This window comes from Sitophilus oryzae, unplaced genomic scaffold, assembly GCF_002938485.1.
Source record: "Sitophilus oryzae breed Bouriz unplaced genomic scaffold, Soryzae_2.0 scaffold_1400_pilon_pilon, whole genome shotgun sequence".
Classification (NCBI taxonomy): Eukaryota; Metazoa; Arthropoda; class Insecta; order Coleoptera; family Curculionidae; genus Sitophilus; species Sitophilus oryzae.
In genome coordinates, this window is record NW_022146061.1 from 4,554 (window position 1) to 58,191 (window position 53,638).

Consider the following 53,638-nt stretch of genomic DNA (forward strand, 5'->3'; position numbering starts at 1 on the left):
ACAAGCTACGTATTGCTACAACAGACGAGGATTTGTGCAACATTTTAAAAGACTGGGCATATCCTTAGCATGAGGCATACACGTAACTGCTAGTTACTATCAAAGCCGCTACAAAGTGGGCGGTGACCATCGGCGGCTACGTCGTATATTCGTAGCTGCTAAGTAACTGCGATCAAAATGGGGAAAGATTTTGAGTAGCCGGGTAGTGTCTTGGGTAGTTTTTGCCACTAAAAGAGTTACTATGATGTGCTACTATAAAGTAGCCTACTGGTAAATGCGACTTATCCGTTACGAAGCTGCCTAGTCGCGGGTTCGTGGCAGCCAAGTGTTAGCCATCGACATGTGGAACTTTCGTTAAACTGTTGAACTTTATTCGCAGCGATCTCTTCATGCAATTTCACATTTCATAAAAATAAATGTCATGATGGAAAATAATTATGGAAGCCATTATCATTTTTTCGTTATTAGTTATTTACCGTGCGATTTTAACGCCTTTTTTAGGTAAATTCCAGAACGCAATCAACTTTACTGAATAAAATAGTGGGTTTATATAACAAAATTTTCGAGCGCCTCTCAAAATATTTCAAATTATTATATTATTTGGCCAGAAACTCATGTTTGTTTGTAATTAAAAAATGATAATACTTGTTTGAAACCTGGGGTCAAATCTTAAAATATTAGTCCACCCGTCAGAAATAACAAAATAACTATGAAAAAAGCTTTAATCAGATTATATTTAGCTTAAAATCGCATAACGTTTGAGCCATTTGGCTGTTCAGTCTAAAATTCATGAAAAAATATGGCCGTTTAATCCGAAAAACACTTTATAGTTCCATATGCTTCAACAAAGTACCGGGAAAAATAACATATTAGGCCAACTTACCCGTTTGACCTTTAAAATCTTCGGATTGATAAAGTGATAATTGTAGCTATCCAAAGCCGACTTTATAGAAACAATAACTTTTTGGAACTACATGGTCAACGATTCTTTGGAACCATTAAGTGATTTTTCCAAGAAAGTTCCCTGCGCCACCAAATTGCCACTTAATTGAAGCGTTGCTACACCGATCGCGGTGGTGGCGACTATACATTCCATTGGTGTTACTATAACGCGTTCCGTCTTGTCCTTTGAAGTTATTTTTACTTATTGTGCATTTTCTATTATTAGTGTTTCTATATTATTCAGAGCTACATGAGGTATAGAGTATTTTAACGCCCACTCTTTTAGCTCTTGTTTTATATTGTTGTTGATTCTCAAATTAGTTCTCCTCTGAGATTCAGTTTCAGATGAACTAACAGCTTCAAAAATGTCTTAGTCACTACCTGATTTATGATGTTCATCAGTAGGATTATTGAAAGATGTAGTTTTTGTTTCTGATGTTGATACATCGGCTCGCAGTGATTCCTTTTGTTTAATTCTTCAGTAGAAAGTACTAGAATATCTAATTTTTTTTATTCACCTTAGGAATTTTACAAAATTTTAATAAAGCTTAAAAGCAAGTAAAAGAAAACACTAAAACAGAGCAGCACACGATACAATCTGAGGCAATTACATTTATTAGGGTATATTAAGTTACGGTCATTATAAAGTAGCCATTTTTGACCCCCGTGACTTTTTAGTGGCAATGGATGATCGACGGCTACTTTATAGTAACCTAGAAAGGTAGCAGTAACCATTTTGCTACTTTCAATGCTACTATAAATTAGAAGTAACTAGGTGTCGTGGCCGCGACTACTCCATAACTTAAATTGTTACTATAAAGTAACAAAAACTTAATGGAGGCATTATGGTAGCACTTGTTGGTAACCCCTACTTTGCAAAGTTACTATAAAGTTTTTGGTCTTTTATGGTGTCATATTTGAAGATTCGGGTAGTTCCAGCCACTTCTCTAAATTTCATGTTTGCGACTTGCAATCGGGGTGTTTATTTTCCAGTTTTATGGTAGGTAGGGACTAACCGGTCACTCTCGAATTATACTTCAAAGTGACTATTCCTTATAGAGTAACATTTTAAGTGGCAGAGTGGGCCCAGGAACTGTACTTTAGGGACAGTGACATTTTAAAAAAGACTGGGAACTATATTTGCTAGTTGCGATAATATGCGAAAATCCGCTGGAAGCGATGATAAAGAAGGTGTGGTCAAGCTTTTATGGAACAAAACGGCCAAAATGATCCAGGAACTATATTTTGAAAAATATAATCGCCGCATAGATCCATTCAATGGCATGATTTTCAAAGCGACCGTTTTGCCCGAAACGCAAAACGAAAAGAGTTGCAGGCAGTACCTGGTGCACGAAAGGAGAGTTCCACAGCTTTGACGAGACAGGAAATAGAAAAAATGGCCTTAAGTTTGGATGAAAATACCCCAGATGGGCCTTAACTTCAACGGAAATTTTTCCACATAGCTGCATCCGAACTAGCATTGAGAGGAAATGAAGCGGTTTTTTGCTATTGGAATATTTTAAGGAGGAAAAATATAATAACGGGGCTAGTACCGGTCGTCTGGAATACAATCCAATATTTACTAAAACGGCACAAGGAGGAGCAAGTCGAATCTGCGAAAGTAAGTAGCTTGTAAAAAATCTTGTAAATCCGGATTTATGTCCAGTACGATTATATTTTCAGCTAATGTCCAAAAGAGGCGCAAACATTAAAACTAATCGATTATTTTTGACGGTCAATCAGAAATGGAAACAGAATGATAATTTCCCATGGTTAAAGAATTATCCAGCAGGTATTAACATTATAAGAAACTGGATAAAAATGGGAGCAATCAACATCGGCCTAAATAATAAAAATAAAAAAATCACTAATCACTCTAACAGAGCTTCAACAGTAAGTTCTCTTAGCAGTTCAGGCGCTAATCTCCAGGAAATCATCAAAATAACGGACCATAGTTCTATAAATTTTGTTACTCCCTATCTCCAGCTCAGCGAGCAGCATCATATGAAGATTTTGTCGCAAATGAGAGCCGAAAATACACCGTCATCTACTTCTAATGCTGAAGCACAAATTCAAACACCTCCAACCCTATGGTAATAATTCATCAAATGGTTCAAGTTTTCACTATAATAATTGTAGTTTTGTTATTAATAATAATTATAATAATAAAATGTTTAAGATAAAAATAAGATAAACTCCACCAAATACGGATTTAGTATAAAAAGTCAAGTTAGAGAAGATTTGAAACTAAATCATTTACTTTACATGGATGATTTGAAGCTGATGGGAGCTACTAAAAACCAATTGGAGCAAATGCTGAAAATAGTAGAACAGTTCTCTGAGGATATAGGAATGAGTTTGATTTGGAATGAACAAATGTCGTATTCTTAATATCGTGAGAGGTAAATTGGCACATGACGAATTCGAACTTCATAATGGGGAAGCTATTAAGGCGATGAAGAATGGAGACACCTATAAGTATCTTGGAATAAAGCAGGCCCGTAAAATAGAATAGAGGACAATGAAGGACGACCTTACGGCAGAATTTACCAAAAGAATTAAACATCTGGTAAAAACTAAGCTCGATAGTAAAAACCTATTTAAGGCGATTAACTCATATGCATGCTCCATGGTTGGTTACTCTTTTGGAATAGTAAAATGGAGTAAAACCGATTTAGTAAACCTTGAACGTAAGATCAGAACTATACTCACAAAAGCACAAAAACACCATCCTAAAAGCGCAGTTGAACGAGTAATTTTGCCACGAACACAAGGGGGACGAGGATTAGTAGATATATGCAAATAATTGGATCAACAAATAACGAATCTTCGAGCTTACTTTCACAAAGAAGCATTAACTTCAACTTTGCATAAAATAAATAAATAAATAAATGCCTTTATATACAAATGCATAAAGTAATATGCGTAGCAGACGACTCAACTCCCTGTTGAACCACATGAAATTCAAACGCACCATCAAACTAACGAGGAAAAGATGCAGATATGGAAAGAGAAGCCCTTGCATGGGAGGCACATCAATGATGCTGATCAAGATAATGTCGATACTTTGGCGTCGAACTATTGGTTAGTATCGGGACAGCTGACAGCTGACCTGAAACCGAGGGCTTCGTAATGGCTATCCAGGACCAGGTAATCGCAAGCAGAAACTACCTAAAGTATATTGTGAAAGATACGACAATCGAAAATGACAAATGCCGATACGGATGCCAAACAGCGGAAACCATACAACGTATCATAGGCTGTCATGTCAGATGTTTTCTGCAACCGAGTATAAAGCGAGGCATGATTCTGTAGCGAAAATATTACACCAGGGACTAGCTATCAAACACCAACTACAGCAAGCGGAAAAACTCCCGTATTATAAATATGTTCCAGAAACAATTTTAGAAAACAAAAACTATAAAATGTATTAGGATAGAACCATCCTTACAGATCATACAGTAAATCATAATAGACCGGACATCCTATTAATCGATAAGGTTAAGAAAAATGTAATCATCCTCGACGTTGCCATCCCTAACAACAACAATTTGGGTAGCAAGCATTGTGAAAAGATTGCCAAATACCGAGATCTCCAGGAACAAATTAAAAAACAGTGGAAAATAGAGACCATAAAAACGATCCCGATAATTGTATCAACAACGGGCCTTATCCCAAAACAACTAAAGAAGAATATTAGTGAGTTGGGGCTCAACGAAAATTTATATAAAAGTATGCAAAAAGCAACCTCGCTGGCGACCGCGCGAACAACTAGGAAGTATTTAGGTAACCCATCTAAACCTCAAGAACCCTATAACATAGAAAGGGTTCCCACCGAGCTCAATCCCTCTAATCTAATCTAATATCTAATATCTGGGATGAGCGAATGTTCCCCTCAAAGGCCATAATGGCTAAGTCGACATGTTTAAGATAAGAAGGATATATGTACTTTATTTCGTTGTGTAATCTTTTGAATAAACTAGATGTTTCGGGATTACCTAATACTTTCGCCTGACACTCAATGCGATACCGGCAACACTACGACTCCGAAGGGTAACACATTTCGTGTCAGGTAAAAGTATTATTCGGTAATCCCGAAACATCTTGTGGTATTACATTCGAAAATATGTCTTTATATTTTTGCAAGACTAATTTTATTTTGTAAAATTAAACATTAATATCGATATACGATTATATTCTACCATCCCTACAAAGAACTAATCGAAATTTATATCAATCCAATACTCACTTCGTTACTTTCTTTTGCGATTCCATGCTGCAATATCTCTGAACGAAGTTCTGTTGACAGCCGAAAATTGATAAGGACATGAAAAGCTGCCCTACCAGAGCCGAAGTGGTTGTGACTCTCGCTGTTAGGTCAGTGCTCCAACTATAACAGAAATAGAAAAAGGAAAATAAAATAATTGGGTATTCTTGGTGTAAGAAAAAGCTGCAAAAAAGAAAATAATGTTAGAGATTTTTTTGTAACTTTTCTTTATTTATTTGAATTTTTATATAAGGTGTTTCAAAAACAAATTCGAAAACTTTAAAGTATAAAATCTTATACCCTAATTATATAATATCTTATCTATTCTTGCAGTATCAATCTATATTAATATATAAAATCCTTTAAGTGACTGACTCACTGATTAATCACGATCCCTACTCAAACCACTAACGTAAGAAGCTCAATTTTGGCATACCGGTTGATTCTAGGGTGTAAAGGTTCGATAAGAAAGGATTTATCGAAATTCCAGTTCCAAAGGGGTGAAACCACCCTCAAATATTACAATATTTTTATTTAAAAACGGTCAAGTTTATAAGATGGGGAATTAAAAAAATATATTTTTTGTAGAGTTTAAAATATTTCAAAATTTTTAGTGGTTTCACGGATACACGCAGCATTATTTTATATATCTCTCTTTTAACGGTAAAAATATCAGAAAAAAATCATTGGGTGGCTTTGATACAAATTTACTGTGAAAAATGCCATATGAAATATAAAACCGCGAATATCTGCGTAACCGTTAAAATTTTCCAAATACTTTAAATACAAAACATGTTCATTTTTTAATTCCCCATCCATTGAAAACATAATATATAGGGTGTTCCTTTTAGAACAATGGAGAAAAAATATTTATATTTTAAAAGTTTGGCGTAGAATTTGAACATCCTGTATGATTTACGACTACCATAGTTATAGTAGCAAGTACAGACCATCTAAAGTAAATACCTAATGTGTTTTGATTTCATTACACACTTTTTTTGAGCCATATTATAGAAGTTAAATATTTTCCTGAAATACGTCCTAGCACATACTTTTAAATGTCAAAAGTATTGTATTGTGGTTCCAATTTTCTCAGTCGCGCACTAGTTAGGTTACTAGTTTGCACACATAGCACGCCCACTTATAGCCTCTAAGATTGTGCACAGCGCCTGACCGGCCCAGTTATTATGCTGTTTAAACGCGACTTTATTTTTGCGCACAGGAAATTTTACCTGTTTGCTCATCGTCATAAGAAACAATTTTCGTACCACGAATTAGGGATTAGGGACAAGATTTTTATCTGTATACTTATAGTATACCTAATCTGTGCTTTAGGTTTTAATTTAAACAAAATTCCTAAGAATTTTATCCTAGGAGCTACAGATGCTCGACGCACTATTATTGGACCCTGTAGTACAATAATATTATAGATAATTCCTTGTTAAAATAAGGGTAGTTTCTTATACAGGGTAAGTCTTAATACTTACCGTTGGAAAATTAGTGGTGGACAGGCAGGATTCTAGAAACTTTTCTAAAATATACACAAGAACATTAAAAAAATAACGATTTTCAACATCTCTTTTTGCAAAAAACGACTAATTCATGTATTAATAAACATACTATGATCAGCCGATTTTCTATTTTTAATGACTTATCATTGGCTTCATTTACTACTAGACGTTTATTAATAAAAGTTACACAGCTATTTGCAGTAACAATTAATTAACCAATGAATTTATCTCTCATATATAAAAAATGTATATAAAAACTTATATTCCCTTAAAATCTGGTCACATAAAAAAACTCACCTAAAATATAATTTTCATGGTTGCTGGCTTTGTACAGATGATATTTAGTTTTAGTGTTATTAAGCCGTTATAAAAGTAGCTTTGGTGCCGAAAGATGCCAGAATATTAGTATTAATATCGTCTCCGAAGTAAGGCACTAAATGAGATTATCTGGAATAAAGATAAAAGCCTTCCTGCAACCGCATTTACTGCTCTCCTGCCAACACCGTCGGATGAGCCGAATACCTTTCTACAGTTTGTTTCTTAGACATTCTGGATAACAGTGGCGCAACCGAGAATTTTTTGCGGCTTAAAAATCAGAAACATTAGAAAATTGACAAATGCATAACACATGGCCAAAATTATTGTATATATCGTTTAAAAAATATACGGAAAGGAATTTAAAGAATCTTTTTTAAACGAAGCTTTGATAATCTGTAATAAAACATGTTTTTTGTTAAAATGGATATGGTAAATAATGTTTATCGTTCAGACTCAATATTATTACAAATCCTTCCACATTTCGATTTGTGGTCTCTTGGGTTTCAGAAGAAATTTGACCATTGTTTTGGCTTTAAATGCCTAGAAACATTATTTTCCACAGTTTAATAGAAGCAGAATAGTAACACTGTCTCAACAGGGCTACCGGCAAGTTGCAATAGCTGAAATTGTAGGAGTTAAATTATTAAACATAATAAAAATCAGGGAGACAAACGAGGCACAGACCGGCCTGGAAGAGGTAGAAAAAGAGTTACTACTGCTGTGCAAGACCGTCGAATATCCCTCAATTGCACGACGCAATACTCTGCTTTCTAGTACTGCTATTAAAAATCAGTTAGCTCGCCTTGAAGCAGTAAATGTTTCAAGAAAGACCATAGCAAGAAGACTCCATGACAGAGGATTACATTTAAGGAGGCCTCTACGTGTTCCGAAGCTTAATTTACAGCACAAAATTACGCGACTACAATGGGCTGAGGAGATGAGAGCAAATTGACCTAATTGGAATGGACCTTTCGTCATGTTTAGTGATGAAACAGGCATAGGCCTAGTGTCAGACTCGCGACGAACTTTGGTCTGGAGAGCACCTGCATCACGCTTGAATGCAGCTCAACCCGTATCCTGTTTCAAGGAGTGAAGCATTATATGGGTGGTGTATATTATATTTATAGCTCCGAGATTTTTTCCCAAATAATTTATGAAGCAACGTCAATATTTGGATGAAAATTGGTGTCTGGGAGTTTTTGACATGAGAAATTTTATTTTGATGTCAATATGACTCCTACTTGTAGAGGGCGCCACCTACTTATTTTGTAACTGGTTTGAAAAGTAATAACTTTCGTCCGTACCTGTATAAAACCAATGAGAATAAGTATACATTTACGACGTTTTCTACGTAAAAAGGTCTCATGGTAAAAACAGCTACGAATAATGGTTCTCGAGATATTTGGAATCAAATTATCACCTGTAATCATTCACATAAATTAAACATGTTGACTAATTAGTTATTAGAATAAAATAATAAATAATTTGAAATGTTTTGTGCCAAAAGTTTAACAGAAACTCTTTATCATTTTTTCGAAGAAATAAGAAGTTCTCACCCTATAATTTCAGTGAAATAACTACCAACTCAACATGTTTATTTTTTGTCAATAATTACATGTATTGACCTAGGTATTTCCATTTTAAATATCTTGAGAATGTTGCTTGTACGATTTCTCATATCAAAACACCAATTTTCATCAAAATATTGACGTTACTTCAGAAATTATTTTTTTAAGACATTAACGAAACTTTTTTTAATTTATTTCTATCTGGCAGAATATGTTGCCGAAGATTCCAGAACAGTTCGGACCATCCATTATAGGAAATTATACACAATAATAAAATAAAAAACATTATCTAGGAGTTCCTTTATACAATTTGATCAAGATAAATTTCTGTTGTGTCCTTTAAATCCGGATTACGTAAACTACAATTCCCCCGATACGCTACTGCATAGATCGGACGACTACTTCGGAATTAGATCTGTATTTAAAGCTTTCTATATCCAATTCCGGGCGAGACATCCGGCAGCCGGCCCTAACCCAGAATTTGCCAAAATATTTTGCATTCTGCAATATCGTCTGCACGATGCAAGGGCTTTGGGAGACAAGGAGGAAGAGATAAAGACGAAGAGGGAGGAGTTACATTTTGCCGGAATTTCAATACCGCGCTTCGTTAAGAAACTAAACGGTTTTTGTCGCTACATTTGGTGTGTGTTCTTTGGACAGAAAAGGTCAAAAGGAAATTGTGATTCGTTTTGCTGATATTACATTGGGAGATTATAGGATTCTTAAAGTTAGAAAAATCCTTCTATGAAATAGCATGTTTATAAGAGAAAAAATTCACAGATTTTGCAACATGCGCAACCATCATAGGCGTATTGAAAATACCAGATACAAGTCGGCGGTTGTCGGCAATCACCTGTTTTTTTTACATTTTATATTAATTTGTGATGTCATTTGGAAGAGCTCAATAGAAATATAAAGAACTAAAGCTTGTTTGGAAAGCAATTTGACATTCGTGACGTCACCACTCCGAGAGTCTGCTGAGCGACGAGAGCAAGACAAGAGCGAGACGAGAGCGAGACATTTTCTATCCATTTTTTACGCCACGAGACAAGCCGAGTGGGATCATAGTGAAAGGAAGCCAAACACATATATTAAATTGCAATTGAATATAACAAACGATGGGCAAATAATAACGCATACAGTAATACATTTTGTATCTTTAATATGATATTCGGCCTTTAACATGGTATTCATCGTCGGTTTTCCCCTTTTTGGCTGTTTTCCCTTTATCCCTTACACGACGTTTTTTACATAATAATGTTTTTAACATTTTTGGAACAAAATTTTAAATAAAAAGTTATTGGTAAGGTTAAGAAACACATTTTAACATTACTATAGAGTATACAGGGTAATTCAAAAAGTGTTGCGGATATAACATATTTTCTAATGGGAATAATTCTATTTTTTATTTTATAATTAAGTTATACATACGTACACCGGTAACTTTTCTGCCATTTTTTGATATTATATATCTAAAATTAATAGATGTAATAATTCAATTTGTTTAAAGAAATGTTGAATTTCGGTAGGGTAAAAAATATCAGTGACATAAAATTTGTAAATTTATCAGAAAAAAAATGATAATACATACGGTGTACGATTTAAAATTTGAGATTACTTAACTTTAAATGGTCGAAATTTACAAATCAGAGCTAATATCTCGCAGTCGGGTGGGCCTACCAAAACACGTCCAGACTTTCGAGCTTTCTTTGATCGGCCGTCGAAAAACCGACAGGAAATGGATAGCAACGAGGCTCCGTGGGTTGACTCGCGACGCCCTCGCGAGACTCGTCCACACAGCGAAATTGGAATGTCTCGCGCTCGTCTCCCCAGGTTTAGACGCACCATCGTATCGCTGGTCGCCATTCGCAAATATATTCCAGGTACGTATAGTGAACAAGTGAAACGTTCGCAACAACGTTAAATAATTTGATATTTAATTTTTATCGTGATGGCTTTTTATGAGAGTGTATACATAGAATTAATTGTATTAATTTGCAATAGCACTTCGAACCCACAGTTTTGTTATGGAGCCAGATTAAAACAATCAGAATGAGTATTATAAAGTCTGAATATTGGATTAAACGTAGCGTTCACGTAGGAGCCCGAAATATACCAAAAGTGGGTCAGTTTCTGTTAAGTTTAGATTAGGTCTATATTTTTAATAATTCAAAACCAACTAAAACTTAATTCTAATCTAACCGAAACTCACCCCTTCTTTTGCATATTTCCGGCTATTACCTGGGTATTCCTAGGTTTAACTAATATTCGAACTTACGGTGTAAATTTATGGAGGAAATTTATTTAGTTACTGTAGACTGTAGATAAAAATAAATTAAAATATAGTTGGCTCCAACGATAATTTAGTTTGCAGCTTCTTTTCATCATACCTAATAAAAAACCGTGACAACCACTACTTATAGTATGTACCTACATATGTATTTTTAAACATCATTAAGAGATTTAAGTGAAAGGTGCCCATAATGTGAGTAGCGGTATTCATGGTTTTTTGTTATGAGGAAAATGAACAGCAAAATATATTATCGACTGCAGCAACAATGTATTCCTAGTTTACATTCAATATGTCCACCATTATGGAATATTATAATTTATACATTTTTTTTTTTTTTTTTTATAGTTTTTTTGATAGTTGAGTTTTTGAAATTATTTGTTAGCTTCTAAAACAAAACAGACCCATAATAATTCAAATCTTTATCATCCAAGAATTATGAAGTAATTCACGTCATTTTTTTAAATGTATTCTTAAGTATTTGCAAAAGTTAAGAAAATATTTCTTCGCATTACCTTGCAATTAATATATTTGGTCTAATTTATCAGTTCTGCCTCATATCCGAAATTCAGAATGTGTGTGACACAACGAAAAGTGAACGTGCAACGTGTAACAAGAGAAATGGCAAGTAAAAAATGTAAAATTTTAATTACTAATTACACAGTCCTTCCATTGAGTTCTTCTGCCTAAAATCAATATTGCCTTCCCTAAGATTTTAAATATAAATGATTGAAATTCATAACAAGTTTACCACAATTTAAACTTAAGATAATTATTTAATTATTAAATCCATAATTATATTAAAAATAACACTTTACGAAGTTAATAAATATTAACTATTTCTAGTTAATCATTTAATAATTATTCTGATAAAAACACGCTGGATTTTTTTATTGAAATCAATACAGGGTATAATCATTAATATGACTAGATGTATCATTTAAAATTAAAATTTATTTTCAAAATCATTTTTTACTCGACATATAACCACTGGAATAATTATTAAAAACTGCTCATCGCGTTATCGATGTCAGCGTCTTGTGACTATTGTCTGGCTGATTGGCCGTTTAGCTATAGTTTGATTTGAGATAATGCAGATTTTAATCTGCCATTGGTAGTTTTTATTGGAATTTTTTACATATTTGGTATACTTTATGAAGTGCTCATGTCCATTTTTCTAATTAATAAATTGCCTATTTAGATACATTTAAAATTAATTAATTAGTGTATAGTATTACAGTTGAGGGTTGGAACCTGTATGTAAGTAAAGAAATAAAACACTAATTAAACACCTTTGTTTTTATGACTACCAACCATGTTAGCATCATCAGCAGATGATTATAACTCATGGTTAGCGAAACGCGCATCCAGTGTAAAAGCAAAGTGTTTTGGTGTATTCTGGTGATTTAGTGTTTTATTTTGTAGTGTATAGTAATTGAATTATATGGGTTTTGTTTGTCGTATTTTTTTTTCTATTAAAATAAAATTATAGTTTTACTTACAAAATCGCTAGCTAGCCATTTTTAATTACAGGGTGTTAATTAAGCATCTGGCCAACTTCAGAAGGTGACTCTTTGTTTTGAAGGTAAAAGTTAATATAAACATGTGCCGAAATGCATAATTTTAAAGATACAGGGGTGTCAAGTCCTAATAGACATTTCTTTATTAATATTTCAAAGATCCGTTGGCCGATTTTGTTGAAATTTCGCCGTGTTGTGAATTTTGATAAGTTAGCACTAATTAAATGATAATAATTATTATTTACAAAAATATTCAAACGGTAACAACTTATCAACTTATCCCAATAAATATTTGACAACGCCTTGGATTCATTTATTTTAACGCCTGTTGGCGGTGGAAACCATGCAAGCTTTTTTCTTTTGTCCTGTTAGATAATTAAAAAAACAATCATATAAAAAATAGGGTAATTAGTCTAAATTTATTACTTATGTGATTCTGCTCTTTCTCGTATAATTTGCCCCTTGTTTCTCATACGGAAATAGTTAGATTAAAATAGCCAAACTGTACCTAACAACTCATGCCTTGACATATTTTCTTTTAAAATAATATCGCTTTCTTTATCGGCCGGTCCAACGTGGCTAGAAGTATTTTCAATACTAAAATAGACTGAATTGACTAAGAAAGAAAGAATAAAAGAAGGAAAATATCTCAAGAGGCATTAAATTCTCAAAAGACATTAAATTTCTCAAAAAATCGAAATTATCAATACCTATCATCATAGACATAAATTAATTAAATATGTTGACTTAATAGTTATTAGACTGAAATTAAAAATTTGAAATGTTTTTCTGTCATGTAGGTGGCGCCCTCTACTAATAGGAATCATATTGACATCTAATTCAAATTTCTCATGTCAAAAAACTACCAGACACCAATTTTCATCTAAATATTGACGTTACTTCAGAAATTATTTGGAAAAAATCGAAATAAAAATGAAACTTCCACACAATGTATCTCCGAAACTAAGCATTTTAGGACATACATTTATACGAACTTTTTCACTTATTTTTATCTGCAGAATATGTTGCCGAAGTTTTCGGAATACAGTTTGAAACCAGTGGTCACGGGTGGCAGGTAGACACACTGCCAACACATCATCGGCCGCCACAAATTTGCCACACTATTATGCATTCTCTGATATTGTTTGCACGATGTAGAATGTTAATTGTATTGGAGGATGAAGGCTAATCACCGCCACCTTACAGATCTATTGTGTCCCCCTTTCATGAGTTATAACTCATTATACAGTCTCAGGCTTTTGACAAAAGCCAGTATCTGAGAAAGTTTTACAGAGGTTAATTCTCCATTTCCGATAGCAGTCGCACCAAACTTTACACGAATGGTTGTCGTCTCGGCTCACTATGGGATGAGGTGTTCTGGTGTATCCCCATTCTCCCCACATAGTCTACCATTTGTAGATATATCTTAGCTTCAGTCTAGCAAGATGTGCATTAGGGTGTCCGTTATTTACCAAGGTGATCATTTCTCTCAGGACACCCTCTAAATTTTTAGTTTATTGTCTAAAAAAATAACAGACCATTTTAAACCCTTAATATTCACAATAAACCTTGCCCCAAAGACGATTCATTTTCCATTTAAATTACATGGGAATTTGCCACTTTTTGCAAATAATTTTTTCTCTCGATTTTGTTCTTTCACAGCCATAACAATTACATGTTCTTGTACAGAATTGAATACTTTACAAAAAATGTCTCTTACAATTTTTCGATAAACCTACTCCTTCACAAGTTATTCACGATTAAATTTAACCACTCGGTAAATTCCTAAATTCTTTAGACAAAATTATGATTATTTTTGAAAAATATAATCTATTACTGTAAAAATATACAATTCTGATGGTGTTAAGGTTGGAAATTAAGGAATCTTCAAGTCTAATGAAGTTTAAGCCATTTATATAAGTATAGCTGATTTATTTTAATAAACATTTTTTAGTTGAATTTTGATATTTCTTCTTAAGGTGCGTATTCATTATCCGCACGAACGAACGAACGAACGAACGAATGTTCGCTAGTGGTATGGACGGGGACCGCACGATAGAACCGCACGAGAAGACCGCAAGCATTTCTTCATTCGCGCGCCAGTTCAAATCGTCAAGATATTGTTATAAACCTGTTTTTTTGTTTATATACCGTCATTGAATTATCGCTAAGCAAGTTACTATGGAGCAGTGCATAAGGAGTCGGGCTAGGAAGCGAGAGACCGGAGTTCGAATCTCGGCCGGAACATCACTTTTTATTTTTTTTTAAATACTGTTGTATTCTATAGTTTATTTTTGTAGTATAAGAAAAAGAACTATTTATTCTGTTATTTTTTAATCTCCGTTATTAATATAAATTGATTGTTAGTACAAAACCTCATTTAATATAAAATAATATTCTACTTTTTGAAATGTATCGGGCCCTAATTGTACTTAAAAGTAATATATTTTTAGTGATATACCATATTGTAAACTATTTAATATTTCAGTCGCTTAAAAAGTTAATTTGCATTGAATAATTGCCTACCATTAAAGGAAATTTGAGCTATATAACCCCTGATGGGCATATTCTGGGTATGCAAATACTTCCTTTAAATTTTGGGTGTGGTTCAACCGATTTATTCTCAAAACCAGAAACATCTACATATAAAAAGAAGCACAGGTCACTAATTATAATAAACTTCACCCTTGGTATTACTTCCACTAATTATAATAAACTTCAATCTTGGAATTACTTCTATCACAATTACAATACGTTCATCTGCATTGGCATTTTCTACTTTTCGATGGGAAACAATAAACTTCCCAACATTTTTTAAATGATGTAACAATTCCTCTTGTGGTTACTTTTCCATAGATATCCTCATCTCTGTCCTCATGTGAATTCAGAGGCAATAAAAATGAAAATTATTTACCATAAACATCGCAAACTAGGTTTTTACTAATAAACAATTTTATACCGAATATAGAAATAAATTTAGCATTTTTACCTATTATCGTCCAAATCCATGTTAATAGATAATTATTATTCTTAAATATATTTTTGGAACTGCTGGTTTTAGTAATTATTAAATTAAACGAACTAAAAAGTCTTAAAAATAAAAAATTCTTAACCATAACCTCAAAAATGCAGATCTCCTGTCAACTTTCTTTATTTTTTATTTATTCCTCATTTTCCTAGTGACGTCACAGGTGGTATGCGCGAACTGAACGAAATTGGAGCCGCTATCGATCATACCGTGTATTCTTTGTACCATGACGTCTAAACGCCTTTGATGTACCGACTCGAAGCGGATGGTCGAGCGCACGAACGAACGAACGGCCGCATGCGTTCGGTCCCCGTCTAAATATACCGCACTTTCATTCATTCGTTCGTTCGTTCGTTCGTTCGTTCGGATAATGAATACGCACCTTAAATCTGAAAGCGCACGCAGGCGAACGCCTTTGATGTACCAACTCGAAGCGGATGGTCGAGCGCACGACCGAACGAACGGCCGCATGCGTTCTGTCCCCGTCTAAATATACCGCACTTTCATTCGTTCGTTCGTTCGTTCGGATAATGAATACGCACCTTTATACTCGCTTACAAGCTGAATCACATATTGTTTTTCATCTTCAGTTCTAGATAAAATATTAATGTATTTTTCTGACAATTTAAGGCTTTTTAGGCTATTTCTGCAGTATCATTAACTACTCTAAATTTTTCAAAATTTCTAAGCCTCTCATATATCCAGGATTCTTTAACCATTCCGTACTGTCTAAATGCAGAAAACTTGTATCAATATTAAACCGTGTAAAAAGTTGTAACGAATTTGAATTTATGAAACAATCAATATGTTTTTGTTTATAAACCATTTAAAATCATCCTGATTAAAAATGAAGAGAGAGCGTTTAAAGATATCGAATTCTTGGTCAGAGGCGGATACAGAAATTTATTTTAGGGGGGGGGGCCAAATAAAAAATAATGCCAAATATGCCTTTTAGGGCGCTTTTTCATTGCCTTCTATTCCTTGGTAGGCTAGCACCTAGAGTAGGAGGACTTTCTTTGCCTAATTTGTTCAGCTTCTCTAAACATTCTTTGATCAATTTCGAATTGATGGTTACTGAGTTGATCGCTTTTAATGCTTCTTGACTATCGGATGAGAACCAACTATTTCATGTTTCCGATAGTTCCTATCTAAGACAAATTGTAAGCATCTTTCTATAGCGTAGATTTCTGCCCGAAGGATGCTGTGGTAGGGTGCCCATTGGTTCGGAGTATATATTTTTCTGCCCAAAAACTCCTCGTCTACATGATGCAGAAGTATAATAATGTATGAATGTAGCTTAACATTATTTTCAGCGGGTTTTTTTTATTTTAATGTATTTCTTTTTCCATAAAATTTTTTTTCAAACGAATATAAAGAATGTATGTGTTTTCAGAACATATTCAAATTTGCGTTTCAGTATTTTTATTAAAAATAAAAAGCTTCCTCTCGCAACAGGAAATACGAGAGAATATTGTCAAGCATCCCTTTAATGTATTTTGTACATGCTTAATTGGACTGGAAAAAATATGTCGTAAAATATTAATTTCTACATCTCTTCTTCGTATAAGATAGCTGATTAATAATATATTATATTTAAAACACAACATTCGTATCATTTTTTTAAATAATAAATTCAAAGAAAAAAACTTGACAAAAAACTTAAAGCTAAGGGATGTATTAGATTATATTTTTCCTTTGTTTTTATAAACAAAAAAAAAAAATATAAATAAAAAGTCCAAAGCACTGAGAATTTTATTTGTATTGGGGAGTTTAATATATTTTAGAGATTTTTTGTAAGTTTTTCTAAAACATTTTCACTAGGTGAATACTATAAATTAATTTAGTATAGAATAATACTCAAAAATTCGTTTGTGTTTTCATTGAAAAGGTATTAATTTTATTTTTAGTAAGTGACTACCATTAAGGCCAAGCAGCAAGAGACATGGCAACGCTGTGAGGACTAGCAAAAAGACAAAACAACTACTAGAGTACAAAAAGAACCTAGTAAGCATAATTGTAGAGGTCGTAAATCTGGTGAGATGGAAGATTTCCAACCACGACTACTGGTGGAGAGGAAGAAGAAACCATAGATCACCTGCTGTGTCACTGTCCGGTACTGGAAAACCGACGCTTTAAAACTTTAGAGCACGGTTTTTTGGCGGGGCTAGAGGAAGCAGCAGAAACCAACATCAGCGACATCGGGAACTTTGCAAAGAGCTGGAAGGCTTTAGCATAAAGAAAGAATGAGAGGAAGGTTTGATATACCATAATACCAATTGTAAAGGACCCTAGGTCTCCGAGTGAGGGATCAAACAGGATCCCAAACCCCAGAAACCTAACCTAACCTTAGTAAGTGACGTCTAGAGATTGACCTCGCTAAAATTATCATCGATTATCATTCCTCAACCCTCTTTGACGCATTTTTTTTCGATCATACGATATTTGAAATTAATGATTAACACATAATTTATTTAAATCATCATCATAATCATTCTCAGCTTACTCAACCATTTCTAAATATGGTGTAGCCTCCCTCACATATTTGGATACTCTCTTTGTAGTTTGACCCATTGTTGTCTATTGTCTATTTCTAATATCATGGTCCCATCTCAGGTTTGGTCTTTTTCTAAGTCTCTTAATTCCTTGTGGGTACCATTCTGTAATTTTTGTGGTCCATCTATTGCCCGTCCTTCTTGCCAGGTGTTCTGCTCATTGCCACTTGAGATGACATCTATTACCTGGATTTTTTGTCGTATCAACTCTATTCTTTTACGGTCTTACTTGGTTATTCCCAGCATATTTATTTTCAGCATTCTAACTATATGATCGATGAATTGGTTGGTGGAAACCTAAGCTTAAAAATTGGCAAGGTCTGGAACTGGTCGCAGTGAAGGGAGAGAACATGAAGGAGGAGTCATGATGTCATTGAGGAAGGAGGGTCATGGTCATGTTCCTCACAATAGGAATTGACCTCAAATCCAAGGAGGCAATAGAGAAAGAGGGGCATATCCTCTATTATATAGATACAGGACAACACCGGTATCAGGTCTAAGGAGAGATCGAGTTAAAGAGGTGGAGAAAATGGAGACAGATCCTCCAGCCTCCACCTCAAGGGTTCCTCAGCCGGAGGCAAGCTCCTCGACTGTGAAGGGCGGCACGGAGGGTCAAACTCCAACCGTGGAAGGGTGTGTACCCTCGGAGAAAGAACTGTTGTCAGAGGAGGATGGGAAATGCCCTGTCCCTTCTACAACAGGGGTATGATGGGTTATAGACTGTGTAATGACTCAAAGAAGGGGGGCACAATAGATCTTTATTATTTCTACATTCTTTCTTTATTTATTAATTATATTCTTATTCATTCTACATTCTACATTCCATTCAGCATTCTGCGACCAGCAGTTTCCTTATAATGTCCTTTTTAAGGGTCCAGGTTTTGCATTCATAGCTCATGATTGGTAGTACACATTGGTCGAATGCTTTCTTCTTTACGTAAAGTGGCATTCCATATTTGAATATGATTGAGTTTATTCCATAAGTAACTTAATTGTTCGGTTAATTTATTTAAATAAAAAACGAAAACTGCTTTACTTCTTAAAACTTATTGCCAATAACTGCCAAATAAAAAACAAGTATCAAATTAAATACGCAAAAACCGCACAGATCAGTAAAAACGGTCAATTTTCCGTTTGCAACCGTGGCAGGTTTTTCTTTGAAGCCGGAGGAAAAGACGAAATTACGACATTAGCAATTAAATAGCGTTTCCGGTGTATTTTCGAACCCCTTTGAAAAACCGTCCCTAACGAAATTGCTGTAAAATTGAATGCTCCAGCTAATAAGGTGCCTTCGGTCAGTTCCGATCGCTTCACTTTTTTTCTTTTACTCATTGTTTTCTATTTACTTCAGTCTTTCATTACCTTTTTCTGTCGTTAACTGACACTTTGTTAATTCCTTTTTTTATATTTGAACTAAGTGATGTTACGTAACAGGTTTTATTAACACGATATAATCGTTGATTGAAGAAATAACAAGATGCGCAATCTTATGGGCGATTTCGTGGCACAAAACCTGTTCAAGATATAGGTGGCGTTACCGTCAGCTTGTCCGAGAATTCCGAGATTTAGTTTAGCTATGCGCCGCTGCGCGCTGATAGTCGTTTACAACGCAGTGTTGCCAGAACTCCTCCGATATATTTAAACTTGTGAACAAACAATTTCATTAATTTTCAACAAATTAATAAGAACGGACACAAAAATAAAGTAAAACGCATTTTTAAGGAATTTTTAACAACAGAAATATAACTTGGCTAAGAAACCTATAGAAATTAAAAACATATATATTTTATGATTTTACCGTATTATTAAAAGTACAAACAACTGAAATGTGAAGCTTAAGTAATAAACATAAATTATTTTCAACAAAACTGCAAACCTTGAATGTACATAACTTTTTCAAATACAGGTCATGCTAATATAGGATCTGCATTTGGCGCACATGGATCGTGCACATTTGATTCATGAGATTTTTGTTTTTTGTCATTTCTTCGTTGACATATGGTTGACATATACCACATCTCTTTTTTTTCTGGTATTGATTATTCAATTTTCTCTCTTCTCATAAGTAAGAGATTCAGAATCGGAGTTATGGTTACTCTTCGGAGAAAAATCAATGTCTCGATGACCTTCATCTCACTTAAACCTCTTTAAGTTCATCAAACCACTCAATTAATGCTCAAATCAATCCTCAAAATTAGCGTCCCGGTGAGGCACACTTTTTAGACTACCCACCATCGTAATAATGAAACATTCTTGCCATGCAGACCCCAATGAAACTTTAGCCCCCTCTGGTAGGAACAAAACTTGATAAAATCAAGTGCGCCTTTAACAGTTGCATATTGGTACCCTAACTTAGTAGGGCATGAAATAATGTAAATAACTTAGTTAACAATAATTGGCGCGGCGAGGCCTAATTCTTAAACGTACACATTTTAGTGAGGTTTAAATAGTACTTGGGGTCCGCCAATTCAATTTTTGAAATCCGTAACCCTTATTTTCCTATGCTTGAAATTTAACGCTTAATTTGATACTAAAATAAACAAAAAAGCAAGACTGGCTGATTTATTGACAAATGAGCCTGGCCGGCATCTTGAAAATTGCAAAAATTACAAAATTTTTGCTCTTATTTTCTAGGATTTGAAAATTCGTCGCGTGATAAATAATACTAAAATTTCATAGAAAATATATGTCTGGCTGTCATTTACAACCACGAAAGCCCCGCCAGACTCACAAGTTAGGTAGTTAAATGAGGAGAGAAAGTTAAAAAGTTATTAGCGAATGAAGTTTTGTGAGACTGATATTTTGGTAAAACCATCTGTTTTGGATTCGTGTGGACTCAAAATGTTGAGAAAAGTGTTTTTTGCTATAGTCAAATTTTGCCCTAAACCAATATTTTTCTTATCACAAATTATGAAAAGTTAAAACATGTAAAGATGGCAACAATCACTGTATAATTGAAAATGCCGAATTTAGCGCGCTTGGCGAGTTTATTACGTCAGTCTGTCAAGGCTTGCGGGATGTTTCACATTAGCCAGACTCTATGTGTAGCTGTAAATATAAAGTATCATCTAAACTATCATCTGACAAATTTTAGGACTGCAAAAATAAGGGTAATTGTTTTAATAATTTGTATCCAATTTTTCATCTGCCAGAAATAGTACTCATTCTCACAGATTAGCCAGACTATATTTTTCTTAATTGCACGAATTTCTCACTAATAGAACTATTTTTATTGCTAAAAAAAACGTGAAGTAGATTTGTACTTTCTAATGCCATTTTATACCTCAATCCATAGGAAACTCCCATTATACAGGGTTAGTCTTAAATAAGTGCAAATATTTTTAGGGGTAGTATATTTCGACCCCAGAAACACGTTTACAAAGTTTTTTTTCGCGAAAAATTTGTAACTTTTTGAAAATTGTTTTAATTTTTAGTTAAAAAATGTATATGTAATAAAATGGCAACATAGGTAATAGATCAAATTTACAAAAAAATTGGTCAAGTGCGAGTCGGACTCGCGCACGGAGGGTTCCGTATCATTCATTATCTATACAACATTAGACACTATATTATTATACTTTTTTTCCGATTTAGCTGAAATTTTGCGTATAAGTAATTTAAAAAAAATGAAGAAACACATTAGTAAAAATTGTATTAATCAATAATAAATATGTAAAGAGTAAAAATAAACGTGTAAAAATATGTAAAAATTAAAAAAAAAAACGATTTAAAAAAGTCGTCTTGACTAGGATTCGAACCTGCCTTACTACGGCTCCAACGTCATAGCAGCGTAAAGTCCTAACGCTTTAAACCACGCGGCCACCGAGGACTTGAAAGATTCTATGTAAAATTCGTATTACTTAAAATATAATGTTTAGTGTAAGTACTTTTTTATTTATAAACATTTATTTAATTCTGTTTTTAGTATTTGTCCTTATAGCGGCTACATAGATACATTATCTGTGAAAATTTCAACTGTCTAGCTATAACGGTTCATAAGATAGACCTTTGTGACAGACGGACGGACGGACGGACGGACGGACGGACGGACAGCGAAGTCTTAGTAATAGGGTTCCCGTTTTTACCCTTTGGGTACGGAACCCTAAAAAGACTGGCTGATTTATTGACAAATGAGTCTGGCCGGCATCTTGAAAGTTGCAAAAATTACAAAAGTTTTTGGGATTTGAAAATTCGTCGCGTGATAAATAATACTAAAATTTCATAGAAACTACATGTCTGGCTGTCATTTACAATCACGAAAGCCCCACCAGACTCACAAGGTAGGTAGTAAAATGAGGAGAGAAAGTTACAAAGTTATTAGCGAATGAAGTTTTGTGAGACTGACATTTTGGTAAAACCATGTTTTTTGGATTCCTGTGGTCTCAAAATGTTGAGAAAAAAGTTTTTTGCTATAGTCACATTTCGCCCTGAACCAATACTTTCCTTATCATAAATTATGAAAAGTAAACATATGTAAAGATAACAACAATCGGGGGGCCTGTATAATTGAACATGCCGAATTTAGCGCTCTTAACGATGTTCCACATTAGCCATACTATACCGGATGCATCTCAAAAGTGACTCACCCCTATAACTTTTTTATCTTTTCAGATAACAAAACGAGATTTGATTTATTAGTATATGACATAAATTATAATTGACTGACGTATTCAATTGTTTTCTGTCATAAACCATATTCGAAAATGTCAAAAATTGACATATGATATGTTATTCTATTCATAGTGTCATTTTCTATCGAATAAAGGAACAAAACATCGAGGGTACCATTTAAAAATAAAAAATTGTAGTCATTTCCGGTGAAACAGGAAGTGACAGAAAACAACTGAATACGTCAATCAATCCTAATTTATGTCATATATTAACATACCAAATCTCGATTTTTTATCTGAAAAAATAAAAAAAAGTTATAGGGGTGAGCCACTTTTGAGACGCACCCTATATATAGCTGTACCTAATTATATCATACACTATCATTTGAGAAATTTTTAAGACTGTAGAAATAAGGGTAATTGTTTTAATAATTTGTATCCAATTTTTCATCTACCTATTACCCATTCTCCAGTTTAGCTAGACTATTTTTTTTCTTAATTGCACAAATCTATCACTAATAGAACTATTTTTATCGCTGGAAAAAAAGTGAAGAAGATTTGTACTTTTTAACGCCCTTTTATACCTCAACCTTTCGGAAACCCTCACTATACAGGGTGAATCTTAAATAAGTGCAAATATTTTAGGTGTGGTATATTTCAACCCCAGAAACACGTCTACAATGTTTTTTTAGTGAAAAAAAAATTTTTAGTTAAAAAATATAATTTAACAATATTTTTTTATTAATAATCTTTACAAAATAGCAACATAGGTAATAGATTAAATTTACAAAAAAGAAGACCTAGAAAAGGTCCAGTGTTTCATTCATGCAAAAAATATTTTTTTCTTTATCTTTGAAAGTAAAATATCTCGGTTATTATTTTTTTATCGAGATCTACCAGCCCTGAAAATATTTGCAGTTATTTAAGGCTCACCCTGTATATATGAATTTTGCTTAGAATATCATTCCGAATAATTCTTTGAGCGCTTGCTGATTGGGAAAATAAATACCGAAATCTTCACTGATTCCTGGACTATTACTGTAGATATAGAACATATATGCATAAGTTTAAATAAATATATTCATTAAAGTTGCTTAGTTTGATTTTATTCGATAACGAAAGGGTATTCTAATATTTCATATATGTATATATATTATAATAAACCTAAATGTAAACAGAAAGTTGGGTGGGTTTGAAAGTGTTCTATTTATATATTTATATATGTAACCCACTATAAGCCTGCTTTTATTCATATATAACGAAAATAGAAAATAACAAAACTTGTATAATACATTTGGGCTATTCTGAAGTATAGTCACCTCATACCCTCCATATGAGAGAATGAGTAGCTTTATCAGCAATGTCCTTTAGGGAACAAAACCTCTCTCTTTGTATGTGTATATCTGTATTTGACTTTGTATGCTTTGTTTGCATTTGACTTCGGAGAACTAAATTGGAACTAGTTTTAATTTAAGTTACTAATGGCACTTGACTGTTTAATAATACTTTTTATTCAACCCAGCACTTTTCTAGTTAATATACTTATTTAAATTACTATTTTCATTATATTTTATGTTACATCCTCTGTTTTAATGCACTCACCGGCACGAAAAACGGGCAATTTAAAAAAAGTTTTAATGTATTTTAAAGTTTAATATATTTTGTTCTAAATTAAAGCTAAATTATTTGACTTTTAAGCAGTGGCGCATCCAGAGATTGAGTCTGGGAGAGGTAGTGGCAATATTTAAATAAAGTAATAGATTTAAATTAAATTTCCTGCCAAAGATATTGTGACTATGGAAAAAAATAAACTTAGATTGTTTTGGATTTCTTTTTTGATTGAAATTATTAATTTATTTTGTAACAATATTATTTTATACCAGATTTTCTTATTTATAAATTTCTTGGGAGGGGTACCACCATTAGGGGGTAACCCCATGACCCCTCCCGTATATGCCGCCCTTGCTTTTAAGTATCTCTTTCTAAATTAAAAATAAAATATACGAGGGAAAACAAAATGTTGATATTTTGGTGAAAGTTTGAAACACTCTGTGGAATATGTTAAGACTAAGAATCATTTTATCATTTTGTTGCATCTTTTCTCGATAGTTTTTTTTAGTTGGTTCATCGCAATAGCTTTATCTTTATTGGAGATATTCGCTTTTGAAGAACACACTAACAGTTTTACTAGTAAGTTATGGTTCCAAAGCAGGCTTTCTTGACACATATATTTTACAGTTCACTTACATGTACGTTCCATGTAGGTGCAATTTATTATACATTTGAAAAGCTGGCAAAAGACGTGCGATGCGACGGCGCGGCGACGGCTTATTAACTGTAACCTTACAATAAGTCATAAGTCGATCGTCTCGTTTTAAAGTTTTCATACGAAGGTTCCTGGAGGTCTAGCATATGAAAGTCTCGAGGTAGTTACTGTATTGTACTTCGTGCACACCTAAACCTGTTAGCGACATAATTTTGATCTCTATCAACTTCAATAAAAATGCGTTCAACAGTGCTTCGTGTCAGATCATTCTGGACGAAATACAGAAATGGGGTATAAATTCGTCTCTGACTAACATGGTGGCATCTTATCTCTCTGAAAGGACAATTTTAATTGAAGACGATACTGCTAAAAGGTAGATTAACATAACCAGTGGAGTACCACAGGGGTCAGTATTTGACCCAACACTATGCAATATCCAGTACAACGACCTACTGGAAACAGTTATGCCCGAAGGAGTAACACTAATCGGCTTTGCCGATGACGTAGCGATGGTGGTAACGGCCAAAGACGAAAAGACACTCATGAGTGTTGCTAACGAACCACTACAAAGAGTGGCCAATTGGATCGAGCGCAAATGTTTAAAACTAGCACCAAGCAAAACTGAAGCGGTTTCATTAACTACCAAGAGGAAACTTTCTCATATTTCATTTGAGCTTGTCGGTACAACAATTTCACCAAAGAATGCAATAAGATACTTTGGAGTTTGGCTTGATTCAAAGCTCACATTCGGCGAGCATATAAATCAAGTTAGACGAAAGGCGGAAAGAATTTTGACCGTACTGGGTAGGCTGATGCCTAATATAGGAGGGCCACTTGCTTTCAAACGTAGAATCCTAGCCTGTGTAGCACACTCTCAACTGTTATATGCCGCACCAGTGTGGCACCTTGCAATATCAAAGGGATATATAAGGCAAAAACTTAAAGCTATATACCGTAAACTAAACCTCAAGATATGCAGTTCATATAGAACCGTCTCCACTGAACCATTAAATGTCATATCCGGATTGCCGCCTATTCACCTATTTGTAGGAGAGAAGAGAGAGATACAAAGGGATATCAAAACTGGAGGCAAGAAGCATACTGATAATTGAATGGCAAAAGGAGTGGGATCTAGATAGATATGGTTGATGGACATGATCTCATACCAGACATTAATACCTGGTTAGATAGAAGCTTTGGAGAGACGGACTATTTCCTAACTCAGGCATTGACAGGGCACGGATGCTTTAACAACTATTTGTATAAAAGGGAGAGATTCTCCTCAAATTTGTGTATGTATTGCAAGGAAGTTGACGGTGTCGAACACACACTATTCCATTGCAATGAATGGAAGCAGTTTAGAGAGTCATTCCAACGGGACAGTGGTGGACAAGTCTTTAATGCTAAAAATATAATGCAAGGATTGCTAAGCGGTGAAACATCATGGAATATTACATATAGATGCATTCGAGAAATAATAGAAACCAAAGGAAATAGAATGCGGGGTCTAACCGCATAGACAGCCTTCCAGTTGAAGTAATGCGCAAGCGGTTTCCAGCTGGATAGAGCGTTAGACCGCGAGGAGGGTTTTTTAAGTCGGTAGGAATCCGACACTACCCAACGGTGTCTTATGCAGGATTTTTTCCCTCCTCCTCAAAAGAAAAATCTTCAATTAAAGCAACTATAGCGGATCATCTTCTGACCTTAAAACCATCTCTGCTAAAGCAACACAGCCAACAGACAATAATAATATGATTATTCAATAATAATGATATTCCATACAGGGTGTGGTAATAGTCCGTCGGGCATCTGTAGCTTCTAGAATAAAAAACTTGGGAATTTTGTTTAAGTGTAAACCTAAAGTATGTACAAGGATGTATTTCAGAAAAAATATTTTAAGTTCTATAGGATGGCTCAAAAAAGTGTGAGTGGATCGGGATTATTTTTTTTAAATGGAACACCCTGTATATTATTGCATTTTTGGCTTCCTTTCAGATCACTTTACAAAATCCTAAGAAATTCTAATCCTATAAAATAATTAAAAAAATTAAATTTTTCAATCTTTATTAAAAAAAATATTACAAATACAAGAACTGTCCTGAAACCAAACTATATTAGGTATTTACTTTAGATGGTCGAATTTGTGTGACTCTGTTAGCCACGAATGTTTTCCAACGACTAGGACAACCCTGAATCCAACATAAAGTTATGGCTGAGTCTGTCCAATAGAAATATTTATCGATAGAAATATTTATCGATTGTTTAATCTTCTCTACTAATTTAGCAGTTACATAGGCCGCGCAAAGTTCTAAACGCGGTACAGTTATCCTCTTCAGAGGAGCTACCCGAGATTTGGATGCCATAAGATAAGACAAAATATATTTCCCAGATGTTGTTAAACACACCATGTAGACACAACCACCGTAAGCCTTTTCTGACGCGTCTGCGAAAGCATGAATCTGCAAGACCTCCCAATTATTACCAAGTATATGTCGAGGTGTACTAACTGTGTTTAGAACTAGCAAATCGTTATAGAATTTTAACCACCTTTCAGCAAGATATTGTGGAACCGGTGTATCCCACGACAATTTTTCCTGCCAAAGACTTTGTAGAATTAACTTCCCAACTACTACAAAAGGACCCAGTAAACCTAGTGGGTCAAATATATGACATGTGACGGACAAAATTACACGTTTTGTGATTTTTCTAAAAGACGAGTCGACTTTAATCGAGTAATGAATGGAATCTTGTGCGGCATCCCAGAATATTCCTAGTGTTTCATTTTGCTCTCCTTCCCCTAACTGCTTAGCTTTGCTAGAAATATCGTAATCTTAAATCATACAGGATGTTCAAAATTCTACGCCATTTTCTTTATCAGAAAATCCACGTACAAATGTAAATTCTACGCCAAACTTTATGAAATATAAAATAATTTTTCTTTGTTTTATTATTAGATGGAGAATTAAAAAATGAACATTTTTTGCATTCAAAGTATTTCAAAATTTTTAATGGTTTCGTAGATACACGCAATATTATTTCATATCGCTCTCTCAATGGTAAAATACGAGAGAAAAATCATTGGGTGTGGCTTTGATAAAAAATTACTATGGAAAATGCCATATGAAATATAAAACCGCGAATATCTGTGAAATCGTACAAATTTTGAAATACTCTAAATACAAAAAATCTTCATCTTTTAATTCTTCATCTTTCCATTAAAAAAAAACGAAGAATAATTATTTTATATTTTAGAAAGTTTGGCGTAAAATTTTGAACATCCTGTATGATATACGATTACCATATTTATAGCAAAGTAAGTACAGACAATCTAAAGTAAATATGCAATATTGTTTAGATTTCACGACAGTTTAATTAATTTTTAATATTTTTTTTATAACAAAGGCTGAAAAATATAATATATTTTTTATTTATTTATTAATATCTCTGAAACTATCGAAATATATTTACTCATATCTTAGGATTATGTAAAGTGATCTGAAAAGAAGCCAAAAATTCAATAATACACAGGGTGTTCCATTTAAAAAAAATCATCTCGATCCAATCACACTTTTTTGAGCCACCCTATAGAAGTTAAAATATTTTCCTGGAATACATCCTAGAACATACTTTAGATTTGCACTTAAACAAAATTCTTAAGTTTGTTATTCTAGGAGCTACAGATGCCCGACGCAAGGTTATTAGAAGATAAGGTTGTCTCGTAACTCGATCCGCCATTATCGAAAACGTCATCTACTAAGTCATAGGAATGATACCGCTCATAGATAAAGGGATAAAAACTGCCCATAGTCCGACGGAAACTGCATTTCCGAATCGACATTCATTGTGTACTTTATTGTTTATAGTGTAAGGCGTCAATAGTTTTCAGTTGTTTGATGTGTGTTTTCTTTATTGTATCGTCCATTTATCTCTCTTTGTCGGTTGCATTTTATTTTCTATTCCTTTTAATTCTATGATTTTATACGTTCTAGGCTCTATCTCTTTTATACGTTATTTCATAGGTCTGTTGAATGGGAATAAAACAAAGGCATAGTTTTAATGAAAAAATTACGAACAAATGTTAGTGTCTTCCTGCGAGCGAATATCTCCAAAAAAATAAAGCTATTGAGATGAACCAAAAAATAAACTAGATAATCCGATTTTCAAATTCATCGCATTTTAACATATTCCACAGGGTGTTCCAAACTTTCACCTAAAAAAAAAAAGAAGTTGAATAATCCATTAAAATCGGTCCAACCGATTGGTTTTATAATTTTTTTATAATTAAAAGAAAAAAACTGGGCTTCCTTAATCATGAAATTTGGAAGATATCAAGTTTGAGAGCCAAGTTAAATCCAATTTGAGGGCCAAGTCTTAATAATCTCATATAGAAAGCCTTTATTTCCGACAGTGTATGAATTTTCTGTAATAAATACTAAAAGAAATTTATCTAACACCAACTTACTTGAAAAAATTTAGTCTTCCGTCCCTCTTGCTGAGATAAAATACGTTTACCGGTCCGCCTGCTTCCACGCATCCCTGCACTATAATGGCGAAACTGACCGCTATCATGGTCAAGCCCTGCATGACGTCGGCGAGAATGGCCGCCTTAAGTCCACCCTGAAACAAGAACGGATACAATGAGCAAGCGGTCGTTTAAATATTTCACCAAGCTGGGCTTTAAGATAGTGTGCGGTTAATAGAGCTTATTAATATTAGAAGCGGGGTAGGTATTGTTTTGTATGTAGGTATTGTATCTATTCGTAAAAGGGAAATGCTGATTGATACTAACGCTAAAAAAATAATAAATTGATAAATAAATTTAAAATAAGAGTGAAATAAAATATATATTTATATTTAGAAATCTAAGCATGTATGAAAATTAAGTTAAATTTTTCATATACAGTGTTGTTCACCACATACGACACGGAGTATTGTAGCTAAACGATTAGATTTTTACAAATTGTAAGTCTTGGGTTCGTAGAGGGACTATTATAGCTAGAATTTAAGAAGATTTTTACAAGATGCAGAATGTCCCAAATAAATAAAAAATATCAAAGTTGTATTTTTTTAAATAGAACATCCTGTACAATTAAATTTTTAGTTTCTATGATTAAAATAAAGTTAAATTTGATTAAGGTTTACGCACTCAAACTTTACCGTTTTTGAAATATTTTCAATTTTGTGATATTGCAGTAAAAATTTACTAAAGTATATATAAATATTTACTGAAGTTTAATTATTTACTGAAGTTTAATTATTGATCAGTTATTGTGTTGCAATACTAAAAATAATACTACCTCATACAGAGTGTAATAATAATTTCTCGCTTTAAACGGCAATAACTTGTTTAATTTAAATGGGATCGGTTAAATTGGATAGGTTAAAAATTTAAATGCGCCTAGAGAAATGAAGCATTAAAAATATTACTGTATTTTGACAAAAACCTAAATATTTCAAAAACGGTAAGATTGAAATGCGGTAAACCTAAATCAAATTTACCTTTATTATAGTCGTAGAAACTAAAAATGTAATAATATACAGGGTGTTCCATTTAAAAAAAAATACAACTTTGATATTTTTGATTTATTTGGGACACTCTGTATCTTGTAAAAATATTTTTAAATTGTAGCTCTAATAATCCTTCAACGAACCCAAAACTTACAATTTGCAAAAATCTAATCGTTTTGCTACAGTACTCCGTGTCGTTTATGGCGAACAACCCTGTATTTATTACTACACGTTTTAGTTAGTAATTCTAAAAGTGAACTTTTATCAGAAAATCCACGTACAAATGTCTCGAAAGAAATTGACAAAGATCTATGACGTATTCTATTATCCTGCTGCGCTGACGTAAAGACAATAATAACGATAGCTAGCTTCACAGACAGCGATAAAACTTCAAACTGCTTCGCTCACCGTTAACTTTATCCAATCTCGATAAAAAAGTTAAAATCTTCTTTAGCATTAACAATTCCAGTGCTCTGCACTAGCACGTACCGGAGAAAATAGAAAAAGTTTATGAAAATTTCTAGTGGATAAAGGAAGGTTAAGCTTGTATCGTCACGGAAATGTTTGGAGATTTTTTCCTTTCGATAGCCGTCTAATCTGGGCAAGTTTGAATTGGTTAAGTTTGCAAGTTTAGCTATATCTAAAATAAAGAGTTTCTTATTTTTACATATCCTGACTTTAGTTCGTTTTATTTTTTTATAAAAGATCTTCGTAGATTAGAATAATATGTCAATTTACTATTTATCTCGATAAAACTCTAATAATATCTTAACAATCTAATAAAATGCACAATAATCCATGCATCTAATATCCTACTTGACTGCATGGGAAAACTATAAGAGCATTTATTAAAAGATCGCATAAATGAGGAGCTAAACCAAAAAGGGGGACTAGCTAAGACACAGTATGGGTTTACAAAAGGATCTTCGACAATTGACGCTATAGCGAGTGTGTTACAAGAAGCCAAAAGAGCAAAGGCTTTTGCATTCCAAAATAGAAAACAATGTCTTCTTGTAACTATAGATGTTAAAAATGCATTTAATTCGGCGCCATGGGAAAGCATTGTAAAAGCTCTTAAAAAAAGAACATTTCACCGTATCTAATCCGAATGATAACTAGCTACTTCACTGAGAGGGAACTGCATATATGTCAAAATAACGGAATGGATATATTGTGTGGAGTACCGCAAGGCTCTGTCCTCGGATCATTGTTATGGAACATCTATTATGACGAGGTGCTTTGATTAGAGATACCACCGAATGTATTACTTGTTGGCTATGCTGACGATTTGGCAATTGTGGTAAACGCAGACTCAGAGGCAGTTCTAGTAACGACAGCAAATACTGCTATACATAGGATTCAGTGGCGTAGCTAGGTAACCAAGGGCCCTGGGGCAAATCAAAAAATGGGGCCCCACTGGTATGTAAACTGATTAGGTTTTATCAAATAAAAATATGAAATATACGAATACTTTTTACAAATTGCTAAGCTACTTAAGCTCTTTTTTGTACACTGCATAGGGCATGTAATAATAATATTAAACAGTAACAACATAAATTACAATTAATACTTGGTGTAGGTTTGGCTAATAAAACGAAATATAGAGAAGATTCAAGGGTTTGTTATATAAAGGTCGGGCCTACCAACTGACTAAATAACAATTATATTTAGAATTTTTTCCTAGCTTTAGTTTTCACAAAAGTATCAATGACTTCGTTTAAATCCAGGCTTGATGCGGTTTTGTTTTCAATTGCTATTAGCGATAAATAATGTTCTTAAATAATTTTTTATTATTTTTAATTTGCTAAATGACCTTTCAGCTGCTGCAGAAGTGACAGGAATTGTAAAGAATAATAACATTGCTGTAAATATTTCAGTTAGGTCGCATTCCAGCACTCCATATTTGCTCATTATTTCCTTACGTAATTGGTGAATAGTCCATGCTTGAGTTAGTTGAGGTAAAACTAGGTGGTAAATATTAGTAAATTGAAGTGAAAAGCTAGGGCCTATTATATCTGAATATTTTCTTTGGAATTCGTCACACTTTTGTAATAAAATTGCTTCATCAAGATGTAATAAAAATGTTGGTTTTAGAAAATCGAATATATGACAGACTGCACTCATACCAATAAAACGTGTATCTAATTGAGATATTACTGTGTCTAGTACATTATTGAAAATCTCAATTTTAAATATTTTTTTTCGGTTTGGAAATCAGTGATCAGCAGCTAATTCATCAAAATGTTTTTTAACTTTTCTTTGCCTTTTTTCTTGAAAATGGGTATCAATACCATATTTTTTTGCAGTTTCACTGGCTTTGCAACCGTTCTCAAAAAAAATCTTAACTCGAATTCACAATAAAACGCATATAAATGAATAATAAAACGCACATATCACTATCCGTCAAATTTACAACACTGCCAACCTACAGAAAGAATTTAGGGGAATTCCCTAGGCATAACTTTTAAATTTCTCTCAACTGAGTTGTCATGAAAGTGGGGTTGCAACCTATCATATCTATTTTGAAAATTGGAGAAATTTCCAAAAGTTCAGTTCGATCGAGATTTTTGGTAAGGATTCGAGGGCCCCCTGAGCTTGAGGGCTCCGGGGCACTGCCCCGCCTAGCCCCTAGGTAGCTACGCCACTGATAGGATTTTAGAATGTATGAAGAACTTAAAACTAAAATAGCACCAGAAAAAATAGAGGCCGTGATATTGTCTAATAAAAAAGTAATGCGTCAGATCTCCATTAACGTCCTTGAAACCGAAATATTTACAAAGCCGGAAATAAAATACCTGGGGGTGTTCATTGATCAAGGGGCTTTTATGAAGAAACACATAATCAACACATGCGTAAAAGCTGAAAAATCTGCGAAGGCTTTAAGTTGGTTAATGCCGAATCTAAATGGACCATCGTCAGTGAAACGACAAATGTTAAGTGCGGTAATACATTCAATTATGTTACACGCAGCACCAATATTGTATGAAGTCCTAGAGGTAAAAATCGAGATTTCGTAAACAAATACAAAAATTTGTTTAAGAAAATACAAAGGAAGCTGGCTATAAGAATATGTTGTACATTTCGTACGGTGTCTACAGAGAGTCTACTTGTGATTGCAGGCGTGGTACCCATAGATCTACAGGCAGGGCAGTCGCACATATAAAGCTGAGCGAACAGTAAAAATATTAGAAAAACATTGCACCCTAGATTTTTGGCAAGAAAGATGGATGGAACCGAGTAGTGTTGGAACTTGGACAAGAAGACTGATCCCAGATATACGACCTTGGGTTAATAGAAAACACGGAAACATGAATTTCTTCTTAACACAACTGATAAGCGGCCATGGCTGTTTCAAGTCATACCACTATAGGTTTAAAATAGGAGAATCACCAAGCGGTTACTATTGCGAAAACACACAAGATGATGTAGAGCATACTTTCTTCTCGTGTCCCCGTTGGATAAGAGAGCGAAGGAAACTGGAGTACGAAGTGGGACTGAAATTAGATCCGAACATTATGTTAATCCGATATGGCAAAAAAAGATATTAGAAACAAAAGAGGCAGACCTGAAGAGAAGACAGAAGGATTAAACAGAAGACAGAGCTGCACCCTGAAGTAATACTTACCGGAAGTTCCAATATGTAGTGAGGAATAGGATGAGGTTTTTTAGTGGGTGGAAATCCCACACTATATGCCATGAACATCCGATAGATGTCTTTAAAAGGGTTTTTCTCTCCTCGAAAAAAAGAACTAATATCCTAACCATTTTAACCATCTCAATATCTTAACCATCTAAGATTCGCTGATAATATATTTATCCTAATAGCCTGAAGAAGTACAAATACAAATTAACGAACTAAATACAGCCAACAAAAAAGTAGGTCACAAAATGAATTTAACAAAAACTAAAGTAATGTATAACATATTATTAGACAGAAAATACTTTCTAATAAATAATACAATACTAGGAATAGTAGAAGAAATATTTGAGACAACTAATACACAGCTCGGGGTCTCTACTACCAGAACTCAACAGAATTATTAAGTTAGCATTGAGTATTTATGGAAAAAACTCAAACATATTCAAATCTAAAATGCCACTTTATCTAAAAAAGGAAACATTCGAACAATGTTTACTACCAGTCAAAATAAACATTATAAGGAAATTGCATGTGGCACAATGCTCAATGGAACGAAATATGCGGGAAATAACCAAGAGAGCCCATAAAAGAATAGAGTGGATACGACAAAAGTCGTCCACAGAATCAAATCCTTCAAGTGGCAATGGACAGGACGGCTAAGCAATAGAGACCTGGCAAGAAGGATGGACAACAGATGAACCACGAAAACTACAGCATAGTAGTCCCACGAGGAACTAAGAGACCTAGAAGAAGGCCAAACCTGAGATAGGACCATGATATTAGGAAATTAGCTTAGGCTTATTAATATTAGGAAATAGCCAACAATTGACAATAATGGGCCCTATTACAAAGTATCTAAATATGAGAGGGAGGCTACACCACACAATAATTGGAGATGGTTGAATAATCTGAAAATGATGATGATATATTTCTAAAATAATATCAAATATCGCATAAAATATCTTATCTCACATAGAAAACCCCAGATATACCGACAGATACCTTACTTAATACAATGTCTAAATCGATTAATTGATTATGTTTTAAAAATAGCTTAAGTTATACAGGATTAATAATACTTTGACTAATTAGATATATTATTAGATGAAATCACGTATAGATTACATCTAAAGCTATTGTGTACTTTCCTCAAGGTCGTGGAATGAATTTAATATTAATTTTTGATTTTTCTATTAATAAAGGAACAAAGACTATCTCGTTAGCGAGAAGATACAGGTAAAGATAAAAAATAATTACGTTTTTTGGCCATAGTCAATATTAATTAATTAAATAAAAAGCAAATATCAAATATTTTAGCAGTTTTTTACGTATAAAAAGCTTAGAAACGTTTGTCAAAGATTAAAATCTTTAATTATGAAGACACGTGTTAAGGAATTTTATGTTTTACATTTTATTATAAGTTTATTGACATTTAAACTTTAAATCGGATGACGTAGTTAACTAGTTATAACTAGATTTTATTATTACATATTAACTAGATGAAATATAATTTGAATATAATTAAATAAGTTTATTTTATAGTTTTATCATAAATTAGGAGCTTTAGCGATATTAACGGTACAATCAATAAAACTATAGAAATGTATGAGTAACATCTACATAAAGCAAGTAAATATAATTTTTAGATACCTATACTTTACGATAAAGAATATGTATGAGTACGTATGCTAGAACTTTGAAATAAAAGTTATTGTTTATTTGCCAAGTTACAAAGTACACTTGATCATAAAACTTTTGAAGGTATTACCGTTGATTGAAGAAATAAGAAGATGCGCAGCCTTATGGGCGATTTCGTGGCACAAAACCTGTCCGAGATGTAGCTGGCATTATTGTGCCGCTGCGCTGCGCGCTGATGGGCGTTTACAGCGCAGCGGATAAAGAATACTGTATCGCAGTTCTGCAGGTTCTGCTTTCAGTCGACAGACAGAGAAATTTGTGCCTATAAGTTGATCTGCGTACTTAAACAACTACGGCGGAAAGCCTGGGTATCGGCAGTGTCGCAAGAGCACCTGTGGCTCCGTGACTGAGGCCATTGCTTCGTAAGCGAATGGTCCGTGGTTCAAATCTCACGCCGAACCAAAACTTTTTTATATTTTTTATGCTTATAGCGTGATTTGATTGCATTGGTTTCACTCTTTTTGGTTGGATTGGTTTAGTTATTTGGCGGGTTGGTTAGCAGTAAATAAAATAAATCTCTGCGCATGTGCAGAAGCTCGGAAGCCAAAGTAGAATTGGTTTCTCTAGACACAAGGGACAGAGAAGTGGTTGCCGGAGACAGTGTTGCCAGAAGTACTAATTAATCAGATTAGATTTACGGATTTTGGGTACAGTCACCATCCCTTCCACTTAAGGCCATTCAACCTTGTCCAATATGGCGGAGATAGAAGTGCTTTATTTGGGGCGTATTTTAAACCCTGTTTTACTTCCAAATAGACATTTTTCACACAAATGTCGGGTTAGATAACGTAATATTTCACTAATTTTTTAATATACATGGAGTCTAAAGTTCTCCACATAAATATGGAATTTTTTGTATTATTACTTTTATGAAAACATCAGTTAGTTACTTTTTATAAAAAGGTAGTGTTAACATATTCAAACTTGAGGTAGCATATATAGGGTGTTGAAAATCATCGGAAAAAGAAATAACCAGAAATATATGACAGAAAATAGCAATATAAACTAAATATTCAAATGCAAACACTTACCTACCATAGTTTAGAATTTACTGAACGTTTGATAAATATATACTTGGTTTAGTAAAATCTTTGGTAAATGCTCTTGGAATTCTAAAATACACTGGCTTGGATTAAAAAATATGGAATATTTTTATGTTTAGCATTATATGTTTTGCAGCATTACACAAATGGGAATAACTTTAAACTATAATAGGTGAGGATAACTAAAAAATATAATATGTGTTTCAAGATTTTAGAAAAAAAAAACTAAATACCTTTTTGGGGGTTCGTAAGTAAAACTTACGCTTAGCTTAGTTTTATTTACTCTTTCCCTTAACATAGGGCATTCTCTTTGGGGTAAAGACTTCATTCCATTTCTTTGCATAGTTCTTTAATAAAATATTGGATATTCTGAACAAGATGGATTTAATAATAAATTCTGACGTATGTGAGGGGCAATTGTGACCTAAAAAAAACTTACATCCAGGCCATTTATATTTTCAAATGTCAATGGTGTCAATATCTTTCTGTGATCTTTTTGATGTAAAAAGCTTGATTCTTCTTCCAATATTTTACTTATAGTGAGGTAAGTGTAAGCAGTAGCCATAACTACATCCTCACTAGGGTAACAGAGGTTTTGGCCTTTGGCCTTTTTGAGGCATATTTAATGCACTTCTTCCCGAGAACTACTAGTAGGAGTGAAATTATCTCTTTTAATAGCTGTCAACCATTTTTTACGAAGCTCGTCATTTTTGGGGAATATAAAAGCAGAAACCTTGGGACCCCCTCTATAATTCCCGTGACAACAACAAGCATGTAAAAGGCATGCTACAATAAAATGTTAACCCTTTAATACCTATCTTTTGATTATTGTAAGTAACCATTATAAAGTACTATGCAGACTGGCGGTGAAGGCTTTTTACTCATTTAGGTGTAATATCTTGATAAACACTTCTAGTTCTTACCTTAAAATAATTAATAATACAGGAGTACGACAAGCACAAAAGTTTGAAGTTCCCTATGTAGAATGTCTGGTTTGGATTTTTATTACACTCTTATTTTATCACAATTTTCTGATCACACCATGCACTGAACACTAAGAACTAAACAAACAATTTAAAAATGCACTGCCTTCGCCGCCATATTTACCTTGCGCATATCATGTTGAATGGTCTTAAGTGGAGGGGGTGGTGGTACAGTACGTTAATAATCCGGATTGTCTATCATTAAACAGTTTAATATAATATTATACTATTAAACAAAGAAGGGTGTCAGAGTTAGTTTGGAAATGAAGCTCGCTGTTATTTCATATGTAAAATATTATTGTAAATGTCAATAATCGTCGTTTCCAAACCAACTAAACGACTTTTTTCGTAGAAATATTTTGTCATTGTAAAAAGAAAATTAAAAAATTAAAAAAAATTAAAAAAAAATTAAGTTTTTTGGCATTCTTATTCCTAGAAGGAAATACCTCCCGGTGGTGTTTTTCTATTAAAAAGATATACTATTGTAGTGCCCAGAAAAACATTATATTATATTATTAGTATACTTACCAACAGATTAAATATAATACTGGCTAAAGTGATACCAGATATTGATGCCCAGTACGGTATACCAATCACGGTATTCAAAGCGACACAAGGAGTGAACACTGTAACGCCTTGATTGAGCAACTGCCTCACAACGTAGGTTCCGGAAGCCAGACATCGTACCAGTCGAGATTTGAACCTCATGTCCAGGTACTGATATACTGAAGTGATACCCAAGCTGAAGTAGACCGGTACAAACACGTAGCATACTATAGGGTAGGCCAGTACCATCCCGTAGAGCGTCTCCCACATGGCGCTGCCTCTGTAGAACAGCTCAGAGGGATAACCTGAAGAAAAAACATGGATATTAGTATTTTTCATAAATATCAATGCCATAAATTTATTGAAGAATTGCACATTTTCCATTTTAGCTAATCTTTGTGTTTTTTTTACTTTTCAATTATTTTGTTTTGTAAATGTTGTAGTGGCCTGTAGCAAGGATGGAATAGACTTAATTGCATTACAACGTTATTTGCAGGTTATGCCAATCAGATGAAAAAGCTGCAAAATACATATAAATAATACATACTAAAATGCATCATAAAACTTCAATACCCTGATGACTGCGCTCTAGCTTCAAAAACGTTACAGCAATTACAAGAATGTATAATTGTATAATTAGCAATCCCTTAAATTTACAATCTGATTGTATGATCAGAGATATTAATCAAAGCAAAAGACGATAAGAATTATAATTTTTAATTTTATTTATAACATCAGACGACGAAATAACTTAAGGACTTACGAACGTTAATCCTCCGATTTTACTTCAATTTAAATAATTTAATCGATATAATAGGAATTCCCGCAATAAATTACAACTTTTGTTTGCAGATTAGACTGCCTTCCATAATCCAAAGAATAACATTGAAATTAAGATTTGTAAGTTCTCTAATGCGCTTTATCTTTACATTTGTAAACCGCACGTATTACATTTTACATATATACATACATATATTTATTATACATATATTATTACATATATTTACATACATACTTTACATTTATAAAACCGCACCGTACAAACTTGAAAAAGTATGAAATATAGACTATCCAAAATACACTCAGATGCAAAAAACACCCTGTGCAATAATTTCGTTCGTAAATTTTCCTAAAATATAATTTTACGTTGAGAAGCATGTCTCCTGAGTATTTTGTTCTTTGGATCATGTCAATACATGCCTTGATTAATTTTTAATGAGCTTGCCGCCAACAATTTGCAATTTTTTCAATTATCGTTTCTTTTTGAAGTTATTTTTCAACGTGACAAGGTGGCTCTGGTGATTATTGTGAACTATACAGGGTGGTCCGAACCGCATTCCGGAAACTTCGGCAGCATATTCTGCAGATAAAAATAAGTAAAAAAGTTCGTATAAATGTATGTCCTAAAAGGCTTAGTTTCGAAGATACAGAGTGTAGAAATTTCATTTTTATTTCGATTTTTTCCAAATAATTTCTGAAGTAACGTCAATATTTGGATGAAAATTGGTGTCTGGGAGTTTTTTGACATGAGAAATTTGATTTTGATGTCAATATGACTCCTACTGGTAAAGGGCGCTACCTACATATTTTTTAACTGGTTTGAAGAGTAATAACTTTTCGTACGTGCCTGTATAAAACTACTGAGTAAAAAAATACAAATTCACGACGTTTTTTACGTGAAAAAGGTCTCTTGGTAAAAACCGCTACGAGTAATGGTTTTCGAGATATTTGGAATCGAAATTATCAATACCTGTCATCATTGACATAATTAAACATGGTTGACTAAATTAATAGTTATTAGACTGAAATCATAAATTTGAAATGTTTTTGTGCCAAAAGTTCAACAGAAACTGTTTTATCATCATTTTTTGCAGAAAAAATTATAATTAATTTAAAAAAAATAAAAAAATCCTAAATTTATTATTTCAGTGAAATAACTATCATCTACTCAACGTGTTGATTTTTCGTCAATAATGACATAATATGTATTGTCTATTTCCATTACGCTTCAAAACAGCTAAAACACATGTAGGTGGCGCCCTCTACTAGTAGGAGTCATATTGACACCAAAATCAAATTTCTCATGTCAAAAAACTTCCAGACATCAATTTTCATCCAAATATTGACATTACTTCAGAAATTATTTAATACGAACTTTTTTACTTATTTTTATTTGCAGAATATGCTGCCGAAGTTTCCGGAATACAGTTCGGACCACCCTGTATATATATTTATTTTTTTCATTTTTTTTACGAGATAAAAATATAAAAAAATACCTATATTAATCAATTTATTTTTATTTATTTATTCATAAATTTATTTATTTTATTGTTGTACAGTTGAATAAAGCTATAATATACTACTTGATATTTTCTAAATATTATCTATAAGATAAAGAACCTAGATGTGTAACATCTGTATGTATTTTAAGGTAGGTAAGTACCTACGTAAAACTTATTTATATTTATTTTAAAGGATATTTCATTATATAATCAAAATAAGTGGTAAAACAAGTGCTAGCAGAATAAGCTGTCCAAAAAACAATAACTTAAGCATAACTTAAGATATATAATCATTAAATATACTTAAATGAAGTGATTTACAAAAATAATATACTACAGTTAGATAAAATACCTTTCAAATTGATTATAGTTTCCATATATTATATTTTTGCGTAATAATTTAAATTGTTTCAGTTTCACACAATTTCTCACCTCCAATGGCAACAAATTATATAGTTTAGGCCCAAAATAAGTAACATACCTTAAATTAAGGTTATTGGTACTCACTGGTAATCTGATTTGTTTGGTTTGTCGAATTCTAGTTTCATAAGAATGGTCGGTCAGGTTTTAAATCAGCTCGAGAATGTATATGTTACTGTAAATGTCCGAAATGCGGTAAAACCTAGGATTTACCAAAAGTATGTGGTAAAAGCCCAAAAACTATTTATTTTGCTTCCATTTCGGACTTTTGCCGGACCCAAACTGTAAATCTTAGAATTCACCACACCGCATTGGTAAAAGTACGAATAAGCAAGTGGTAGTAAAAACCAACCAACCCCACCAAAGAACCACCTAACCAATGCATTAACACCCCCAAATAACCAGGCTAACCAATGCATTAATACCCACCAAATAACCAGGCTAACCTAATTAGTTAATGCTATTGGTAAATCCTAGGTTTAGCGCGCTTATCCTAGGTTTTACCGCATTTCGGACATTTACAGTAACAAATATAAGACTGATACGTTACAAAAATCGATATCGTGAAACGATAATCGTTAAAGTTTCCATGCCTAAGTAAACAAAAACAGAGATGTCTTTGTATATCGACATTCTTAATTTGTCAATATTGTTGCTATAAGAAAAATAATTCGTACTTTTACCAATGCGGTGTGGTAAATCCTAAGATTTACTGTTTGGGTCCGGTAAAAGTCCGAAATGGAAGCAAAATAAAGAAGTTTTCGAGCTTTTACCACTTGTTTTTGGTAAATCCTAGGTTTAGCGCGCTTATCCTAGGTTTTTCTTCTTAATAAATTTACATTAACAATTTCCCTATCAAATATCATATACTACTATGAACAGCCCATCATGTTCGACGTTTGGCAAATGTTTGGCAGGAGGGTTAGGGTTCGCGAGGCAGTACCAGCTTCATTAAATGAACTTCGCTGGGTCCTTAAAGAAGAATGGGAAAACATAACGCAATATGATATATGCAGCCTAAATGACAGTATAAACGGACGTATACATGCAGTTATAGCAGCCAAGGGCAGTAATACAAAGTATTAGGATATTTTTTACATTTTATTTCTATATACTTGAGTATTACAGATGTTTTCTTTAATATCGTTAGTTGTTATCGTTATTAATGTTTAGTAAAACCCAAACTGTATCGTTAGTCTTTAACATTTTTTTAAAATTTTCTATAGAGTATCCAATGCAGTGTGATATGACGTTACGACAATAGTCACCAAAATCATCTCGTCATATTAAAAAATTACATCAAAAGTATTGATAACTAAAAAAATTGCAAATTGATCGTTCTCAGTTCATTTCGCTCTATGTATTGACATGAATCAAAAAACAAAATGCTCAAGAGTCATGGTTCTGACCGCAAAATTATATTGCAGGAAAATTTACAGACGAAATTATTCACCAAAAAACAACCCCTCAATTAACCCTGTATAATATACCAAATAATACAGTTTATAAAAACTGCGTTTCCGAATTAAAATTGATATAATATACAGCAAAACTCATGAAAATAGGGTTAAAAATAACAAAAATATAACATTTTAAATTTGACAAAAAATTTCTCCGTTATGTTTTTTAGCAATTGAGTGTATTTTTTATGTTTATTCTGAAGAAACATATCCTCCTCCTAATACTCTATGAGAATATGGCGTTTTTATCAAATCGCATTTACTGTGTCCTTTCATATTGTTTTGTCTTGCGCAGCAGTACGGGCCTCAATCAGACTATGACCTATTATCAATTATTTTCAATCAATTTCTAAAATATTATTTTATTGGACATAAAATTGACAAACTTTGCCTTAATTTAACTTCCGTCGTGTCGCTCACAGTGTCGCTTATACTTTCCGAGATCCCAATGGCCACGCTCAAATTTGGGACACTCTGTACAAATCGTCCCTAGACCGTAGTGGGGCACACAAAGCCGGACAAATAGTGGCTAATGCCCATTTATTTCTGTGATGTAGAGCGTGCAACCGCCCTTTTGACCCAAAGCATAGTACAAGAACAATGTTGATCCAACTATTGCGATATAAAGAGCCTGTTGGCAGCCTTTAAATAGTTTGTTAATTAGGATGAATTCGTTGTTGTTAATGTAAGTTTACTTTGGAAACTACTATCAAATAATATACACACTACATACATTAAAATATTGTCTAGAGGTAAAATTAATTCCTATCTCTCAACATAAAGCTTAAATCCATAGATAAAAGAAAATAATCTTCTATTAGCTTAAATCATTCATTAGCGTCAATTCATTCATTAGCCTAAAAGTTTGTCCCTCTATGAATTTTGTTTCAAAATATTTCATGTTTTCTCTCAAAATTCACCATAGAACTTCAATACGTTGATGACTGCGCTCTAGTTGCAAAAACGTTACAAGAATTACAAGAAATGTTGAACACATATACCTGGGCATACGAGGCTTTGGGCCCTAAGGTAAACATCGACAAAACCAAAATCAGGTGCACTCCCCGGAAGATCACAACAATGCTATAAAAATCGAAGAAGAACTATTGGAATATGTAGCCGAATTCAATTACTTCGGAAGTTTGATTGCGGAAAAGGCAACTATCGACTCTGAAATTCAACACAGGATTAGCAGCGCCCCAAGAGCATTCGGGAAATTAAAAGACAGGGTTTTCTACAATCATGACTTGAGTACAAAAACCAAACTTGCAGTGTACCGAGCAATTATAATCCCCACCATGTTATATGGGAGCAAAACTTGGGTGCCGATGCCGTACCGTCGACACATGAACGTATTAAATAAGTAGCAACAGAGACACCTTAGACAACTCTTAAGAATCCGATGGTTCCATCATGTCTCAAACGTATCAGTTCTTGAAAAAGCTACCTGCCTGACTATTGAAGTCATGTGCAAAACCGCATACCAAAATCTCTACTTTACGGTGAGCTTGTAGACGGTAAGAGGAGGCCGGGTGGACAACTGAAAAGGTACAAGGACATTTTCCACGAACATTTAAAGGGGATTAACATGCAGAATGAGTGGGAAGAAGCAGCTCACAATAGAACTCAGTTAACAGCGACAACCAAATGGTAAAGAGGCAACAAAGCAATGAGATTTTTGAATGTCCGGAGTGCGGTAGGCCGATAACATCACGTATCGGGCTTCATTCACAGAAAAGCTCATGAAAGAAAACGCCTTGTGTGACCATCTTCTGATGCGTGTCGAATACTCGTCAGCGAGTAATGGCAGTATGTATGTATGAATGTACTTTGTAACCTACTATCAAATAATAATATACACACTACATACATTAAAATATTATTATTAGGATGGTGTAGAGGTAAAATTAGTCCTATCTCTCAACATAAAGCGTAAGTCTTTGTCCCTCTAGTTTTAATGTAAGCATTCAGAACCGCAAAATTAGTGGTAGTAATTGTGAAGTATGTGGTAGTAATTGTAAACATTTCAAGGATTGCTGAGTTATACTGAGCATAAAATAAATCAATTGTTATTTTCATTTTTATATACAGAGTGTCCCAGGCTGAGCGTGCATTAAAAATTTCTAGAGAACCACAATATCTAGATCGGAGATTTTTTGCACATCATTCTTTTACAACGAGATCTTTCGATTGAAAATATTTTCAATATGTCGGCACTTTCGGAAATACCGGAAGTTGACAGCAACTTTCTTATTTTAAACGGGTGCCCGCATTTTTTATTACATATTTAAATTCTCTGTAAAATTCTATGATTATTGATGTTAAACACTGTATACCTAACATTAACCGTTTTTGAGAAAAAAAAAATATTTAAAATTTTTGGACGAAATAAACTATCGGTCAAAAAAATTGTATAGTCTAAAAGTCAAATTTAGTGATTACTACAGCCCCTGTGATATAAAGAGAAGACATGTGGCTATCTATTTCAAAAATTAAATTGTTCAAATGTCATATGATAATGGCGGTAGCTGTCATGGAATTGAGCGATTAAAAAATTATCATAAATCATTTTTTTCAAATGGAAACCTACTTTTTTATTTCACTAATGAAAAAGGTTTTTTACTTCGTTACTTTTTAACTATACATGTTCCTATACCTAAAATAAATCGTTTTTAATCAAATTTAAGATTTAATTTGAAAACGTATAATTTCCTTAATCTTATCTAACTTCCTTTGACATTAAGTGTCAAACGGCCAGACAATTTATTTCCATCTGTCAGAAAACGTATTATTTGAGATTCCTATATTATAAATACTTCCTGCTTAAGAGTTTAAAAAGTGTATTTATAAAAATATATCTCGTATTTTCGCTCATTAGTGATATCTAATAATTGATATTATTAATAATATTCCGTAAGATCGAAAAAAAAACAGCGCAAAGTTGGCTCTGAAATGATGCTGCTTTTTGAACAAAGCGTCACAATATGACATGGCCAGATCTATTGTTTTACATTACTTGACGTTTAAAGTCATAGGCTACTGGTTAAAACCAAGAAAAATATACGCTTTAAAACTAAATCTTAAATAACTCAATAACGATTTATTTTAGGTATAGGAACATGTATAGTCAAAAAGTAACGAATTGAAAAGCCTTTTCACTAGTGAAATAAAAAAAGTAGGTTGCCATTTGAATAAAATTATTTATGATAATTTTTAATCGCTCAATTCTATGACAGTTGCGGCCATTATTATATGACATTTGAACAATTTAATTTTTGAAATACATAGCCACATGTTTTCTCTTTATGGCACAGTGGCTGTGGTAATCACTAAATTTGACGTTTAGGCTATACACATATTTTTGACAGGCAGTTTTTTCGGTTCAAAAATTTTAAATATTTTTTTCTCAAAAAACGGTCAATGTTAGATATAGAGCGTTTGATATCAAAATTCATAAAATTTTACAGTGAATTCTAGTATGTAATAAAAAATGGGGACACCCATTTAAAATAAAAAAGTTGCTGTCAACTTCCGGTATTTCCGGAAGTGCCGCCATATTGAAAATTTTTAATCGATAGATCTCGTTTTGAAACTATCGTGTGCAAAAAATCTCTGAGCTAGATGTTGTAGTTCTCTAGAAACTTCTAATGCACGCTCAGCCTGGGTCACCCTGTATGTCTATGTGGAGAAAGAATCATCAATATTACGTATTAAATAATCAAGTAAAAATGTGCGAAAATTATGTAATGCAGCTAAAATGCACAGCTAATTAAACCACTGTCACACAATTATAATTTGGAGAAATGTCAAAGATAATATACCAACAGTAGCGCCGTTGTTTGCCAGCATATATTTACTACTGATAACACCGAATTATTTTAGTGTGATGAACGGCCGAACATGATTTAGAAAACGGCTCGTGTTGTTCTACGACAAGCGTCCGTTATTTAGGTGCTTGTATATCGGTGGACAATAGGTAGATAAAGCACGAAATGGTGTCGAATGTGTTAAGGTATGTTTAGGTAGTTTAAATATCGAAGCTTTTAAATATTTTTTCTTTTTTACAAATGTGTCTGTTTTTATATGGAGTTTCAAATAATCAAAAAGCTTAATTTGCAATGTTATAGGCATGGGAGATTGTTTATATATTCATTTTTTCATATAACCATATGAGACAATCATACAGGGTTTGACAAAATCCGTCGGGCATCTGTAGCTCCTATAATAAAAAAGTTAGGAATTTTGTTTAAGTGCAAACCTAAAGTAGGTATGTGTTAGAATGCATTTCAGAAAAATATTTTAACTTTTACAGGGTGACTCAAAAAGTGTGAGTGGACCGGGATATTTTTTTTTAAATGGAATACCCTGTATATTATTGCATTTTTGCCTTCCTTTTTGATCACTTTATATAATCCTAAGATATTACTAAATACCTATGCTTTGATGGTTTCAAAGATATTAATAAATAAATAAAAATATATTTTTCTTCGGCGTTTTTTTTAATTACTTAATTTTTTTTTACACCATTAAATTCTACGTAAAAAGGTGCTTTGGAAATGTTTTCATAACAATACAAAATTTTCCACAGTAAAAAAATTACAGCGATTTGTTAAAAATCACATTTTTAAAAAACACCCCGTAACTCCGAAACTGTAACGGATATCGGTGTGCGGTTTTCACCATCATGTTTTTGATAAAAATTGAGCTCCAGACACCGATCTCCAATAGAAAAGGGTGTTTCTCTTTAAAAGCGTCCAATTTGACCTACCCTGTACATAGTACATACTAGCCCTGGTCACTTATTCATCTGCGTGGTCTGTATTTAATAATAATACTAATTTAATTTAATTTAATGATAATAATGCATGCGATAGTGATAAATATACATGACCAGTTGACAGATAGAGAGACAAAATAAAAAGCGGCCTACAGTGTTGCCGGTTTCTACGTTTGTAGGAAAATGTGTGTAAAAAAATAAACTATCTTAAAATCTCTCCTGTACAGGGTGTCCCATTTTAGCTGAAATCATACGGTATCTCCGTTATTAGTAAAGATAGGAGGATGCGGTTTGCACAAACCTGTGCCACTTTTTTGTCAAACGGAAGATGCCGTAAACAAAATTTTCATAGCCCTCTTCGTTTCTGAGCGACAGGGTCATTTCGAAAATTTTGCAATACGGGCAGCCCTCCTATCTCCGTTATTATGGATATCGAGAAGTTGAAAACTGATTCTTGTAGAACTTTTTACGTAGAATACAGTGGCGTAGTTTTCTACGAATAAAATATTTTTGAAAATATGAACTATGTTTTTTCAAACCATGGAACACCATGTATATTTGAATCGGTCATTTCAGAAACAACATGAGTCATTTTTTTCTGAAATTGATATTTCCACAATAATCTTCTTTTTATACGCAAACGCACCATTGCGTGCAGAAACAACATCAGTCTTGGCTTAACTTAATGTACTGCAGCCTATGAAAATACCGGATTCCTTCAGAAACCACATGAGTCATGAATATCTCAAAACTGTAATTTTTGACTCATGTTGTATCTGAAATGACCGATTCATTTATAAATCATATGATCCGCCTTGCTATGAGCTTCTCAAAAAAATATATCACTCTATATTTATTTTCACTATTTACTGCAATATTTAAAATATATCATTTTCTTATTAGTAGGCCCTGATATATAAGAAAAAATCAAAATGGAATTTACTATAATAGTCATACACATATTAAATTTTTATTTGGAATTGATATATTTTACTTTTGAACTGTTACCACTGAATCTCTGAATATATTTTTCTTTTTTAATAACGGAATATATTATACCAATTTTTTTTTTGTTGGTTTGCAAATATTTAAAAGCTTGCATTATTAAACATTTTCCAGGTGTTCGACATTGTGTTAGTTGCCACGATATATTTCATATTTCAAAAATCCTCAAAATCACAAATAAAGAACGGACAAATCCGGGAATCAGGGAGGGTCCATCATATTGTGGGTCCACTGGTTCCATTTCATTGATTTGAGAAATAATAATTTTACAAAATTCAAATATTTTCGTTGTAAGTTAAGTTGTAAGGGGGACCATCTTGGCTGAAAGTATATTTTACGTAAATTAGCTAAAGGAATATTTAAAAGTCCGATACGATAGCTTCCAACATTTACAAATAGTGGTAGAGAGTTAAGTTTCCCTAATATATAAAGAATTTATTAGTGGCTCTCAAAATATAACAAGAGACCGATATAGTCTGTGAAATGAATAACTTTGAATTTGACAGTTCACGCGGGCTTTCCTAGTGTTAATTTTATTAGGTTAGCAACGTGCTGCCATGCTGACGCAATGCCGTCTCTAATAGAACAGCCTCGGAGCGAGATTTATTACGTCACGTTAGTTAGATACTAAGGATTAATAAATATGTTGTAGAATACATGGAAAACATAATTATTCCTCCTATTTTTGGTTTGTATTTTAAAAATGATATAGTTTACATGAAATATCTACATATATAAAATGCTAATGTTTGTCTGTGTCGTCCCTACAGAAGTAACGACTTGCTCTAGAAAGTTGCTTTTTTTCTAAAAGATAGCTAATTGGCTCTTCTAAAAACTGTCGTCGCCGGATTTTTTGTTTTTCATTTATTTAAAAAAAATAAAAAGTATTTTTTTCCTGATGTCGTGGCGGATGCGCCAGGCTTCAACTAGTACATAATATACAGTTAATACTGTATATACATAAATTAATATTCATAATATACAGGCTATAATGTTAGCCGAAACGCTTTTTTTAATCGAAAAAAATATACATATTCTACAACATATTTATTAATCCGTAGTATCTAACTCGCGTCACGCCATAAATCTCGCTCCGGGGCTGTTCTATTAGAGACGGCATTGGTCTGATATTTAGAAATGTCAGAAGCTGATGACATTTTACTTTTGATAATTATGACATTTCGTGTTGATTTTTGTAAGAAGAGGAAGAACTGTCACTTGTTTCATTATTTTCCTTTTCTATTTGACGAAAGTAAAAAGAGTTACCTATCTGATTCGTTCAGGCACTCAATTTAAAGAATATCAGTAACTTTTTTGACAGAGGGATTTTATGCCATGTTGGTAAAAATTAACGGTCAAAATTCAAAGTTATTCATTTTATAGACTACAGTAGTATACTTTTAATAATTCTTTAGTTTCTTTTATTATCAATCATGTAATAAATATATGATCTTTTAATATATTTTTTTTAAATATTGCAGTAAATAGTGAAAATAAATATAGAGTGATATATATTTTCGAGAACCTTATGGCAAGCCCGATCATTTAATTTATAAATATACAGGGTGTTCTATTTAAGGAAACATAACTTTAGTTCATATCTTTAAAAATATTATCTTCGTAGAACAACAGACTACGTCACTGTATTCTATGTAAAAAGTTCTATAATAAACAGTTTTCACCTTCTCGATAACTTCAATAGTAACAGAGATACAGGGGGCGTCCCAAATTGCAAAATTTTCAAAAAGACCCTGTAGCTCAGAAACGAAGAGGGCTATGAAAATTTTGTTTACGGCATTTTGATACGGCATCTTCCGTTTGACAAAAAAGTGGGACAGGTTTGTGCAAACCGCGCCCTTCTATCTTCACTAATAACGGAGATACCGTATGATTTCAACTAAAATGGGACACCCTGTATACTACTAAAATGAAAACAATATATTTAAGCTAAATATAATCTATTACAGCTGTAGTAAAATGAGTAACTTTTAGTGAAAAATAAAGTTAGATGCAATGCAAGACTTTTCGTAAACGCCTACTTGTGCGGTTTGAAATTTTGATGCAAAATCCGGCAATACCGCATAGAAGAAATGTATCAACCCAACTTTTATCTCTTTTTAATACATTTGATTTTTCATTAAGCTGTCTACAAAATTGCCTTAGAGGTTAAAATCCAGACCGCGCAGATTCGGTGACCAAATCGGTATAATGTAATATAAGTACCTAGATATTATTTACTCAGGATGAAGTAACTCTTGTATACTTTAGACTATGTAATTTCCAACATTTTTGTGTGGACTATACATGCCAATTTTAGATGATACGATACGATCAAAAATTGGATACAATATTGACGAACATTTGCATGAAACATTTTGTTCCATTTTTAAATGGGGCTGCGATCTGGTTAGCGTTAGTAAAAGGTTTACGGTTTCCGAACCGGCGGCATGAAAGTTTTATTGAAATTGGATGTATTAAAATTTTTCATTTAAAGCACGACCTTTTAAAGTCTTCGATTTGGTAAGCAAAATAAAAATTGTTTTAGAGCAAAACGGAATACGTAGCAACATTAAACGATAAAATAGTTTACTATTTTGCTATGCTCCCAAAACAATATGTCTAAAAATTTTATTTCTTTTGATTATTTGATATTTCAGCATTGAATAAAAATGACAGAGATGTAGTCTAGTACTATGTTATATTCATTTATTTTTATTCAATATTAACTTATGTTATAGGAGTATTGTAGTAAAACGATTATATTTTTACAAATTGTAAGTTTTGGAAGGACTATTAGAGCTACAATTTAAATATATTTTTACAAGATACAGAGTGTCCCAAATAAGTAATAAATATTATAGTTGTATTTTTTTAAATGGAACACCCTGTTTATTATTCTATTTTCCGATTCTACGATTGAAATAAAAGTCAATTTAATTAAGGTTTATCACATTTAAACCTTACCGTTTTTGAAATATTTTCAATTTTATGAAATTGCAGAAAAATTTTTAAAAGGCTTCATTTCCCTAAGGGTATGAAAGTTTTTAATACTAAATATTTAATTAAGTTTATTTATTGATTAGATATTGTGTTTCAATAATAAACAAAATACTACCTTATACAGAATGTCTAAAAATTTATATTAAATAATTACTAGCTTTAAACGGCAATAACTTGTTTAATTTAAATGGAACACCCTGTATGTTTTACGAGAATCCGATGCACAATTTAACTGCCTATCAAATTTTATTATAACATTAACTTTTTACCTATCTTTTAAGTTTTCGTAGAAAATGCATTTTCTTATAATTTACACCTCATTTATCACTATACCGATAGAATATTGACATTTTAGATTATTTCTAAAGATGTAACAAATTTTTAAAGAGTACAGATACTAATATTGTCGATACGTTCGCTTATTTAATTAAAAAACTGTTTAAATATTTTTTTTGTCAAAGAGGACCAATTAATATTATCGATTGATTTTTTCTTTTATCTTTCTTCTAAATTTAATATACTTCGTCTTGCTTCGCTATTGTTTTTATTCATCGGTAATATTTAATCGTACAGACAAATACATTAAAGGCCCACAATATAGTTTTTCTAGAAAAAAATTTCTGAATACTCAAAAATAATCGGAGATTGTTGGTGGTGATGTGTGCTTAGAACTAAAATTAGGGTAATGAATATCTAAAGAAAATAAAAATAAATTTAGAGTTATTCTCATAATCAGGAATCATTATTTAAGAGGGTTTTACAACAATCATAAACTACTAACAAAACAAACGCGCACAACTTTACACAAAAATATATATAGAATAGGAATAAACAATATTTAGATTAGAGATTGAATATACAGGGTGGCGCCTCTCATACGCCGCCGAGGCTCCAAGGAGAACGACAGTTTGTATTGAAATGAAATTTTGTGAGCATATGTAGGTTAATTCAGAGCACTTTTAAAAATATAGAGAGTCCTACAGGGTGTCCCCAAAGAGTTACATATCAAAGTTGTGTTTTTTGTAATGAACATCCTATATATTAATTGACTTTGACTTGGGAGAAAAATAAAGTGAGTTTTATAAGAGAAGTGTATGAATAAAAAGTAAGGTTGTTGACATATTTAACATTTTCTAGAAATAATGAACAATTTTAAAATTACAATAAAAGCTACCTAAATTGGAATTTACCCGGTATAGCCTAATATGTAGTTAAAATAACTACTGTACTTTAAATCAAACTAAAACTTGATCCAAAAAGCTATACAGGATGAGACAAATTATTGAACATTGGTCAATTTTAAAAGCATGTTACTTTTTTATTTTAAATGCAACACCCATTATATTATTCCGATATTCAATGGAGAATTCATGTCTCTTCAAAATACTATTAAGGTTGCCTACCCCCCAAACAAAGATTTTCCTAGATATTTTCATTTACATGATTTGATCCAGGTAGATCTTTATTATTTGATAAATTTAGGTGGCTGTGATATGTCTAACGTTACTTCAACATAGCTGTCTAATTAGTCTAACTTTAACAACTAGTTATCATACAAAAGCCAAAGCAATAAGACTCTAAGTCTCGGTCGGAGTCTTATTACTTATCTTATAGCTTTGGCTTTTGTATTTCAAATCAGGTCTCTTTGGGTTCAATGGACGCCTTTTTTAAACTAGTTATCATTTTTTGTCAGTTAAAACAAAAAAAATTCTTAGAAATTTGCCGAAAATGCGAACTTATCCTTCAGAGAGAATTGATGTGATTCTATTAGTTATATTAATAAATTAATTACAAGAACATTAATTAAATTATTAATTTTATTTAATTATTAAATTAATTAATTACAAGCAGAGTCCGTTTAGGTTTAACGCAGAAGTGTTTAAAAAAAAATAACTCTTTCATTTTGTAGATTTTTCTTGCAGTGCAGTGGCGAAATACCCATAAAGGATTTTTTTGGATAGATGAATCCGCCACATAGGTATAGACATTTTTTATTAATAAATTAATAGAATATTTAAATGCTCCTGATTTTATCTAGTTTGCGTTTTTTATGGGGATATGTGTAGACAGTGTTTAAAAAGCTCGATGAACTATTGTCGACAACATGAGAGGTAGAACTCCACATATGCCTTTTAAAATGAAGAGATCCTTTTGAAAAGACAATCATTTTATGCAGTTTCCAGGAAAGGAAGCATTTTGAGCATTTGATTTCATCTAGCTAATTTTTGTCACATATATTTAGTATTCTAGTTTTAATTGTAATAATTAAAATATGTTTTAAACGTGTGCATCTTTTATTACCGTTGAGTATTTTACTTACTCTACAATCTTTAATTTTTCTTAAATTAACAAAGGTATATCACAGGCACCTAGAGCAATACGTAACTGAACGAAGCAATAATGA

At 32.9% G+C, this 53,638-nt stretch overlaps 2 protein-coding genes across 2 annotated transcripts; one reads left to right on the forward strand and one right to left on the reverse strand.

Moving 5' to 3' along the window:
* The first annotated feature begins 4,074 nt into the window (after window positions 1–4,074).
* LOC115876123 lies at window positions 4,075–4,805 on the forward strand. The gene is made up of 2 exons (XM_030891813.1): window positions 4,075–4,092; window positions 4,377–4,805. The coding sequence occupies exons 1-2, from the start codon at window positions 4,075–4,077 to the stop codon at window positions 4,803–4,805; spliced, it is 447 nt and encodes a 148-aa protein (XP_030747673.1).
* Window positions 4,806–5,163: 358 nt separating this feature from the next.
* On the reverse strand, window positions 5,164–38,674 carry LOC115876124 (sodium-dependent multivitamin transporter-like). Its single transcript, XM_030891814.1, has 3 exons — window positions 38,273–38,674; window positions 29,335–29,489; window positions 5,164–5,332 (listed from the first exon to the last, which is right to left on the reverse strand). Exons 1-3 carry the CDS (start codon window positions 38,672–38,674, stop codon window positions 5,188–5,190), a joined length of 702 nt encoding a protein of 233 aa, XP_030747674.1. The 3' UTR covers window positions 5,164–5,187.
* Between the last annotated feature and the right edge of the window lie 14,964 nt (window positions 38,675–53,638).

What these genes read in the sequence shown, in the direction of transcription:
- LOC115876124 (XM_030891814.1), bottom strand. Translation starts at nt 38,674, where the DNA reads ATGGAAAATGTGCAATTCTTCAATAAATTTATGGCATTGATATTTATG. An exon ending in GTATTATATTTAATCTGTTG is followed by an intron (nt 29,490 to 38,272) that starts GTAAGTATACTA and finishes TTCTTGTTTCAG; the next exon opens with GGTGGACTTAAGGCGGCCAT. An exon ending in GGAAGACTAAATTTTTTCAA is followed by an intron (nt 5,333 to 29,334) that starts GTAAGTTGGTGT and finishes TTTCTGTTATAG; the next exon opens with TTGGAGCACTGACCTAACAG.